The sequence below is a fragment of the Carcharodon carcharias genome, chromosome 12 (genome assembly GCF_017639515.1).
Source record: "Carcharodon carcharias isolate sCarCar2 chromosome 12, sCarCar2.pri, whole genome shotgun sequence".
Taxonomy (NCBI): domain Eukaryota; kingdom Metazoa; phylum Chordata; class Chondrichthyes; order Lamniformes; family Lamnidae; genus Carcharodon; species Carcharodon carcharias.
The window spans coordinates 57,631,625-57,703,713 of NC_054478.1; the positions used below are offsets into that span (position 1 = coordinate 57,631,625).

At 42.1% G+C, this 72,089-nt stretch overlaps 3 protein-coding genes across 3 annotated transcripts in view; 2 read left to right on the plus strand and 1 right to left on the minus strand.

The window, feature by feature from the left end:
- The first annotated feature begins 6,441 nt into the window (after positions 1-6,441).
- Positions 6,442-18,386, plus strand: atp5f1b (ATP synthase F1 subunit beta). Its single transcript, XM_041201513.1, has 10 exons — positions 6,442-6,599; positions 9,816-9,998; positions 10,171-10,345; positions 11,315-11,436; positions 11,910-12,094; positions 14,482-14,640; positions 14,755-14,877; positions 16,554-16,766; positions 17,700-17,901; positions 18,039-18,386. The coding sequence occupies exons 1-10, from the start codon at positions 6,494-6,496 to the stop codon at positions 18,134-18,136; spliced, it is 1,566 nt and encodes a 521-aa protein (XP_041057447.1). The 5' UTR covers positions 6,442-6,493; the 3' UTR covers positions 18,137-18,386.
- A 3,355-nt stretch (positions 18,387-21,741) lies between these two features.
- On the minus strand, positions 21,742-38,319 carry zgc:172182 (coiled-coil domain-containing protein 89). The gene is made up of 7 exons (XM_041201221.1): positions 38,119-38,319; positions 34,906-35,378; positions 30,548-30,678; positions 29,948-30,084; positions 29,025-29,101; positions 22,756-22,855; positions 21,742-21,908 (listed from the first exon to the last, which is right to left on the minus strand). Exons 1-7 carry the CDS (start codon positions 38,149-38,151, stop codon positions 21,822-21,824), a joined length of 1,038 nt encoding a protein of 345 aa, XP_041057155.1. The 5' UTR covers positions 38,152-38,319; the 3' UTR covers positions 21,742-21,821.
- A 28,718-nt stretch (positions 38,320-67,037) lies between these two features.
- Positions 67,038-72,089, plus strand: part of lrp2a (low density lipoprotein receptor-related protein 2a) — a 387,109-nt gene continuing 382,057 nt past the window's right edge. The window contains exon 1 of the mRNA XM_041200238.1: positions 67,038-67,186. Within this exon, the coding sequence (XP_041056172.1) occupies positions 67,038-67,186 (149 nt within the window). The remainder of the gene's footprint in view (positions 67,187-72,089) is intronic.

A 72,089-nucleotide genomic window follows, 5' to 3' on the forward strand; every position in this document is an offset into this window, starting at 1 on the left:
CCTCTATGACCTCACCCCTTCCTATCTTTGTAACCACTTCCATCTCTACAATGCACTCTCTGAGATTTTGGCATTCCTCCAATTCTGGTCTCTTGTTCGTCCCAGATTTTTTTGATTCCACAATTGGCAGCCAAGCCATCAGCTGCCTAGACAATAAGCACTGGGATTCTTTCTCTAAACCTCTCCACCTCTCTATCCTCCTTTAAGATTCTCCTTAAAACCTATCTGTTTGACCAAGCTTTTGATCATTTTTTCCAATTTTGATATAACACTCTTGTGAAGGACCATGTGGTGTTTTAATACATTAACGCTACTAGTGCAAGTATTGGGCCATAACTTTGGTACAGTGGCTAGCACAGTCAAATTTCCACTTGCTCCTATTCACATACACTGAAACGCAGCCACACCTTTCTCGCCCAACCTCCCAACTCGGGCTGGGTGAGAAAAGTGCAGTGCAGTGAGTTCCTCAGTCAAGTGCACTAGAGTTGGAGAAAAGGAAGATACGCCCCCTTTTTTTACAGCACTAGCTGCCCTAAAGCAGTTAGGTTTAAAGGTCCCAGCCACTTTGAGAAGCTGGAGAGAAGGTAAGTGTGTAAGTGGGTAGGATGTGGTGGTGGTGGTGGTGGGGGTGTGTGGGGTGGGGTTGGGGGTGGGGGGGGTGGCGGCGGTGGCCAGTAGGATGATGAACAGTAGAGTGGAAATTGAGTGGGCAGTCGGTTGGGGGGGCGGTGGTTAGCGTGGTGTGGAAGGAGGTCAGGTAGTCGGGGGACAGTCAGTGGTTGGGGGCTAAGATGGTCACTGGGTGTGTTGGATGATCAATGGTGGAGCTTGAATGATCAGTGGGGAGTGGTCAGTGGGAGAGTATGTGTAGTCAGTGGGGAGGGGATGGATATTGGTGGGGTTGGGTGGTCGGGGGGAGGCTGGTCAGTGTGGGGGGGGGCTCAGGTGGTCACTGGCGGAATTGTCGGGGGGGCGGGTAATCATTGGGGGTGGTAGGTGGGCAGAGGGTTGAGTGACTGGTGAGTGGGATTCAGGTGGTCAGTGGAGAGATGGATGGTTGTTGAGGGGTGGACGGTGGGGGAGTTTTGTGGTCAGTCAGGGCGGCTGGTCAGTGGGATGGGTCAGGTGGTCAGTGGGAGATTGGTCAGCGGCGGCCATCGGATGCTCATTGGGAGAGTTTGTGTGGTCAGTGGAGTGGGTGGTCAGTGGAAGGCGAGTCAGTGAGGGTAGTCCGGTGTTGGTGAGGGCAGTCAGGGTCGACAGTGTGGGCAAGTTGATAGCCCGGGGGTCGGTGGGCAGTTGGGGCTTGGGGAGTAGTTGGGAGGCATTTGGGGATTGGGGTGTAGTCAGAAGTGTACTTAGGGGGGTGGGGTGTAGTCGAGGGGCAGGTGGGGGTTGGTTCGAGAGGTCCAGTTGGGGGGGTGGGGTTGGAGGTGTCAGTGCTATGGTTACCCAGGAGTTAGAGGTAGTTTTAATTCTTCTTAACTTTTCCTGGGGAAATATTCCTGCAAGACAGTCGAAACCATCCGAATTTTGCAATTTAAATCAGAGTATTGGATGGTTACCAGTGCAGGATTATTGCCCAATGGAAGTCTGAACTCCCCAGGCAATTGCCAGGTAATCCTTTTTTGGTGACGTACGGGGGCAGTTGACGAGTGCAACTTTGGGTTAGCCCCACCCCCCAACCCTGGCTATGTCACCCCAGAAATTATGGGACATTGTTGTCCTTTGCAGTCAGTCCTTCAGCAAGAATGCATTCAACTTCAAAAGCTGACAACGAAAGTTAATGCATCAGGTCTTAGCTCAGCAAGAAACGGGAGAAGTGGTTTAAAAGTGACAGATGATCTGAGGAGTCAGACACCAGTCACTTGGGGGAGGTCGAGTTCTGTGGCTGGTCTTCATCAAGAAAGCATTCAACTTAAAAGAAGCCAATATTTAAAAACAGAAAATAAGGATACTGCAAAACAAGGCTGTGTGCAATGGACAATTTTCAGAAATTGGCCAAACTCTGCCACCCCCCAACATTAAACCTCACATTGAAAGCCTGGCATCCACACACTGAGTGACTTTTCCAAAATAGGAACTTAGGAACAGAAGACTTAGGAGCAGAAGTAGGCCATTCGGCCCTTCAATCCTGCACTACCTGTCAATAAGATCATGGCTGGTCTGTTTGTGGTCACCCTTCCCTATCTTTGTAACCTCCTCCATCTCTACAACGCAAAATACTAGTGAAGAGACAGCTAACAAAACCACAGTGGTTAAATGTGTACAAACTGGAGAACCATAAATAATTTGTATAGATTTGGAGCCACTGTGTCTGAATGTGCTCCCACATTCCTTCCAAATGCTAATCACAGAGAACTCTTTGATTGGAGTGAAAGCTACTGGATATCATAGCCAGGATCTTCCCCGTCAAAACCACCTACATCTGTTGATGAATTATTCATGAAATTGTTACAATACATAAGAAGACACAGATTTGGGGAGGGGTTTTTGCAGCAATCTTTGCCATGGGTGTGATTTTTGTGTTTTTTTAAGAAACATATGTTTCAGTCATAAGCGTATTAGGGGTAGTCGCAGACAGCAATAACAGCGGAAGCAAACATGAGAAAAGGCAGCAACCAACAACAGTGGCAGCAATGCACAGCATAGAGGTCTCAGAAAATAAGTTTAATAAGGGAATTGGATGGACTAATATGGGACAGCAAAGCTAAATCAACAACAGGAACGAAAGTAGCAACTTTTCAGAAGCAGCAATTCAAGAGTTAACAGGGTGGGTGCAGCACAGAAGTTATGGGGTCGGTGTTTTTGAGTATGATACTGATTTAAACTTAAAAAGGGGAGCAGGGTACTGGCATTTGTAAGTTTATCAATGTTATAATAAACTATTAAAAAGAAGAATTGTGAGTGTTGACCATTTTCTCCAAGTGACGGGTTCAGTCCGAACCTTAGAGATGGGAGTGTAAGATGGGAGGATTCACCTACCTATATCTCATCTTCAAATTACTCCATGGTCCCATCCCACCTACCTCTACAACGTTCTCCTACCTTATGCCCTCTTCCATGCCATCTGTTCCGTTGGCCCTTAGCTCTTTTTAATTCCTCCTTTGCCTTTACTCTGGTGGCAGAGCCTTTACCTACCTCAGCTTCAATTACTGGAATTATTTCCCTAAATCTCTTTGTCTCTCTGCCACTTTTCCAAATTTACAAACTTTCTTAAAATCTCTTCAACCAAAACTTTGTCACTTCTCAAAATCCTCCTGCTACTTTCCCCCCACTGTGAAATGCCTTGGGAATTATTTTAGAGTTAAAGGCACTACATGAATTCCAATTGTTGTAAGGATAGGATAACTTGGCATAGTTTTGGACAAGTTGAAATTTATGGGGGGGCTGTAAAGCAAGCAGATTGTTGGAGTAATTGGATACGGATAAAACCACAATTTGCATTAATATAGCACCTTTAATTTAGACAACCAAAATGCATCAGAGAGTCATAATCAAAACATAGACACCAAGCCTGAAAAGAAGATAGTGGGAGAAGTGGCCAAATGTGTGACCACAGAGTTGAGTTTTAAGAAGGGTGTCATGAAGAGATATTAATGTCTAAATTGTCATTGGAAATTACCTTTAAATTGGAATTGTAGTAGGGTTTGTGTCTATTTATGTACCTGTGTGTGTCTTAATTGGATTAAAGACAGCTAGTCTGGGTGCTTTGATGTATAGTAGTTATGAGATGTTAATTAGATAAACTTAAGGAGGAGAAGGTAAGGTGTAAATTTGCATTTGTTGAATAAATCATTCAAAAGGATGGGTAAAACCTTGCACCTAGCTGGGAGATGCCAAGCAATGTGTTTATACTACTAATAAAATTGGTGGAATGAAAGGGTATTATTGTTAGAAGAAATAAGATTAAAAAACCTAGTAATACAATGGAAAATTTACATTTAAAGGGGAAGCTAGGTATAAACAGAAAGGAGTTTGTGAGTGTAAGAGAGGCATTTAAGATCTAATCAGCCTGTAAGTCTACAACTGTGTCTGCAAAGGAAACAAATTGAAAGGAACCTCATTCTGAATTCGTACAGTCAAATGTGCTTTGCCTGGTGTCTGTTTAAAGTTTATGGGTTGCTGTTGCCTTGGTGAAGATTTACCTGGGAGTGATTAATTTGGGGATTTGTTTAAAAGTTATTATGGTAGTAATTTGTAATCATGTGTATGTCTTTAATTTGTTGTTAAATTAATAAATGTCTAATTTAGTTTGATATAAAAACCGCTTTGAGGTTCGGTGGTCTTATTCCTGAATTCAGAACTACATCTCATAGCAATTGAAAATATAGGTTATGACAGTTGTTCAAGTTTCCCTCTGGGATTTAAACAGTTCAGTTTTACTAACCGCTGTGTCATAACAAAGAGGAAATGGGGTTGCAGAGGCATTTCATGAGGGAATTCCAAAACATAGTGCCTAGCTAGCTGAAGGTACAGTCACTAATGCAGGGATGAAGGGAAGAAATGCATAAGTGGTCAAAGTTAGTGCAGTTAATTATAGAATCATAGAACTATAGAATGGTTACAGTACGGAGGGAGGCTTTAGCTTGGTCAAAGAGGTAGGTTCTAACAAGCACTTTAAAGGAGGAAAGAGAAGCTGAGAGGTTTAGGGAGGACACTCCAGCAGTTGAAGGCACACCTGCCAATGTGGAGGGGTTAAAATATGGGATGAGCAAGAGGTCAGAATTGAAGGAGCGCAGATATCATGGAGAGTTGTGAGGCTGGAGGTTACAGTGATAGGGAGGGGCAAGGCCATGGAGGGATTTGAAAACTAGGATGAGAATTTTAAAGTCTATGCTTTGCTTAACCAGGAATTAATGTAGGTCAGCGAGCACAGGTGATGGGACATGGTGCACATTAGGGTACAGACAGCAGAGCCTATGTTTATGAAAGGTGGAAGATGGGAATAATGAGATCTAGGTGTGACAAAGGCAAGGATGAGGCACTTCGCAGCAGATGAGGCAGGGCAGGCCTATTATAGAGCTAGGTAATTTTTTTTATTAATTCAATGGATGTGGATGTCGCTGGCCAAGCCAGCATTTAATACCCATCCCTAGTTGCCCTAGTTCAGGCGGCATCTAAGAGTCAACCACATTGCTGTGGGCCTGGAGTCACATGTAGGCCAGACCAGGTAAGGTCAGCAGATTTCCTTCAGATCCAGATGTTTTTTGTTTACAACAATCAATATTAGACTTTTAATTTCATACTTTTTATTGAATTCAAATTCCACCATCTGCCATGGCGGGATTCAAACCCAGGTGGATTTCTAGTCCAGCGACAATACCACTACGCCATTGCCTCTTTTTGTAGAAGTACAAAAAGAAAATGCTGGAAAAACTCAGCAGGTCAGCTACCATTTGTGGAGAGAAGCAGCATTAATGTTTCAGGTCCACAATGATGCTTCATCAGAACTGAGGAGAGATAGAAATAATTGAGGAAGCGGAAGTGGGATGCTGGAAGAAGGCAAAAGGGAAGGTTTGTGATTGGGTAGAACAGAGCGGAAGGGCTTCAATGAGGAAACATTTCTTAGCAATGGGTTAAGCAAAAGATGTTAAATAAAAGCAGAACATGCTGAAGATAATCAGCAGGTCTGGCAGCATCTGCGGAGAGAGAAAGTGTTAACGTTTTGTGTTGATAAGACTCTTCTCCGAGCAGCATCCAGGATCCACATTTTATTTTTTAACAAAAGATGTGTCCAGATGAGGAGTGAATGGCTGTATAGTAGCCGCCCAAAATCAAAGTAAAGGAATAGAGATGATACGAGAAAAAAAATGAACCAGCATGATAAACGAAATGGAAGCAGAAATTACAATCTAAAATTTTTAAGCTGCATATTTCCAGCATTTTCTGTTCTTATTTCAGATTTCAAGCATCTGCAATATTTTGCTTTTGTTACTCTTCTAATTATTGGCTGAGATGAAATGTCGGCCAGGACTCTGGGATATCTCCCCTTCTCTTCCTAGCGCAATAGTCCACTTTGGAGTACAGGTTTAACGTCTCATCTAACCAGAAGGCTGATCAATAATACTAGCCAAGTTGGAGTACTAGAAATGGTTCTTGAAGCCAGGACCTTCTGAATCAAAATTGAAACAACTTTCATTGCGCATAGACTGACAAGTCCAGTTGTTGGATTCCCTAAAATATAAAATGGTTATGTTGCTTTTAAGTATACTCACTCCTGTTTAAAGTTTAATATTCTACACAAATTGCAGCATAAAAAGCGCTTTTTAAAGCAGGTCCAAACAGCAAAGGACCAACATGTAGCCCGTAGCCAAGAGATGTTATGGGAATTGTAGTTCATTTTGCGACAGTCTCTATGAAGACTTCCGTTAAACGGACTACATTCCCCACAAAGCACTGTGCGCGCCTGTGGACATGCGCATTGGAGCCCTCATTATCTATATATAAGGCTGCAGCCCGAGGCTTGTCCTTGTCCACTTCACTGTTCGCCATGTTGGGAGCTTTTGGACGGTGTAGCCGGGGTGTGGTGCAGGCGCTGCGGCCTGTGGTCAGCCCCATACCGCCAGTAACGGGTGTAGCCGGTGCACTCTATTCACGTAGGTATCCCGGATCAGCTGCTTGGTCTTGATGTTCCCGCTGGCGCCGTGTTTCCCGTTGGCGCCGTGTCGAAACCGCCAGGCGGAGGCTTGGAAACTTATTTCTCCGACCCCCGCAGACCTTAACCCCGGCCCCTCACTCTCTGAACCGGCTTCATTAGATTGATGAGCCGAGCTAGGAAGTAGCAGCATCAGTGGGCCCGCCAGGTTGGGAACGGTCCTCACTTTGACCTTTTACCGTCCTGGAGGCTCAGGCCTAGGGCCTAGTGAACTGGAGCTGCCGTTTCGCCTGCTCCCACATCCCATGTTTTGGGGAAGGGGTTGGGGAGACATGTAATTCCGATTCAGCCGCTGGTTTTATGTTCACTGGTATTATGATTGCGTTTCTTTTCTAACGTGGTTTCGGCTTCCCGGATGCCCTTCAGCTTCACCTCTCTAGTTTGGGCTTTTCACCTTGACAGTTGGTCGCAGCTCTGTACAATCTTGGCCCAGTTTCATAGCACCAATGCACATTCGAGCTTCAGGCTCCCTACCTGCAATGTCGTCCAAATAGTTACCCCTTGCTTTAAGCGGCAGATTGAATTTTAGACAAATAATAAACGAGTGATGGGCACCATTTTGGTAGAATCTTCACATCTATTTGCACAGTGCATGCATGTATATACTTGAACCATTTGTGTGTCTTGGGGGAAAAAGATATGGTGAAATGCCAACTGGTTTTTGAGTGTGTTCGATACCTCCTTGGCTATCTGGTAAATTGTTTTGTAATGTGAAAATGCATGATTTAAAAAAAATGGAAATACTAGCAACATTGTATGGAGAAGGGAAGTACCAACCAAAGTCAAGGTATTGTACCTCTTGCAAGTGTTGGACAAAAACCTAGAAGCAGCTTGTTGTTTGAGACTCCATACCAGAATACCAATTTGGTGAAAGACTGCAAAGTTTCCACACAAATATTTGTGAGCAAATTTATCTGTATTTGAAATGTTTCTTAAAATGGTAGCATTTGGCCAAAATAATGTTGTAGCCACATCTGGGGATAATTTGTGGTGTCTGTTGGTTAGCACTCTACTACACAGGTGTTTTAGATATTTGAACCAATGAATAGCACTAGAACTAGTGCATTCATGGATTTATTTACTGGAACTACCTAAGGGAGATTGGAACAGGGATGGCCATTCACCTCAAGCCTGTTTCACCTTTCAGTAAGATTATGGCTGATCTGTATCTCACCGTCTATACCTGTTTTGGCTCTATACCATTAATACCCTTTCCTGACAAAAATCAATCTCTTAAAATTAATTTAGCCAGCACTTACTTTTTTGTGGGAGAGTTCCATGCTTCTCCCCTTTGGAAGAAGTGTTTCCTAACCCCTCTCATAATTGGCCTGGCTCTGATCTTTAGGCTAAGCACTCTTAGATTCTTCCCCACCCTCCCCATGGAAAAACTTTCTCTAATGACCCTATCAGTTTCTTTCAAAATCCTTAAAATGTCAAACATTTTGGACTTCTATATTCCATTGAATGAAAGCCTTGTTTATGTAATTATTCCTCATAATCTAACCCTTGGAGCCCTGGCAATGTGGTAAATCACTGCACTGCACTCCTTACAAGGCCAGTGTATTCTGTCTGAGGTAAGGTGCCCATAACTGTTCAGTGCTCAAAGTGGTCCAACTAGGGCTTTGTACAACTTTAGCAAAACTGCCCCTCCTTTACTTTCTAGCCATCTAGTTATAAAGACTAATATTCAGTGAACCTTTAATTTTTGCCCCAGATTATTATATTAGTGATTATTTACATGGACCCCTAATTTCTTTGCCACTGTTCACCATGTTTAAAAAAAAAATGAACCAAAATGGGAGATCATGCACTTGCCTTCATTGAAATCCATCTAACACTATTTTACCCACTCAGTTTATTATTTTAAACTCTTGTAGTGTAGACAAGAGCATATCAGCAAATAGTACAGTGACTAATTAAGACCTTGACATTGAACAACTAGTCTTTTTATTTGTTCATGGTACATGGGTGTCACTGGCTAGGCCAGCATTTGTTGTCCATCTCTAATTGCCCTTGTTCAGAGGGCATTTAAGAGTCAGCCACATTGCTGTGAGGCCAGACCAGGTAAGGGCGGCAGATTTCCTTCCGTAATGGATGTTAGTGAACCTGATGGCATTAGATTTGTGGCCATCATCAGACTTTAATTCCAGATTCTTATTGAATTCAAATTTTACCATCTGCCATGGTGGGATTTGAACCTGGGCCCTCAGTGAATTACTGTGGTAATACCAGTGATAATACCGCTGTCATCGCCTCCCCTGAATCGCTCAATCCCTATTATTTTCCACGACCTTGGGAAAAACTCTGAACCAGGCCAATATTTTGCCTTCAATTCCATTTAATTTTAGTTGAGTCCTTTGTGGAACCTTATTGAATGCCTTCAATAAAGTTTGTTAGACATGATCTACCCTTTATAAATCATATTGGGTTGCTAATCAACTCAAGTGCTCAGTCAACTCCTTAATTCTAGATTCTGATAACTTACCCCAACAGATGTTAGATGAGCAGGTCTCTCACCTTAGTTTCTTTCACCTTCCTTGAGTATTATTCCTGTGTTCGTTTTGATAAACCCTGTGAATTCTGATGCTTAAAATATTGCCATTTGAAATCTCAGGATGCATTGTTCAGATACTGATTATCCTTTCAGTCTTAGGATCAAATCCAGTCCTAGACTGAAACTGAAGCCTCGCTGCTGGTAAATTTAGTCAATTTCTATTGGCAGAAGTATTTGAGACAATTATTTTCAGTCTTCAGAAACCTGAATGAAACTTAACAGTATTGCTGAAGAAGCTAGAATTGGGCACAGTTGATCATAGGGAAGCTTTAGTCTTGAGGTTAAGGCATTTTAATAGGTGTATTGCAATGTGCTGGTATGTGCAATCTAGTCATTCAATTTTGAATCCTTTATTCAATTGTAGTCATTCTAAAGTTCAGTTTGGAGCTTTCGCAATGAAAATAGGCACTGTTTTTTAATGTAGAAGTTAAGCTGGTGCTCAAGTTTGTGTTAAGTGTTCAGAATTAAGATTTCATAATCTACCTTTGCACATACAGAAGATAGGCTGTTACTGAGGACTGAATGTTACTATTCTTTACTACTGGAATAGATGGCTGAGATTGTTTCAAACTTTTAATCTGTATATTTAACTTTGCATTGTAGGGCGAAACTATGTTGCTCAAGCAAATCCTTCCGCCAAGGCAGGTGTGGCTAAAGGCCGAATTGTTGCAGTCATTGGTGCTGTTGTGGACGTCCAGTTTGATGAAGGGCTTCCTCCAATCCTGAATGCTCTGGATGTGACGGGTCGTGAGAGCAAGTTGGTACTGGAGGTTGCCCAGCATCTTGGTGAGTGTAGTTTGATTTACTATTTTCAGGTGAGAATTCAATGATGAGACATTAAAAAGACTTTCGTTCTTCTGAAGTGTTTGTAGACAAACTAATATCTGAGAAATGCGAAGAATTAAATTTATACATTTTTCTACAATTGAGACTGATTGTAAAGCTTAAATCTTTATAGGTGAAAGCACTGTACGTACAATTGCTATGGATGGTACTGAAGGGTTGGTGCGTGGGCAGGAAGTTCTGGACACAGGTGCTCCTATCAGGATTCCAGTTGGGCCAGAAACACTTGGCAGAATCATGAATGTCATTGGTGTGCCCATTGATGAGAGGGGACCAATCACCACCAAACAGTAAGTGTGCGGCTAATAAAAGTAAAATTTGCTTTATACAGTTATTGCATTTTCATTGTACTTTTCTAGATCTGAGGACCAAGTATTAGTTGTTTGTTTTCCCATTAAATGGCTTTTATGTGGCCAGATAAATGGCTTTATTGGAAAATGGATATGCTAAATCAAGAGAAGCACCTAGCTGATCCCATAACTGACCGTAACTAATACCTATTTGCATTTTCCCATTTCTGATCACCAGATATTGCAAATAGAAATGGAGGATTTTAATTCTATCCATCCATCCCAGCTGATGTTGAATTACAGCATGTAATTTCAAATTAAATGTCAAGCACTCTAGGCTTGTACTCCTGTGTTAGTTTTATTGCCTTTGTTCACATTTCATTGAAGCTGATCTTGCATTAAGAATTTTGGCTCTGCCACTGATTAATTGAAGCAAATCAGAATTCACAATTGCCTGGTTTTAGAAGGCCAATCCTTTTATTTTATTTCTGGTCTATGTTGTGCAGTGTAGCATGCATGTAATTTTGATTTATGTGCACATTTTCTCGAGGAAATGTGTGTACTTGATTGTCAGACAGAGTGCAAACCACACCTTGCAGTACAATTCTTATATAGTGATTGTGATTTTGAGAATGGAAAGTGAAAACGTCTATCAATCCATAGCGCAAAGAACGCAAAACTAGTGCAGCAACCTGAATGTTGTTTCTGTCCAGTTTTAGTAATCATTCCTCACCAATAGCTGACTAAACTTCAAACTGAAATCTAGATCTGGAGTATAAATGCAAAAGTTGTCTTAAGAAAATTGCAATTAGGAAAAACAGAATGGGAAATAATTTTAAATTTAATTGGTCAAGTTAATTCTGACAACTTTGGATGAATCCTTGTTAAGTTGGTTTCCAGTCAACTGGTTTGTCATAATTTATATGCTATTTTTTGATTTCAATTGCATGTGATTTCATTCATGCTTAGATATGCTGCAATTCATGCTGAAGCTCCTGAATTTGTGGAGATGAGTGTTGAGCAAGAGATCTTGGTGACTGGCATCAAAGTTGTAGATCTGTTGGCTCCTTATGCCAAGGGTGGCAAAATTGGTAAGTGACTGAAAACTAAACTTAATTTTGTTTTGAGTTTAATATTTATTGGTGAAGATATATTATAAACTAGTACTAGTTCTATAAACCATTTTTCAAATACAAACCTTGCTCTTAAATACAATTGGGAGTTGGGGGCAGTGATGGAGCAAGGAGTGAATTGAATTGCACATTTACATTATTGAGGCAGGTACAGTGTAAGATTATTGCCTTTTAATGAAGGGTGGTAGTAAACTTGATCAAACCATGTGTAATTGAAGCAGTGGCTTATTTGAAGTTGTGCAGCTTTACTATATGCAATGGCAAGTGCAGCTGAAGAATACTAATCAAAAGTGTAGACTTATGAATCGGCTAACTAGAACTATTTTACAATGGGTTTGATTTGAAAATAGTATTTTAATTTAAAATGAGCAACTCCAACCAAGGCAAATTTCTCAGGCTTGCATGTTAACACTTGCTGCTTGTCTGTTTAGGTCTCTTTGGTGGTGCTGGTGTTGGTAAGACCGTACTTATCATGGAACTTATTAACAATGTTGCCAAGGCCCATGGTGGCTACTCTGTGTTTGCTGGAGTAGGAGAGCGTACCCGTGAGGGCAATGATTTATACCATGAAATGATTGAATCTGGTGTCATCAATCTGAAAGATACAACCTCTAAGGTAAAAGTATTGAATATTTAGTTTTGTCAACAAGAACAGTGAAATGTACATAAATGCACTTTACACTCTTCTGGACTCTCCATTTAGTTCAGCCATTTCAGATCATAACCACTACCCTGATTTTTCAGATGGTAGTGGTTGATCGTGCAATTATTGAAGGTGGCAGGACAGGTTGAGAATGTTAATGAAGATACAGGATTGTTGGCTTTATAAATGTGTTCATAAGAGTGCAAAAGTAAAGAAGTTATGATCAACCTGTTTAAAACACTGGCCTCAACTAGAGTATTGCATCCAGTTCTGGGCACTATGTTAAAAGAATATTGAAGACGTTTGAGAGGGTGCACTAAAAGATTTGTGCAAATGGCTCTAGGGATGAGGAACTTTAGTTATGCAGCTAGATTAGAGAAGCTGGGACTCTTCATTGAAAAGAGGGGGTTTTGGACAGAGTAAATAAGGAGAAACTGTTCCCATTGGCAGAAGGATCGAGAACTAGAGGGCACAGTGATATGACTGCAGCTGATAATGCTGAACAAGCCAGGTCTTAGATTGAAATCTGCCTGTTTTTTTGGGTTTTTAGTATTGTAGAAACAAGGAGGGAAAGTTACTGAATACAAAAGCGCAGGACTCCAGTGATATATTTTTAATTCTTCAAATTTTAAAGGTTTTATTAAAAGATAGAAAAAACACTGGTAAAAGATCCAGTTAGAAAAGTCTTACAAAACAGCACCCAAAATACTTTATCAAAGTACACAAAACTGTCTTTTTGGCAACAGCCCTTATAGATCTTTAAATATAAAATCCAGGTAATATTACCCAAACTGAGAAATTAGTTTCACTTTAAATAGGAGTATGATCCACAACTTCCCAGAACAATTCAACGCTGGTGTGGTTTTTCCAAAGGGAGATTTGAAACCAACTTTCTCGAGACAAATGTTCTCCTGGCCCAAAACTAGAGTGCTTTTCGTCAGCTTAAAGACCTTCACGGCTTTTCCTCCACACCCCCACAGCCGAAGCCCTGCTGTCATAAATAACCTTTTTGCCCCTTTCATCTTAGTCCGCCATTGTCTTCAAATATCGCTTTGAAAACTCAGTGGTCAAATATTAAAATCTTTCATGTCCCTATTTCGCCACTTTTTGGGTCAATAATTTTTTAAAACACTTGTTCTTATTTACTCTCTAATCTCCTGTAAAATGTTTTTTGTCTCCTTTGAAATACACATCAATTTCAACACCTAACCCCAAATGCTATTTCAAATCTATTCTGCTTACTTGTAAGCTGAAACCCACCATAAAGCCTCATTACAAAATGCAGGAAGATAACACCTCTACTCTTACTTTCTACAGGCAATCTGGCTCCAACAACCTTGCCTTTGATTAACCCTGGACACACACGCACAGCTTACCCTACCTACACAATAAATACATAAGCACAGAAATATAAAAAATATACTTGTCATCACAACAGATTTAAGATGTTCGGCAAAAGGAATATGACATGAGGAAAACCTTTCTACATAGTGAGTGGTTTGGAATCTGGAATGCACTGCCTGTGTGGTGGAGGGAAACTCAGTCATCCCATTGAAAAGGGAATTGGATCATTATCTGAAAAGCAGACATTTTCAGGACTAAGAAAAGGTAGAGGAATTGCACTAGGTCAGTTGCTCTGCATAGACCCAGCAGATACAACTGATGGAATCGCCTCCTGTGCTGTAACCATTCTGTAATTCTGATTATTTTCATTTCCTTTAGAACCATATTTCTGTTTCTTTAATCATCCTATTGCCTTGCACCATCTTGACATTTAACCTCCTGCCTTCTACCCCAAAACAACCTTTTTCTCTTGATTTAAACCTGTTACATCTTTAATTCTTTTCCAGTCTGACCAAAGTTCATCGGCCTGAAGCATTATTTGTCTGCATGGATGCTGTCTTGATTTGCCAACATCTGTAGTATTGTTTTAAATTTACATAGCTGTAAAGCAAGTGTGGTGGGAAACAGGTTGTGATGACTGATCTGTGGATTGAGTTTTTTTAGATATTCAAATAGTGACACAAACAGTAAAACTTCTGCCATCTTGAGTCCAAAACTAGGTGCCCTAAATATAAAGGGTGCTTATAAATCCAGTTCAGAATTCAGGAGAACTGGCTACCTTGTGGAATGGTTGAGGTGAATACATTTATGGGGAAACTAGAGGAGTACATGAAGAAAGGAGTAGAAAGGTGTGTTGTAGTTGATAAAGTATGGAGTGAGGGCATTTTCTTGTGCTCTACAAATTCTATATCAGGCACTGAAATGTACACTGTACATGGTGGTTCTGAATTTTTTTGCTATGTGGTATAGGTATAAACAACTTTGCCCCCTGATGTCATTTTAATCTTCTACCTTAGGTAGCGCTGGTATATGGTCAGATGAATGAGCCACCTGGTGCCCGTGCTAGAGTGGCACTGACTGGATTAACTGTTGCTGAATATTTCCGTGATCAAGAAGGACAAGATGTGCTGCTGTTCATTGACAACATTTTTAGGTTCACACAGGCTGGTTCAGAGGTAAACCTATTTCTATTTACATTTGAGGTACATTTAAGTGCAACAGTAGACTCATTAAACTTGTAGTATTTTGGACAAATTGTGCAATATTCTACTATAATCTTTCTCTTTTAGGTGTCTGCTCTGCTTGGGCGTATTCCTTCTGCAGTAGGTTATCAGCCAACCCTAGCCACTGACATGGGTACCATGCAAGAGCGAATCACCACCACAAAGAAAGGGTCAATTACATCTGTGCAGGTAGTTAACACTAATATTCACTTGATTTTTCAACTTGATTGTTCTGATCCAGTATTGACTTTCATTCTCCTGAATGTGATGAAGCACTAGTGTCTTTGATGGAAAGACACCCAACCTTCTACCCCTTGCATATTTGATACGTGGATAATGTGTTTGCTGTATTTAAATCTGCAGCTGCTTGTAGTAATTTCCTTGCACGTCTTAATGGGCTCCACCCTGCACTCAAATTTACCTTTTTAAATGGAGCAGTCAAATAAACTCCCTTCCTTTGACGTACTGGTTGAGAAATCTGCTCGGGGTTCTCTTTCACAAGCCAACCTTCACTGGTCAATACATGCATTGGGGCTTTTACAGTTTCACTGCTATAAAATTGGCCTTGTAAATTGGGCTTGTTCATGCAAGCTTGATGCTGAATAGGGCAGGTTAATCCTGCAGGATAATGGCTACCCCAATCAGATGATTTCATGCTGTATATCATGCAAACTCATGACTGGGCCCAAGGCTCTTACTTTCAGCCCTGAGAAGTGCCCAGTTGGTATCTCATTGTCCCGGAAGGGCAAGGCATCTCAAATTTGAGCAACAAGCAAAGCTAGCTGTTTCAAGCTACTAATATGCAGTAGGAACACTAGTGGCATTCACCACTGATAGCATACTGCCATCAAGCAAAAAAGATGTTCTGCATATCTCTCAAATGAGTAATGTGGCATATGAATTTCAGTGACACTGGGATGCAGTTTGTATGCCCCAAAGACTGGCAGATCATATCAGACAGCAAGTCCCTTCTACTGTTCACACCTTCCAAACCCACAACTGCTACCATCTAGAAGGACAAGGGCTGCAAATGGAGGGGAACTTCCAGGTGGTGGTGTTCCCATCTAAGTCATTTACCATCCTGACTTGGAATTATATCAGCTTTGCTTCACTGTCGCTGGATCAAAAATCCTGGAACTCCCTTCCTAACAGCACTGTAGGTGTACCTACCCCACATGGACTGCAATGGTTCAAGAAGGCAGCTCACCCCCACCTTCTCGAGGGCAATTAGGGATGGGCAATAAATGCTGGCCTAGCTAGTGAAGCCCACTTCCTGTGAATGAATGAAAAAAGTATGGACTGTACCCAACCAGCCTGTTCCTGCAAGACTCAAAACATGGAATCACATTTAATGTTTGACACTGCTATTGGATGACATTTGCTAAATCATCAGTGTGGTAAGAATTATGCTGACAATTTAAGATTTGGTTGGGCTCAGTTGTGGTGCGTTTGTGTACTGGAAGCTACATCAATAAATAGATAAGGCCCTGTTCTTTGTGGACAGAAAGAACACATTGTACCTGTTTCGGCTAAACAAAATAAGTGACAGCCAATCACTGATTCATTCTCCAGTGTCTTGACCAATCGGAATCAAACTGCCTGGTTTAAATTTCAATGTTTGGCAGTTAAATGTCAGTCACTAACTGGTGCATTCTCCATGGAAACACCTTTACCAATCAGAGTCCACTTTGTAACCAATCAGCACTTTTCTCATATAGTATAAATATGTTGTTTCCCCAGACATTGGTATTTTCTTGCAAATTGTCCTGACAAGAAAAAACTTAAATGAAAGATGTCTTTTTTTAAGCCATTAGAGATTGCTTTGTGTGGACTTATGCCTTATACTGAGAATTTATTTGTTTCAGGCTATTTATGTGCCAGCTGATGATTTGACTGACCCTGCACCTGCTACTACCTTTGCCCACTTGGATGCCACAACTGTATTGTCACGTGCAATTGCTGAATTGGGTATATATCCAGCTGTAGACCCGCTAGATTCTACTTCACGTATTATGGACCCTAATATTGTTGGGCAGGAGCACTATGATGTCGCTCGTGGTGTACAGAAGATCCTACAGGTTTGTATGGTTTTTAACTTTAACTCAGAAGTTTTGTTTCTTCAATGGTATAAATAACAATTTACTTTAATTTTCAAATTCATGATTTGAAAGTTGATGCACCAGTACATTATATGGGCAGAATTTTAATTGGTTAGAAGTTTAGAGTTCAGGAAGCCATACAAAAGCATTTGTAAGATCGAATGGGGTAAGAAAGGATTGAAGCAGAGCTTTAGGGACAAAAGATGGGTTTTTGATTTATGACAGATTTGATTTGAATGTAGGTTTTCTTTGAACTGAGCAGAGTATCAAGATTCCATGCTGCTTGAGTGGGTTTCTTAAGAGGGGAGGTTGAATTATGGGCTAGATTTGAACAGGACTGTTCGAGACCTTCCATAGGTAAACTGCAAGAAGTTTACTTTGACTTGTCAGGTAGTTGGGACAACTTAATGAATATGGTACAAAGTAAAGCTGGGTTTGACTGAAGTATGAAGCCACAACACATGCTTGTGTAATGTTGCATCTGTGCAGAGCCTGAGTTGGAGACAATCCCTTGTTCCAAGCAATTGACTTCTGGGTAGTGCAGACACAAGATCCTGGAGATTATATTGAAGCAGAGGGAAATCACTTAAACACCTTAGGTGTTTAATGGTCATCTTCTGTTCAGAATTTTCTACCATTTATAGAAAATAAAAATAAACTTATAGCCTGCAATAACTTTCACACATCCCGAGTCTAAGTTGTTTGGTTGATTTTTTTTTTCTTGCAGTAAAGATCAGGGACTAGTAGACTGAGGAGTCTTTTAGACTGCTTTCATCTGGATTCTTTGACTGTTAAATCCTGCTAGCTTTAGTTATAATAAATGCTTCTATCCCATAGGTTTATGGCTAAAAGTAATGGAGCCATTTTTCTTTCGATGCATTTACCAAATGATCTTGTTTTTTTCCTTTTTAGGACTACAAGTCTTTACAGGATATTATTGCCATCCTGGGTATGGATGAACTGTCAGAAGAAGACAGGCTGACTGTGGCCCGTGCTCGTAAGATCCAGCGATTCTTATCCCAGCCTTTCCAAGTTGCTGAGGTGTTCACTGGTCATCTTGGAAAGTTGGTGCCTCTCAAGGAGACCATCAAAGGATTTCAGATGATCCTTCAAGGCAAGTTATTGTAACTGTTTCCTCTCGTGTATTTTTTAAAATATATTTTCAAGTTGTCAAATGGTTAGACTATACTAAATATATTGTATGTATTCCACTTTTTTTTCTCATTATTTGCTGCACCGTTTTTTCTGTAGGTGAATATGACCACTTGCCTGAGCAGTCCTTCTACATGGTTGGTCCTATTGAAGAAGCAGTTGCTAAGGCTCAGAAGTTGGCTGAAGAGCATTCTTAACATTCGTATTGTAACTTGTATGAAATATCTTCAGATGTATTGTCATCTTAACAAAGATCAAAATGTTATTTAATGTTTCTATTTCAGAAAGTGAAAAATAAAAGTTCTGTCTGAATCTAGAAAACAAAACATGGTCACTGACTATTTCTCTAACAATATGGAATCTTTTAAAGTGTATAACTGCATCACAGAACAGCAATGCATTTGACAACAGATGTTAAATTCAATAAACATGAATTTTTTTATTGTTGCAAGGACTGGATTGATTTAACAAATATTGCCAAATATATACATTTAGTGGGTAGCTGATTTATAGCTTCACTGGCCTAAACTTTGAGTATGGCCTTACTTGTAGTTTGAGCTTTAAATGATCAATGTATAAAGTAATATTTTTGAAGAAAAATATATTTCAAGTAATTGGTCAGAATATTTTTGAGTATCTTGGAGAGGTTGGTTGAGGAATTCTTGGAGCTTGGGGCTTAGGCAGCTGAAGACAGATGTTAATGGTGAAGTGATTTTAAAATCGGATTCTCAAGTGGCCAAAATTGGGTGTACAGAGGTCCAAGAACTACAGGTTGTAAATGAGTAGGGGCAAAAAGACCATGGAGGGATTTGAACATAGAAATTTTAAAATCAGGGCATTGTCAAATAGGTCAGCAAACATGGGTGATGGGTGAATAGGAGTTGGTATGAATTATGAGCAGAGATGAGCTCCAATTTGAGGGTTACAAAATAATATTCATATGTTGTTTCACTGATCCTGAGGTGGAACATGTCTATGCAAGCATATTGTACTTCCAGCATTTTAAAATGCAGTTGATGGGCCTTGAAATAAAATATCTTGAGAAAATTACCATCAGCCCCATTACATGAATGTGGAATGAAGGTAGTGAAGTCTAGATGCAGTACCAAATGCATATAAGTGTAAAGCCTTTGGATAGAATATATTATTCTCCACAAATCTTCACATGCAGCTGGCATAGGATATTGTTATCTGGAATAAAATATTGAAATTCATACAAGACCTTGCTTGAGGTTATGATCTTGGTTTAGTTAGTATCAACAGTGTTATTTTTTGGCAGTAACATTTCCAACTCCATCAGGCTAAGTGGCTTAACTTTGGGCACTTTTAATGGCTTGACATTTGGTATTACTAATGATTTGGCATCATTTGGCAAGAGCTCCAGTACAATAGTGCCTATTTCAAGGAAAAGGGTAAGATTCAATTTAAAATGCCTATCTAAAGGAATTTGGGAATATCTTCAACCATTGAAAACACTGGAAAAATGGACTCCAACTTCTAACTTTAATTGTTATTACTGTGTGAAGCCAATGAACACTGATACAAGCCTAACACATCTTTCAAAAGATGGTAATATTTTGAGCTGCAAATTCTTTGAGCATTCTAGGTACAATGTATATTGTTGTTTTGCAGATGGTGGGTTTTTCCAAATATGATTTTCTCCCTAGGCAACAGCTAGCTGCTATCTCAGCACCTTTTCCAGTTAAGCATTGAAGCTTGATTGGACTCTAGCTGTAAGGATTCCAATGATGAATTTGAGGAACCTGGCCAAAGATTGTGATTCAGGACAGGTTGAAGAGAAGCCAGGTTTTGATAAATAGGTATACAAACAACTTTTTTTGAGGAAGAGACTTCTGCAGTTTGGAAAGACTGGGGGTGGTAGTGGGAAATGATTTGGCTGTCTGGTTTTGTTCCCATACTATGAAGAATAATGTGCAAGGTGGTGTATGTGGGGACTTTGACATTTTTGTTTGAACCAGACAAAATTAGCATATGACTCCAGATCCACAACAATTGGCCAGCAAGCCACTCAGTTGTATCAAACTGCTACAGAAAAGTCAATAATGAAACTAGATGGACCACTTGGCAATGTCGTAGACACTGGAATTGACAAAGGCACACCCTTCCCAAACAACCCTTCAAAGTCCATCTCACAAACATTTGTGAACATGTTCCACAGATGTCAATCAATAGATTTGCATAGACTGAAACCATTCCTGTGTATGTTCTGGCCCACCAGAAATAATGGCTAAAAATGTATACCAATACAGTTGGGTGGGAGTCGTCAACATTAATTCTGGGCCCAAGAAGTCTCATGGGATCATGTCAAACATGCTGAGTTTCCCCAGGGGCGGGCAGTGTGGTGGCTCACTACCTGTGGCTCACCAATGTCAATGGAGAAAGCCACATGTGGCACTGCCTGTCCCCAGGAGATTCAATCTTAGTTCGCAGCATTGCTAGAAATAGCACTATGCAAACAAATTTCTGCTCCCCAACCCCCATAGATCTTCAAATCCCATTAACTGCGCTAAGCTAGTGCACATCCACCTTTATGGAAGTTACCTACATGAGTTTTATTCTTTTTAAGAACTTCAATCTCCTCAGATAAGGTGCTTAACTGCTCATTTTTCTTCTGACCTGATGTATCCATTTTGTAACTTGGAAATTCAGTTCCACCTGGTCTAATCAAACTTCACTATGGCCCAAATAATCTAAAAAGCATAATAAGACTCCCAAGACATTTTTTTAAAGAGACATTAGACCTGGACTTTGTGAAGTTCCATGAAGAAACCAGTGTAATCTAGGTGGAAAAAGGAAAAAATCAAGTGGCCATTCTAAAAGCTTAAAGCTCAAATTTTTCATAGCATTTTGGGTGCATAATTCACCTGCCCAAATATGGATAGAGCAGTATCATGGCAAAATATGAATTGGGAAGTTAAAAATAATTTTATGATCTGAACATCCCTACTGTGGCAAGTTGGGGCAACAATTAGCCTACTCTCATCTATGGCAGACACCTTGCTGGAATTGTAAATGATACTGGTGCCTGTCACAAACACTTAAATGTCCCCATCCCTGTGATGAGGCACAGGAAAATTCTATCACGGATAGAATGTCCAGGCTAATATCCTTTGGTACTGTTTCGACAAAAATATCCATTCATTTCAAAGAATAAAACACAATATGCCCACAACAGATAATGTATTTTCTATTTTTGAATTTTCCTTACGAAAGCCTCCATTCTGTGCTCCAAGCAGCTAGCTTGGCCTGGGATAACTTAAATGTTTATTTTAACAGAACCCTCTTCTGGAGGCACTGACATATGCTAGTGTAAGATTTGAGCCTCCACTGACTTGCCATGTATGACTTTAGATTGTGATTTTTAGCAGGCTAATGATCATGTGAAGCATTACAATTGAACCTATACCTTCTTGCCTCAACTGTACCTTCCAGCTGGTGTTACTGCACAGTGATCAAAAAGAATTAGTGATTTACCCACTCCAGTAACACTGCTGCTACCTTGGCTGACTTGAGGGAACACAGCAGAGACTTTAGCTCAAAACTGAAACTTTCCTGGTTCTAGAATGGACAGTGTCTACTTACTGAGGCAATAATGAAATCTTGAAATCAGTTTTAGTGCCACTAAAGGGAACTAAGGGAACTAAGGGAAACCAGAATAAGATCGGTTTCAGCACAAGTGTAGGAAAAACAGAAGCTTACTACAAAATTCCAAAATCTGTTATGGATAACATTTGTATGGGGAGGATAAACTATTTCAAAAGTAGGTCATTAAAATGGTTCTTTTATTTATATCTGGTTCTAGAGGGTCAATTGACTGCAAAATGCAAAGTTAGTAAAATATACCAATGTTGAAATCTGGCATCAGTCAATCAGATGACGGAGTTTGGCATTCAGTTCCTTCTCTTTTGTTAGCAGATCATTGCTATGCTTTTTGAAAGCTTCAAATTCCTATTAATGAAACAAGAGGTTAGCAAATAGAAATTTTTGAGAAATTTTGTAATAGGCTACTTACATTCAGACTACAGTAAGGGATATCATGGTTTTGGAGTATGTAATGAATTTTTAGAGTAGGCAGTGTAGAGAAATATTTTAATTTTAGTAGCCAGTAAATCTAGGGTTCTTTCCTGATATCCAGATTTCTACACGTTCTACATTCTAGGTTTTGTCAAAAAAAGTGAAAAGATGCAGGATTCTCATCTCCGTAACCAAAATTGTATTCTTGAAGTGAATTTATGAGACCACAATTAGTATATATAACTTTAATTTGCGTCTGCCTGTTTAACTTCACCCATAACACATAGTTAGAATAGACTTGCTGATTTTCAAAATTGGATGCTGTAGACACTGAGTTGTATAATCTGTTACTACTCAGTACTGATTTAGGCCTGAGATAGAACAGAGATGCAGAATGACTGAGGCTGGCAAAATATTTAAGGGATGAGTCAGGACTGTCTTGAAAATATCTGGCTAAAGGGATAGCTGAAAGGAGCAGCAATATTATACAGGGTGGTATTACTTGCATGAAAGCATTTTCAGTTAACACTGAAAATCTTAATGCCATACTGCACGATTTACAGGTTGGGTGATAAACTGGAAGCGCAGCACAATTTGTCACTCATGGAAGTGGATTATTGGTGTACTTGAAGCAATGTAGAAATAATGTTATTCTCTAACATCTTAAAATGCTTTTATTATTGGAAAAATAATACACTTTTCTGCCTATGAAAGACAGGCACATTTCTGTTTTAAAATTGGAGGAAGGATTGATCAGATTTATAGCCAGAGTTTACTTTACCCTTTCCAAGTCAGCATAAACCTGTTGAGATTTGTGATACTGCTGCTGTAATTCCTTGACTTTGACATTTGCATTTACTGCTGTAGATTCATATTGAAACCTGAAATATAAAGCACCTCTTGAATGAAATGTGTAACAGAAATACAACTATTTCTACCAAAATAATCCAATAGCAATCATTCAAAGAAATGCCTCATAAAGGCTCAACAACAGTTTTTTATGCATGCAATTGTATGATGGATGAGCAACTGCCACTGTAAAGGAAATTTTTTTTTCTATTACTGTGGGATACTTTAAAGTAGGCTTGTGGGGCTGTGTTTGTGTTTGTGTGACTAGTTTAATTAAACTGCAGGCAGTCAGACTGCAAGGTTTGAATCATCAAAGGGGTTAAATGTAAAAACAGTCATTTTGAAATGGAAATGGGCGAGGTAGAATTGAGGTCCCAGTAGATACAGTGCGAATGAAAATTGCATTTTTAGCAACATTGAGAGGTTGTTTGATTTTCAAAGGGACATGAAAAGATGTTTTACAACTGGCAAGATAAATAAGGAAAAGTTATTGAGTTTTTTTTTCCCCAAAAGTGCTGGCCAGAATAACAGCATGAAAGATTTTTATATTCTGGGGAAAGTAACTTCCAAAGCAAGGTTGACACAATGGGATTTAGAGGGGAGAAATATATTTAAAGAAATATGGAAAGCTCTATGATGAGTGGCCATGTGAGATCTTGAAAGGTAGACTGTATGAAACAGACCTATGAAAAAGCAGCCTCAAGCAACCCCAAATTGTTCGAGAGTGCAAGGTTTTGTTAAAAGCCTTGGAATTCCATTGTCAAGTGACAGGGAGAGAGAAGCTGTAAAGTATCTCCCTTACAGAAACAGTGGGTGCTAATGGTAATATTGCTGGATGTTTTATACATTAAGAATCAATTTGGACTGTTGCCTTAAAGGGGTGTGTATTTGGGAGTCTGGCTAAGTAGGAACCTTTTGCCAACTGTTATAAGACTAAATTTAACTATGTAATTTTTTTTCTTTTGGTAATAAATGTTTTAATTTAATTTTTAAAATCTCTAAAGATGGTAGTGGATTCTTTACTTCTGACTTTAGTGCACAAACCTTTTTGTAATAAATACAAATTGCAAAATTGTTGTGATAGCTTGGCCAAATTTCCCTTTGGGATTTGGTCAGTCTGGCAAATACCACCTGCCATAGCATAACATTTTCTTTCTATGTTTAACAAATTTTAATTTTACCTTGACGGGAAAACTATTCTATTTTCTCCTAATTCCTTATTCAACAAATAGACAAAAGAGTGGATGGAAATCCTCCCACGTATTTGCTCGCATTGCTGTGGAACTTAATCAGTTTGTGAGAATTGTACAATCGCAATCTGGTGGTAAGATTCAGCGAACAGACATTCTGAAAATTATGTAAATTCAAACCAACTACATTTAAATGTTAGTAATTGCATGCACAAACATTAATTTTGTCCATTTTATTTTGCTTTAATTTTGTTCAAAGCAAATGGGAAGGAGCATATTAGAATATAACAGCTTCACAATACAAATATTAACTTCTAAAAATCTTAAATTAACCCATTGTTGGACCTCACAATAAATAAATTTTCTTTTCCAGTTCTTTTCTTGACTTTTTTCACCCTTGCTTTTTTCCTTGATCTTAATTGCTCAAGTAGTTGAATCTCCTTTAGTTCGTTTGAAAATGAATTATTTAAATCAACTCTTTTAGATATGTCTGAAAAGACGGAATATGTGACAATCTGCAAAAGAATGTGGGTGCATGGGAGAAATTAGTAATCTTCCAGCAGATTGTAGGCTATATTCAGTCAAGAGATACTGTTCCAATATGTCCAATTCCAGGACTTCACTGCAGGAGTTCCTCATGGTAATGTCTTAGGCCCAACCATCTTCAGCTTCTTCCATCATAAGGTCAGAAGTGGGGATGTTTGCTGATGATTGCACAATGGTCAGCACCATTCGCAACTTGTTAGATACTGAAGCAGTGCATGACCAAATGCAGCAAGACTTGGACAATATCAAGGCTTGGGCTGACAAGTGGCAAGTAACATTCACACCACACAATTGCCAGGCAATGACCATCCCAACAAGAGAGAACCTAACCATCACCCCTTGACATTCAATGGTATTACCATCACTGAATCCCCCACTATCAACATCCTGGGGTTACCATTGACCAGAAACTGAACTGGACTAGCCACATAAAGACTGTGGTTGCAAGAGCAGGTTGAGGCTAGGAATCCCGCAGTGAGTAACTCACCTTCTGACTCCCCAAAACCTGCTCTACAAGGCACAAGTGACGGAATACTCTCCACTTGTCTGGATGAATGCAGCTCCAACAACACCCAAGAGGCTTGACACCATCCAGGACAAAGCAGCCCGCTTGATTGGCACCCCATCCACAATCACTCCCTCCACCACTGACGAACAGTGACAGCAGAGCGTACAATATACAAGGTGCACTGCAGAAGTTCACCAAGGCTCCTAAGGCAGCATCTTCCAAACCCACGACTGCTACCATCTAGAAGGACAAAGGCAGCAGACAGATGGGAATACCACCACCTGGAAGTTCCCCTTCAAGCCACTCACCATCCTGACTTGGAAATATATCGCTGTTCCTTCACTGTCGCTGGATCTCCCTCCCTAACAGCACTTTTGGTGTGCCTATGCCACAGGGACTGCAGCGGTTCAAGAAGGCAGCTCACCACCACCTTCTCAAGGGCAATTAGGGATGGGCAATAAATGCTGGGCAAGCCAGTGACACCCATATCCTGTCAATGAATAAAAAAAAACTTCCTCCAAGACACTTAATATAAGCCAACTGTTTTAGAACGAATCTGAAATAAAAACCAAAAGTGCAGGTCAGATTGCACCTACAGAAAGAAAAATAGAGTTAATGGGCCAGATTTTCCCCTCCTGACACAGTGGCAACTCACTTTGGGTGGGCTTTTAAAAATGGCAGGTGGGATCCAATTCCAGAATATCTGCCGCCATTCCTGAAACTGGGGGGAAAATTTTCTCCCTGTCAGGGGGTGGTGGTGGTGGTGGTGGTGGTGAGCAGAGCAGGCACGCAAACAATTGTCACCCACAATTGGCTGTGCGCTGCCATTTTACCTGGGCCAGCCAATTAAGGCCCGCCCAGTGTGACATGCACCCAGAAGCGCAGTGCACTCCCTGCAGGTGAAAGAGCGCTGAAATCTCCCTGAGGCATGGAGCTGCCCCAGGAAGATTTATTTCATTGTGAAAAAGTCAATAAAAGATTTTTAAAAACTATTTGGACATGTCCCTTCATGTGACAGTGTCACATGAGCTGTGACATGTCTATGAATTTTGTTAAAAATTTTTGTTAAAGTCTAAAAACCTTCATGAAACCTCATCCCACCCGCGGATGACGTTGCATGAAAAATGCGAAGGCCGCCTGGGCTCTTCACCTGCCCGCCAGCCTAAAGGTTGGACAGCCAGCCCTGTTAATTGCTTAAACTATTATTTAAATGGCCTTACTAGGCCTTTGACATTTTGGTGGGTGCGCAGCCGACTCTAGCGCGCGCCCACTGAACTAAAGATCGGAATGACACGCGGTGACATCGGGACGCACGCCAGACGTCACCGTGTGTCATCTTACACGTCGGCAAGCGGGGCCCACCCCCACATACTGACCAGAAGATTCAGGCCCGGCAATTTGACAGTTTTTTGATCACTTAATAGGATTATGGTTTTTGAAATGATTTTTGAATGATGGTTTCTTTATCTTGGCAGTTTTATGACCACCTATTGGATTGTGGATTTTTTGAGGTAGTTTTTGGAAAACTGCCAGCTTATTTTGACAGTGATTTGTGGGCATCTCAAAAATTTCCCAATTCTATTAGAAGTCTTAAGAGTCCTGTCCAGAGTGGGTACTGGGAGGGTGGATATGGGGTGGGGGTAAGTGAGTAGGCATGGAGGCCAGGGCATATGGGTGGGCATGGGATGTATGGGGTTTGAGGCGGGGGCAGAAGTTTGATCAATTAACAAAGAGGGTTGATGAATGTAGCATGGCTGATGTGTAAACAGACTTTCAAATAGTGTTTCATAAAGTGCCACATAATAGGCTTGATAGCAAAGTTGAAGACTGAGGAATTAAAGAGAGAGTAGGTGTGTGGATACAAAATTGGTTAAGGCATAGAAAGCAGAGAGTAGTGGTGAACAATTGTTTTTCAGATCAGAGGGAAATGTGCACTGGTATCCCCCAGTTGTAAGTACTGGGGCAAAGAAACAGAAAATGTGTGGCACAGAAGGAGGCTATTTGACCCAACATGCATCTGCTGATCGAAAAGAGTTATTCAGCCTGACCCTGCTTTCTAGCTCTTGGTCACAGCCCTGTAGGTTACAGCACTTCAAGTGCATATCTAAGTATTTTTAAAAAATTGCTGAGGCTTTCTGCCTTTACCATCCTTTCTGAAAGTGAGTTCCAGGCCCCCTAACACACTCTGGGTGAAAAAGTTTCTCCTCAATTCCGTTCTAATCCATTTGCCAATTACTTTAAATCTGTGCCTCTCTACTAAAGAAAATAGGTATTTCTTATATAAAAGCAAAAAACTGCAGATGCTGGAAATCCAAAACAAAAACAAAAATACCTGGAAAAACTCAGCAGGTCTGGCAGCATCTGCGGAGAGGAACACAGTTAACGTTTCGAGTCCGAATGATCTTTCAACAGAACTAAGTAAAAATAGAAGAGCTCTCTTCTATTTTTACTTAGTTCTGTTGAAGGGTCATTCGGACTCAAAACGTTAACTGTGTTCCTCTCCGCAGATGCTGCCAGACCTGCTGAGTTTTTCCAGGTACTTTAGTTTTTGTTTAGGTATTTCTTATCCCTTCTACATCACTCATATGCTAATGTTTTTGATAAAGGCTGTCTTCCAGTCCACAGCTCTTGATTTGTTTGGAGCTTCTAAAAATAATAGTCACAGGCTTGCATATTTTCTCAGTCTTTTTGACAATATTGATGAGGCGCACTTAGGTATACAGGGATTAATTTCAAAGTCTACAAATAAAGAGGAGAGGCAATATAAACTAAATGTTACAGTTTGGAAAGGGTGCAGGAATAGAGAGACATGGAAATGTACATACATTTGTCTTTGAAGGTGCCAGGCCAATTTGAGGAGCCTATTGCATCATATTGTTAGGGGTATTGAGTTCAAAAATAAGAAAGTTATGCTAGACTTTAATAAAACACTGGTTTAGTCTTAGCTGAAGTATTGTGTTCAATTCTGGGCACCACATTTTAGGAGGAATGTCAAGGCCTTAGGTGCAGAAGAGATTTATGAGGATGGTACCCAAGATGAGGGTCTTCAGTTATGTGAGTAGACTGGAGAAGTTGGGACTGTTCTTCTTGGAACAGAGAAGATTAAGGACGAAAGTGTAGAAGAGTAAATAGGGAGAAACTGTTGAGGTGGCAGAAGAATGGGTAACGAGAGGACACAGAATTAAGTTAATTGGCAAAAGAGCCAGAGACATCATGATGGGCTAAATACTATACACTGACTTGTTATGTTTTTAAGAGGACTGGCTAAAATAGTGGTGGAAGCAGATTCAATAATCACTCGCAAAAGACAATTGAATAAATACTTGAAGGGCTATGGGATAGAGTAGGGGGTGTAGAACTAATTGAATGGATCTTTCAAAGAGGCAGTGCAGTTATGATGGACTGAATGGCCTTTTTCTATTCTGTATCATCCTTTGATTATCTAACTATAATCAATCTTCCCTGATCCACATCCCTTCCCAACAGAAGATTAAGAATCACCATCATTGCATAGGCTAATACTGCTTCTCACTGCAAGAAGTAACAGCTATGTTGCTGTGGAAGCTATGATAATCAGAGCAACTGATGCCGAGCCTCTGGTTTTGACTGAAAAAGGATGAAGCAGTCTTGATCTTCTCGGAAGCCTGCGAAACAAAATCATCTCACAATACAAAACTATTGAAGGACAGGTAGGTGAATGAGGGGCAGAACTAAAACAACAGAATAGACCCTGAATGGTCCTGCTCATTAAAATTACGAAGCTTGTATTATTGTACATTGATAGATATATAATACCAACTAATTTATCAGAGTATGCTTCGGCAAATGCATACATATAAATAAACTGAGAACCATAGCAGGCTGTCAACATGTGTAAAATTGCATAAAAGTTTAGAAAATCTAATATTGATCAATATTAGGTCACACACTAAATAGTTTATTTCCCGGTTTCCTTACCTTTCTTCTGCATCTTTTTTTGCTTTTTCTGTTAATTTTAACTTCTCCTCAAGTCGTTGAATATCCTTTTGTTTTTCCTATATTCCAAAAAGTCATCATAACTCAGAAATTAGACTTCTACTAATGACAAGTAAAAGTTCCATGCTGTATCCACATATATCCAGATCAGCACGAACCTCTTCTAAAATACACACAATTTCATATCCCAAGCCAAGAACATCTGAAATGGTGAGACTCAGCTTGAAAAAGTTTGAGAACTGCTATGTGATCAAAGCTTGCTTTACTATGTACACGAGCAGGAATCCATCTCTGATGAGTGAACTTCTAGGGCACTTCATCCAGGAAATAGGGAGAAAAGAAAAAGACAGAAAGGAAAGGCACAAAAAATGCCTTTTGAGCCTGGAGAAGGAAAAGGGAAAAAAATTTGTTGGGGGTGAAGGAAGAAGGAAAGAGACCATCTTGGGCACCCAGATGATTGGGTTCAAGAGAAGAGAAAATGAGGCATCCTATTGTGAGTGCTATAAATGGGAAAGAAACCCTGCCCAGGAGATCAAGAGAGAAAAACAATGCTATTATGAAGAGATAGGGATACCTTGATGAAGGTATCATCAGAGACAGAGAAAAGTCCGGTTAACTGGAATGAGGTGAAATTGGAAGAAAATTTTTGTTGCTGATTCATAGATTTGGGCACGGAAAGGAAAGTTGTGGAGCTTGATGGGACCATCTTAATTAAAAGTGCATCCTCTGCAAGGGGAATTCTATAGGACAGTACATAAATAATTGTGTATCTATTTTTTAATTTTAAACAAATTAAGCAGTTTGTTTCTCACATACAAGGAATTGACTCAGAACAGTTAATATTAAAATTATAAGTCATTTTTTTCTGCACTTAATTTGATTTTTTAAATATATTTCAACTTAACCTGTATAATTTTCCCTCGCTGCATGGAAAGTTTCAGAAGTTCTTCCTTCTCTTGGGACAGCACATACAATTTGTGTTCAAATTCTGTTTCTTTGCGATTTCTGATTTCTGCAGATTCTTTCTGCTTCAGTTCAGCCACTTAAAACAGTCCAGGAGTCAGATTTAGAAAGGTACTTGTCAATGTATCAAGTCACATTTTCATCTTGATGTGCAGTTAACAACTATCAGTATACTGTTTCTAACTGGATAGTCCCAATGAAAAAGTATAAGAAAAACAGCCTGTTTTGATAATAACAGCAAAATTAAAATTATTTGCTCAATTCAACCGGAAACTATATTGATAAAATTATTTTAGGTGGGTATCCAAAGTTATAATTGTGCATGCACATTGCTTACACAAGCTGTTCAAAAGCTTTAAAATTAAGGAACAGTTAACTATATGGCAAATAAAAGTAAAAGGTTGCATTTAAAGTTTACTAACAATTAATTTCTTAAATACTCTTATAAATATTCATGTTATTGTGTTCCATTTGCTCAAACTTCCATTGATACATTGGAATTACTTATAATATTAGTATTGCTTATGTCTTTGAATACATACCATTATATCGATCTTCTGAATCTTTCAGCTTTGCCCTTAATGATTGCACTTCATTAAGATAAAACTTCTCTGTGCTTGTTTGTTTCTCTAAAAGCTCACTTTCTTTTCTCTGTAAATTCTGTGTTATTTGACTGAAATATAGGAGCAACAAATATTATTGTCATTAGTTTTCAGAGAAATAGCCAAAAACATGACCAGAATTGACAATAATACTTTCAGGCAGAAAACCATCAAGGGCATCCATCCAGAGTTTGGATAACCCTGAATCTATATATTGACAACAGCCTGAAATTCATGCTGATAAACTGTTCCACATATTTTGTACCCTTTTAGTAAAAAAAGCTCTTCCTGCATTTCCTGTTTTCTTTTGTTATCCTTAATTTATAAATATAATCCCTTGTGATTAGATTCTGCATATAGTAACTTTATTTGGATCCAATTTGTCCAAACCTCTCATAATTTTAAACATTTATACCCCATTCCCTTTCCCTCTCCACTTTGCAAGAGAGTGAAGATCCAGGGTAGTCAGTCAATCCACATACAATAAGTCCTCACTTAAAGTTGTAGTTGCGTTCCTGAAAATTTAAGTGAAATGACTTTAAGCGAATCAGATTTTCCCCTTAAAACCAATGTAAAAGATATTGTTGGGTTCTGTAGGACTTTTCTCATCAAAGAAAAAGCACATTAAAACATCATACTCTGCATGCTGAAATACTATGCTAAATTCCATGCTGATAGATGAAATAACAAAATAAAATAAAAATATAAAAATATGGTAATTTTTTACGTATCCCCGTACTTGCCACCAGTCTTGCTTCCCAAACCTTCTGCTTGTCTCACATCGTGCTGTCTGACCCCTTGGTTGCTGTGGACCCTTTCTCTCGCCGACCCTCCTCTGCTCTCTAGTTGTTGATCCTCCAACTTGTGGCCCGTCTGTTTCCTAACCCACCCTCTTGCTACTGACCCTCTGATTTGCAGCTTCTGCTCACCCTCTAGCCAAGCCTCCTGCTCCTCGACTCTCCGGCTCGCTGTTCTGTCTCCTGAACCACGTTCCCGTTCAAGATCCAGATTTCGATCCGATCAAAAGGTAAAGTTCCAAGGTTGTGAAAGTGTGGGTCCCGACAGGGCAAAAGTGCTGAGCTGGGGCTTTTATAACCAGTTTTTTTTTTTAGCTTAAAAGTTCCTGCTCACTGCTTCCCTCTCCTGAACCCACACTGTGAGGTGGGGTTGGGAAGGGGGTGCTCTGGAGATGAGTGGTGAGAGGCAGGAGGAGCAGCTTCGGCTGAAGCCTTTCACTCAAATCACCTAACAAAAAAATTCCTTGGTGTATTTAGCCTTGAAGATCAAAAGGAGGAAGATGGTTTGCACAGGGTTAGCAGGTTTTCAAGATGTGACCCTCAAAATAAGGAGCTGTGCCAGAACTAGGTCCTGGGAAGCAGAAAAGGCTAAATGTCAGTGGGTCATCAGTGAGAGAAAGGGTCAGGCTGGCAACAAGTGGTGCATGCAGCCCTACGTCAGACCGGCAGGAAATGGCTTTAAAATGAATCTTGCAATGCTAATGAGAACACAGGCTCCATTAATTGACTGACATTAAAGCGAAACAGTGTTAAAAAAGGCAACTTTAAATGGGGACTTACTGTATAAACTTCCCTTTGGTTCTAGAAGCAATCATGTGGGAGGGGAAAATCAACACTTTAAATCAAGAAATGTAAGAACACCAGCAGGTCATGTGGGAAAGGAGGGGACAGTTACCCAGATAAAAGCTGGAATTTTTAAGGGATCTTTGGGGATGGGTTCAGAGAAGGGAAGGCTGGCAAAGTGGCTTGGGAAGCTCTAGTGGTGCACCTGATGCCTTCCTGCTGCCATGCCATTCTGCCAGCAGTGGGAAAGGTAGGGGTGGTCTGCCCACCTGGAGCCCAAATGAACCACTTAAGTGGCCAATTAGGCCTCTTCCCATCTCCACTGCTATTTTACAAGCTGTAGGTGGGGGGCCTTATGCTGCGTTGGGAGATTGTCAGATAAACCTTGGCAGTCTCCCAGCAGGCTTGGGTGGGGGAGGTCCCCCTCTATAGGCACTCTTTGGCCCAACCCTGGCTGCAATGGTGTCCCAACGGCATGGGCACACCTGCCTTCTGTGACCCCCTCCACTAGTCACTGTGACTGTCTGATTGGACCGGTGTCCCCAGACCCCATTTATTAAAGGGACGCGCATCCATTGATGTGCTCTCTAGATGCTGTCCCAGAAGCAGCCACTGCTCCTGATTGCGCTGCTAAGCTGCTGGCCCTCTAATTGGACAGCAGCCTTGGTAGCAGCCGCTTAATTGGTTGCCGCCCATAATATGTGGCCCTGAATCCTGCCACCCTCCAAACAGGGTCCCCCTCCAGGAACTTTCACCTCCAGCGGGACTTCTGCCGCTTCTGTAAAATTCCAGCCAAGGTTTTGGTAATTGAATGCACATAGAAATAAAGAAAGTTAGAAGCTCAATTTCCAATTTTGTTATGCCTCAGTTGCTGGCTTGTCAAGTGCTGAAGTTGCTCAGTAACTCATGGCTCTAAGAGTTGGAAATGCACCTTCAATAGTGCTTTTAAGAGATCAAGTGGTACTTGCAGGTTAGTTATCATTTCAGGTTGATCATGAACTTCCATACCAACACTGGCCACGGTGGCAGTCATCTGAGAGTGCTGTCAGAAGAGGTTACATAATGGTGTTCCTGTTGATGGAGCTGACCACTCAGTTGATTCATATTGGATGGAGTGGTCTCATGCTTTGTGAGAATCTTTCTCATAAATTGGAGCTGAACTCCTTCACAAGCTAGCTGGTCGGCTGTCTAAGAACCTAGCCTCTTCTGGTATAATTTGCTGGGTCAAAATCCTGGAACTCCCTTCTTAACAGCACTGTGGATGTACCCACACCACATGGACTGTAGTGGTTCAAGAAGGTGGCTCATCACCAGCTCCTCAAGGGCAATTAGAGATGGGGCATTACTTGATGGCCTAGCCAGTGATGGCCGTATCCTGTGAACTAACAAAAAAAAAAATGCCAATCAACCTTCTTTGGTAGTAAGGGCCATTAAAGTTGGCTTCTGAGCCCTCTGTAGCAGAGCTAACATGTTTTCGGCAAGGTGTGAGCCATGACACCCTATCTTCCACCTTAGCTCCCGCAAATCTGTGACTTCATCATATGAAGACCCCTTTTCTAACCTAGCCTTTAAAACATGTGTGTCACCAATATCTGAATTGGTGCTTGTGAGGGTGAAATTGTGTAAGCCTGCAGGAAAACTGGCCTACTTTTCAATGGCCAAGGGGCATCCACATTTTCAGCACCTGCAATGAAAGAGAAGAATACGGGTTAACTTCTGGTGTAAAGGGAAAACAGAGAAAAGTGGCTAGTGACAGCATCTACAGTTGCAGAGTGTGAAGAAAGAATGGTAAAAAAGGGCAATGTGTGAAATAACCCTGCGCAACATCTCCTCCAGGATTGATTATCTCTCTGTGATTGTCAGCACTTTTTCCATGAGCGGGGAGAAGGATTACATACGGACTCGGCCTCTTCTGGTGATAGCTTCCTGTTCAGAATTTTGCATAGCTTTCTCCTGAAAGAAAAAAGGGAATGTGTAAGTGAGAGGCACACTCTCATAAGACTATCATGGGGTATTAAAATGTATGTATCGTCTATGTTGTGGGGAAGTGATATTTACAATAGTGGTGAATATATGAATAGGAATCAGGAGGTGTAGAGTTTATAAAAAAGTAAAGTGGGAGAAGGGCATATTGTGAGTAGCAAGGGTGGAGGTGGGGGCAGAAGGAGAGAGCAATATTCTTACCTTGAAATCTCTGATGGCGGAGTTGTTGCCTAGAGGACTTTCTGAACCTTAGCGAGAAAAGCATCTTCCTCCTCCTGTCCATCGCTTGCACCAGGAGCTTCAACATAGCAATGTAGGATCATGGTGCTCCTTGGTGCTTGCTGTTGCCAATACTCTATTGACAAGTGCTTCCTGTTTTGCAAGGGTTCACTTTAAGAGGAAATGATTGCCTTCAAAAGGCATAAGAAATGTCCTATATTCATCCCTCCCAAACAACGAGTGCAACTAATGAGTATTGCAAGTGATGCTGGCTGCACACTTGAATTGTGATAATGAGTATCCACTATGAATATTATGTTCTGCCTGAGACAACGGTACAGGTATGTGCACTGCGTGCCCTGGCCCCACAAATTGGTACTGAGCATTATTAAAATTAAATCACGATTCACTGTGGTACAATTTCACTTTAAAAAATGTTATAACAGATTAAATATTCATGTTTTGTTAAATTATGAACACATTTCACATTCTGAAATCATCATTCATATTGCTTACTTGCATTCCTGTTCCAGTGCCTTGCATTGCTTTAAACATTTTCCCAACTCATTGGAGAGCTTGGCTATTTTGTTGTCCTTCTGTTCCAGTGCTTTACAGAAAATATTTTCATTCTCTTTCTGGAGCTTTTCATTTTGCTTTCTGAGCTCTGCATTCTGACTCTTGTATTCATCCTTGAATTTGATGAGTTCTTTGTGGTTGAATGCCAGGTCCATGAATCGCTTCTCGAGCTGAGCTGACTCCTTTAGTTGGCCCTCTAATTGTCGCTTGAGGTCTTTGTGCTGGTTCTCCAGCTCAGTGTTAATTGTCTCCAAAGTTTGGCAACGCAATAAGAATTCATCTGCTCGTCGTTTGAGGATGCAGATGAGCTGCGACTGTTCATCTATTCTAGATCGTAATAAGGCTTTTTCTGTTTTGTCATCTTGGGAGAGTCCACGTAGTTTCTCGAGGGTAATTTCCACTGCATCAATTTCCTGAACAATACAAAATAACCTAAATGTTTCACATTTGCTTAAAGCTAGCATTTTGTTAACTTTGTATGCTGTCACATTAGCCCTACTGGTCGTACACTTCCTAACCATAGCTAAAAGATGCCATTTTACAGATTTGAGTTCAAATTCAGTACATAGATGATTTTTTTTTGTATTCACTCATGGGATGTGATTGCACTGGAGAGGGTGCAGAGGAGACTCACCAGGATGTTGCCTGGGATGAAACATTTAAGTTATGAAGAGAGGTTGGATAGACTTGGGTTGTTTTTGTTGGAGCAGAGAAGACTGAGGGGCGACTTGATAGAGGTGTACAAGGTTATGAGGGACATGGACAGGGTGGTTAGGGAGCAGTTGTTCCCCTTAGTTGAAAGGTCAGTCACGAGGGGACATAAGTTCAAGGTGAGGGGCAGGAGGGATGGGAGGGTGGTAGAGGCGGTTTGCCTCACATCCTTTAAAAAGTATCTGGATGAGCACTTGGCACGTCATAACATTCAAGGCTATGGGCCAAGTGCTAGTAAATGGGATTAGGTAGGCAGGTCAGGTGTTTCTCACGTGTTGGTGCAGACTCAATGGGCCGTAGAGCCTCTTCTGCACTCTGTGATGTGGGCTTCATTGGCTGGGCCAGCATTTATTGTCCATCCCTAATTGCCCTTGAGAAGGTGGTGGTGAGCTGCCTTCTTGAACCGCTGCAGTCCATGTGGTGTGGGTACACCCACAATGCTGTTAAGAAGGGAGTTCCAGGATTTTGACCCAGTGACAGTGAAGGAACAGCGATATATTTCCAAGTGAGGATGATGAGTGACTTGGAGGTGAACTTCCAGGTGCTGGTGTTTCCATCTATTTGCTGCCCTTATCCTCCTAGGTGGTAGTGGTCTTGGGTTTGGAAGGTCGAAGGAGCCTTGGTGAATTCCTGCAATTCATCTTGTAAATGGTACACATTGCTGCTACTGTGTGTCGGCAGTGGAGGGAGTGAATATTTGTGGATATGGTGGCAATCAAGCGGGCTGCTTTGTCCTGGATGATGTCAAACTTCTTGAGTGTTGTGGGAACTGCACTCATCCACGCAAGTCGGGAGTATCTTTGATTCCTTTGTACCTCTAGACTTGACTATTCCAATGCACCCCTGGCTGGTCTCCCACATTCTGCCCTCCATAAACTTCAGGTAATCCAAAACACTGATGCCCATATCCTCACTTGCAGCAGGTTCTGCTCCCCTATCATCCCTGTGCTCACTGATTTAGATTGTCTCCAGCTCAAGCAATGACTTGATTTAAAATTCTCATGCTTCTTTTCAAATCCCTCCATGGTCTCACCCTTCCCATATCTGTAATCTTCTCCAGCTCCACAACACTGCAAATATCTGCAATCATCTAATTCTTGCCTCTTGAGCATCCCCACTTTTAATTGCCCCACCATGGAGCAATTTGTTTTCCACCTTTAAGATACCCCTTAAAACCTACCTATTTGACCAAGCTTTTTGGTCAACAGATCTAATAATTATTTTTGTGGCTCGGTGTCATATTTTGTTTTTATAATACTCCCGTGCAGCATTTTGGGAAATTTTATTACTTTAAAGGTGTTATATGAATATAAGTTGCTGATGTTAAAGTTTTTTCACTGGGGTCAGGAGGAACACCTAGAATTAAAGAGTAAGGATGGCTATGGGAGAAACTGCTGTTTAAAAGATTTATCCCTCTTATTTGAAAATAAATTCTGCATGAAACTACTTTTAAAATATTTTTATTCTGTCAGAGAGAGCGCCTCGCGGTCAGATTACGGACAGTTTGTCTTTGTGGCTCGGAACACTTACGTTGAAACAATGGGTGGTTTGGAAGTTGCTCCACCCCCAACAAACCTTAAGACCCCACATGTTGAGAAATCCGTAGCCAACTCTAGTGGTTTCCGGAACTTGGTTGATTTCAGTGTGATCGGCCGGCTGGTGTTAGGTCAATCTGTGATACCTGCCCCAACCCCGTCTGCTATGGAGCCGGGGAAAGAAGGGAGCCTTTTAGGACATCAAGCTGTCCCAAAGTACATTACAGGAAATGAAGTACTTTTTGAAAGGCAGACATTATTGCAATGTGGGAAAATGGCAACAAATTTGTGCATAGCTAGATCCCACAAACAGGAAAAAAGTGAGCAAATCATCAATTTTTTTGTTATTTGAGAAATGAACATTAACCAAAATAACTGTAGAACGTTAAGAAAAAAGCAAAATATTGTGGATGCTGGAAGTCTGAACAGAAAATGCTGGTGGGGTTGCCAACTGTGATTAAATGGAGGTTTCATCACAAGTTTTACCCCACATTCCAGCCATTAGTTGGCCAATCCTACCTTCCTACACCAATTGGAAAGCAAAAAGACTTATTACCCAATCGGATAATGCTTGAATGTCAGCCAAACAGCCTTCCCCACACCATTTTTAATATTTTTATATCTTGTGAAGAGAAATGTTCGAAGAATTTTTTTTAAAACTTTCTTTTTAATGTCTCTATGATTTTTCTCCGGGATTGCACACAGCCGTGTCCTGGAGATTAATCTTTAATTCCTGGACAAATCCAGGCCAATCCTGCCGGGTTGCCAACCCTAAATGCTGGAAATGCTCAGACGGTCAGGCAGCATGCATCTGTGGAGAGGTCCTTGACCTGAAAAGTTAACCCTGTTTCTCTCTCCACAGATGCCACCAGACCTGCTGGGCATTCCCAGCATTTTCTCTTTATACCTGTAGAACGTTCCTCCACTTCCAGAGTGCCATGAGATCTCGCACCAGAGATGGGCAGATGGATTATTGTCTAATCCATAGGAAGGCATCTTGCTGTAATTCAGCATTCGCTCAGCCTTGTTAACTCTAGCTTAGTCATCAGTGTGAACACATTGCCTTGTGTTTGGTGATCCAGTTTTAGCTCTCAGAGTGAATACACTAAACGGGATTCTGTTCCGGGTTTGCTTGTCCCTCTACCTGCTTGCTGTCCTCTACCGGTTCCTTGAAATCCTGGGCTGTTTTCTCCGGGTCCTCCCGCCGCTCCATGGTCCTCCAGTCCCGCCCTCTCCCCGCCAACCGTTGTTGTCAGTAGCAACCGACTACGGCGGCTCCGCTGGTCCCAATAGCTCGGCGAGTTTGAAACGCGATAGAGCAATCTACCTCTCCTCCTTCAGCAGCAACAACAGAACAGATCTTCTATTCGGCTGAAAGCTGCTTATATATCTGTTCCTGGCAGAACAAACAGAAAAAAAAATCATTGCCATATTATTCTGAGTTTCCAGTTTGTGGCTGTGACAATGGAATAAAACATAGACTTGTAGTTGACAATTGCTGAGTCCCTGGTCAGTCTCTGGAACACTTTAAACCTTCACATTTTCACAGTCCATTTGCTGTGGAATGTTGTATTACCTTCCTTAATATTATTGTTAGCATTTAAAATATATGGGCTATTTTTGTATTCAGGGCTTGGCCATGGAATCTGACGGTAATTCCACTCCTGTACCAGTGTATGTCACTAGTGCACCTTGTCAGTTGGAAGTAATGAACCCAAAAAATGTCAGAATGAGAAAAGGCCACTTGCCCAACACACTTATTTTCCAGTACATTAACAATCCCAACACACTATCTAAAATGTTTGTATTATCTTGCATGGTAGATTTTGTTCAGATACTTGTAGTATAAGGGTCCGGCGCATATAGGGTTAACATGGGACTGAGTACAGTACTGCCCACCCGTTCATTGAGGTCAGTTTAGTGTTGAACAGAGTCATGTGCACAAGCACACAAACAGGTCATTCGGCCCAACCAGTCCATGTCATTGTTGCGCTCATATTTATGCAGGGTAACACCTATTACTATATTGTGCTCATTATTTCTAACTGAACATTCCTTCACTTTGTGTGCACATCCCATTAGTGTCCATTATTGCTTCACTGCATTCATTTCAGCACCTCCCTTACATAGCATCAAATCCGTCAGTCAAAGGCTGCACAGCACAACCTGTAGCTAACTTCCTCCATGACCAGCACAAACATAGTGCACATTTCTGTCCTCACACAACCAATGGAGATCACCTTAACACATAGGTGTAAGCAGATTCAATGCCACCAGTATTGGCTAATCAGTGCATGCTTCTGCTTTAATAAGAGAAGATTGTGAAATTTGCACTAAAATAAGAGAGGGAAGTTATGAATAGGATACTATTATAAACAGAAAGATTAACATCACTGAAAGTTGCTAAATAATCTGGTGCAGATGGAATGCATCCTAAGTTGCCCCACGAAGCAAAGGGAGAAATGGTAGAAGGATTGGACACAGTGATAACAAAAAGTAAAGGATGGATACTGGTGCAGGCCTGAGTGTTAATAGCCTGAGAATAATGACGTTTACAGTAAGACACTGTACTGCAGAGTTCACCTTGCCTTCTTTGGTTGTATTTAGATAGAGAAGCAAGGGTAAACAAGCAAGAGGTATGGCCCCAGCTCAAGATTTGTACAGTAATGATCTTTTCTTCTTATTGCTCCTTGCCAACTTTTTGACAAAGATTAGATGACAACAAATTATTATGAGGATGTGTTACTAATACCTGTTCATTTTTGTGTCTGCATATGAAACGCGAGATCTCAGATCAGCTGCCCATTATACACCCTGTCCAATTTTCCTTTCATTAAAAGATTTTATCCTGACTGGTCTCTCAAATATGGAATCTTCAAATTTGACCAAATTACAATTGTTTTCCATTACCAGGTAATTTATATATGTTCGGGAAACTCATTATTGACTCTCATGGAAATGCACTCAACTGTCAAGGCACACCCCCACCCACCTCCACTACCCTGCAAAGTGACATTATACCTTTAATTAATTTGTTATTTTCCTTCTTTTTGGAAGAGTTTCCTTTCTATTTTATTGTTATGGTTGGTTACTGGCAAGACTCCCAAGTCATGTCATCAGCCTTCTTCTGTTTTCCACTCAGGTTATACTGACCATGCATACTTGGCACTCCAGCTCCTTTTGAGATTGAGAGCACAACCAGGCAAGCCTGAACAGAGACATACTGCATCACCAGTCAAATTGCTGTTCAAAACTTCATATACATGTCTGCCCATGTTTTTGGAGGAAGATGGAAGTACAGAGTGTGTGTGACCTAGCTGATATATAGTTTATGTCTGATAGTGCATCGTCACTTGACCTAAACAGTTTGACTCCTACAAGTAAGTCCAAAGTTTGTTTACCCAAAACATTAACTCATCTTTTCTCTTTTCAAATGCGCATAGGCATTGCATATATTTCCAGCATTTTACTTTTTATCTGTAGGCAAGGATAAACTGCAGTGATGCATATTCAGTGGGCAGGTGATCCACTCCACCAAATTACTACCCGTGCAGTGAAGAGAAAAATTAATTCCAACGGACCCTGAATTATTTTTGTAAGACCCTCATGTTACCGTGGAGCCAACACAGTGATACTCCATCAATAGACCAAAACTATGAGTGGTTCTTGATGTAAAGCACACAACTAGGTATGCCGGGGATCAGTAAATCCAGATGAAAAGTTTTATGCCACATTTGCGACTGAATTGCTTGAATGCGTTATGGAAAACCTACTATTATCAGTATGAGAGAAACTAATAAAAATGCAGAAAGCCTTAAACGTTTGCATTTAACTGACAAGATGTCCTCACTTGTGTATATGTAAGCCAAAGATACACAGGAAGATTTCCTATCATACGCACAGACATGCACACATTTGAAAAGGGAAGAAGCCATTTCAAAATTAAACTACCTAAATTGGGTGGAAACCTTTACTTATATTCTCCTTGCCCATCATTGTTTTGGACCATATTTTAGGCTCAAACTCTGCTATGACCAACACATGCTTGGACCAAGAGGCCTGAGGCTGGCCTGAGTTTGAGCCTTGAGGCTTATCCAAATATTCCAAGCAAGTTGCGGCATTGGTCACACCCCCACAGGCACCTCACCCATAATACTGATTGTATTTTGGGCAGCTTGCCTCAAGTATGTTCCAGAAAGAGGAGGTAGAGGGGGTGATCATGGCAATGTGGACAAGTGCCTCTGCTCCTTCCAGCTCCACACTGAAATTAAAACATCCTTTTTTACTTAATCTAGTGTTGGCATCTGTTTCCTCAGGTGTATCCACGCCAGCAAAATCTGAGGTGAACAGGCCTGTTTTTGAAGCTCAGAGTAATCTAGTTTCTCTGAGGAATTTTAAAAAGAGAAATTGGTACCCCATTAGCATTAATAAGGGGTCTAAGGTCTATTTTAGGCAGATACCCCAGGTGCCTGAAAATCACAGCTAAATATCCTGCAAAATTGTTTTTTTTTTTACCACCAATTTCCTCCTGGAAAATGGCCACAATGATGAGCAATTTATAATGTTTTGTCCAATTTAGAAAATTCTTGATGCTCACCTGCGGTGAATCAATTATTAAAAAGTTTACAAAGGACATATGGTACATTTTGGCAGAGATTGGATGCCTATAAACAAAATATTGTTATACCTTTGTATTGCACATTCAAAGGCTGCAGACAGTTTACACAAATATCAACTGGTTTGTACTATTTAGAAGCAGTTTTATAAAAAACTGTTACCTTTAAGAAAGAGTGAATAATTATTAGTGATGAATAATTAATATGTGCACGAAAGAGTGCACATCTCCCTGAGGCTAAGTGCTGCCTCAGGGAAATTGCTGACAGTTGTATAAACATTAAAAATAAAGGAAAAATAATCCTTAACATGTCCCCCTCATGTGACAATGTCACACGAGGTGGAACATGTTAATAACTTTCATTAAAACTTTATTCAACTTTTTAAACCCTACATGAAACCTCATCCCGCCGTTGGATGAGGTTTCATGTTTTTTCTATTCCCTGCTGCGGCTCCTGGCCTGCTCATCAACCTTAAGGTTGGGCGGCCAAGTGTTTTGATTGTTTTAATGATCCTGCTAATGGCCTCAATTGGCCATTGACAGGTTGATGGGCCCACAGCCGATTTTGCTGTGCCCCCACCTTCCTGAAGATTTAAGTGGGGCGTGGTGACGTCGGGGGTTCCGCCCAACTTCATCCCACGTTATTTGCACGTCGGCAAGCGGGCCCCGCTCTCTGCTCACCGACAACAAAATTCTGCACACAGTACTCCAGATGTAGTCCCACCAAAACCCTGTACAACTGTAGCAAGACTTCTTTATTCTTGTACTCCACCCCCCCCCCCCTTGCAATAAAGGCCAACATGCTAATTGCCTTCCTAATTGCTTGCTGCACCTGCATGTTAACTTTCTGTATTCCTGTACAAGCACACTCAAGCCTCTTCAAACAGGTTTCTCACCTTTTAAAAAATATTCTGCTTTTTTATTCTTATGACCAAAGCGAATAACTTCACACTTCCCTATATTACACTCCATCTGCCATCTTGTTACCCACTCACCTAGCCTGTCTGTATCTCTTTGCAGACTCTGTGTCCTCCCTGCAGCTTACCTTTCCACCTAGTTTGGTGTCATCAGCAAACTTAGATACATTATTTTCTGTCTTTTCATCTAAGTCATTAATATAGAGATTATAAATAGCTGAGACCCCAGTACTGATCCTTGTGGCCTGCCAACTTGAAAAAGCCCCGTTTATGCCGACTGTTTTCTATCTGTTAACAAATCCCCTATACATGTTAATATATTATCCCCAACTCCATGAGCCCTTATTTTGCCTACTAATCTTTTGTGTGGCACCTTATCAAACGCCTTTTGGAAATCCAGGTTTACTACATCTACTTGTTCCCCTCTATCTACCCGACCAGTTACATCCTCAAAAAACTCTAATAAATTTGTCAAATAGGATTTCCCTTTAGTAAAATCATGTTGACTAGTTCTAATAATACTATGCTTTTCTAAGTGGATTGTTACAACTTCTTTAATAATAAGTTTCAGTATTTTCTCAACAACTGATATTAGACTAACTGCCCTGGAGTTCAGTTTTCTCTCTCCCTCCTTTCTTGAGAAGCGGTGTAACATTTGCCAACTTCCAAAATATTGGGACTGTTCCCAAATCTAAGGAATTTTGGAAAATCATAGCTAGCATATCCACTATCTCTGCAGCTATCTCTTTTAGAATCCTAGGATGTAAGCCATCAGCTCCTGTGATTTGTCGGATTTTAGTCCCTTAAGTTTCTCCAATACTATCACTGCTGATATTACTATCCCTAATTTCCTCAGTCTTTTTAGCCCCTAGGTTATCGTTCATTTCTGGTATGAAACTTGTGCCTTCTACTGTGAAAAAAAAAATCTGCTTCTGGGAGACCAGAAGCAGAGGCAGGAGAAATTATCATGAGAATGAGGAAATGGCAGAGGCATTGAACAAATATTTTGTCTGTCTTCGCAGTAGAAGACAACTTTGTACCACTTACCTTTGCACAGGCTGACCTTTTTGTATGATGCCAGCAGCTGGGAATGCACTTGGTTCCCAGTGATTGCATTCTTTAACTGAGATTTTTTCCTACCTATCTAAGTGCTGGCTTTTAACTGCCTGTGCTACTATGAGCTGATCTTGTACTATAATGTGAGGTCAATAGCTTTGCATTATCTTTCATTGCTTCTGGTGCACAATGTACGAGAAAATGGATGTTATTCTGGGGCATAATTATAAACTGTACCATTTCAGAATCTTCTAGTCACTTTAAGGCTGGATTCTAGGAAGACTGGGATGCAGCTTTGAAGATCCTACTTCTGAAGGTGTTGATGAAAAACTTGGTTCTTCTTGAACAGAGGGATCATCCTCTCTGAAGAATAGTACAAATGCAGGTGGAAGGCAGTAGCAGAAAGATTAAATCAGGCTTGATAGTAACTAAATTGCAGTAGCAGGTGAGGAAGGAATTTGTTGCTTCCTGGAACATTGCTATGGTGAGTCTGCTCATATTGTGCCTAATTTTATAATGTCACCATACAATCTATCTTAGCTGTACTTTGCTGTAAACCTATTGGAACATCACAGAAGTAGAACACACAGTGCTCAGGAACTGTCCATCCACGTTCTGCATGTATAATTCTGCTATAATTTAGAACTGTGATAAGCATTGCTGGCATGCCAATGTATTTGCCCTCTGGACCATGTAATATGGTAAAAAAACAAGCATTAATTAAGAAGTTATCTGTAATTTACATGTTTACAGTCTCACGGAAGGTGGCTGAAGGCCAGTGTTCTCTTTTGCCATTTGTTGAGGCAGGTCCTTTTCTTCCCCACCCATTTTATGGCATTAGTCCTTTCAAGGGCAACTTTGTGTAAGGCATAGGTTGCAACTATATTGGATACTGCATGTTTCCTCTACTCCTAACCTTCTTCCTCCAGAACAAGCAAATAGAGACGGACAATGAGCAGAAAACCCATAGGCCCTTGTGTCATGGATGTGAACATTACCAGATGGTTATGTTTTAAAATGTCCCTTTTAACTTAAGGTAAAACAGAACCTTCTGAAAAGAGGAATGGTGAAATCATGATCAACATCTCATCTCAGAGACATGCCCATATATTCCAGTTGTCATGAGGAGAGAAACTCAAACAGAAGTGTTGGATGCCAGTTTTAATAACTTTACACAGTATCTCACAGAAAAAGGACAGCTGCTGTTTGAGACCTGGAGAAGAAGCTACTAATGTGAGGAAGTAGGTGGAGTGTTTTTGTGCTACTAACAAAGCAGGATGCTGGTGAGAGTTCAGTTTCTGTTCAGAAGAAAGGGAACAGAACAGTCGAGGCTCTTGGAGATTTTAGGAACAAAGTGTCTCTGAAGCATGTCTTGCTAGGGATAATTGGATACGAAAAACTTGAACTGTGTGTGGAACAATTGTCGAAGGACACTGGAAGTTTTGACCAATTGTGGCCAGGAGAAGTAAACTTGCTGGAGAGCTGAGAGTGACTGTGGAACAGTTCCTGTAATGCTATATATCGGACAGAAGTGGGGTGTTGCGTAAAAGTATTTTGTAAGACATATATTTAATTTGCATTAGTTAGTTAATGTGAAAGTACATTTTCTTTCGTTTGAGGTATTAGTGCCCGTTAATGTTTGATCTTAGTTGATCTTGGTTTGTTTGTTACAGTAAAAGTCTGAAAAGTGCAATTTTGACCTTTGGTTGTTTCTGTTGGTTGCTGGGAAATTCATCTCTTTTTCAAGTTATCTACAGGGATCATAACACTTGTCATGTTTCATGATTGTTGTCTTTTTGGCCTTGGAGGAATATTGGGTTAATATGTATCAAGATGTTGCCAACAATTTCAATTCCATAAACAAGAGCTTAAAACCTAAAACTACTGAAACTATGTGGTAATGAAGATATAATCCAATGTTGGGGATAACAAAATAGATAACCGAGACATAGAGCAAATCTGTGCTGATTCTGCCCCAAGTGAGGTAGTGGGCAGGAAAAACGTTTTACCTGCCGGCCGCAATGGCTACTTCTCATGCCATATCATCCCAATCCCACTGCATTAATTATGCATTCCTGGGAAAATACACAGTTTTCATGGTGGATGGGCTCTCATTCGCCTGCCACGTCATCACCTCACCGCTTCATCACATTGGACACCATATTTTAAGTGCAGCCATGCGCACACCTCTCAGTGCTTCCAGCCCAGCACTGCTGCATGGAAGACATGGCCCCGAAAGGCAAAATGACTGCAGACCCCACCTTCGATGATGCATCCCTCAAGCACCTTTTGGACATAGTGGAGGCCCACCGTGATGTCCTCTACCCCCATTCTGATGCAGGAGAGGCAGCAACATCACCATTCCAGCTTGAAAGGCGGTGGCAGCGGTGGTCAGCGCTACTGCCCTGCAAAAGAGGACAGTCACCCAGTGTTGCAAGAGGATGAATGATCTCCTTCCTTCCGCCAGGATAAGTCAATCTTCTTATCACTCTCAACTCACAAACCCACAGGGCCCTCGCTCACTGCCAGTTCAAGGGGCATCACCATTCACTCTCTCACACACACCTTCATTATCCTCATCCCATCCATGGGACTACACACCACCCACATGTGCCAGACATACTTATCATCTGGCCTAGCAGGCATCCTGCTTACACTCTCTCCATCTTCATTCACACAGGACAAGCTGGCACACAACAAAAGGTAGAGGTCGCAGTCCGATGGAGGAATGCCTGAGTCAAGGTTCTCACAGACTTTAACACCAGAGCTTTCCACTTGGCTGGCGAGGATCTGGATCATTCTTGTGCTGATGGTGAGGTTGACAGTGCTAAACCAAGTGAGGATCCAGCAGTGGAGCATCCATCAGACAACCGTGCTGTGAGTGATGTGTCCTGTTTCACAGGCCACTGCCATGCACTAATTATCTTTTCTTGCATTCACAAGCACATCTGGGGATGGCCAATGGAGTCCATGCCCCAAGGTCTCCAATCAAGCCCCGAAGAAACCTCTGAAGAGGAATCTGGAGGCATCCTCCTTGAAGTCCCGTCACAGCACTCACACACACCCTCCACCAGCATGGAGACACACACCTTGGTGGGACCTAGCTTTACAGTAGCCTCAGGATCACGATCCGGTGAGCACATCGCACTGTCTAATCAACAGCAGGGACTTCCCATGTCCCTGGCACTCGGAAGACTGCTGGAAGCCAGAAATTTGCTGAGCCTGAGTCAGATGATGAGCCTCTAGACGCGGTCATGTCTCAGTGGCTGGAGTTACAAAGGCAAGCTCATGAACATCAGGAAAGAATGTCCACTGCACTCCTCAGATTGCAAGGTACAATGGAGCAGTCCACCTGCTTCACTCTGAGGTCATAGCGCCGGCATGTCAATGCACCGAGGTCAATACTGGCAGGATGGCGACCATCATGGAGACCTTGGTCCAGGACATCACTCCTGCACTGCTGTGCAGGCTGAATTCCATCACTGGTGCCATTGTTGGCCTCCAACAGTGTGTATGCGAGGGGCTGCAGGGCAGCTTGATCTCACTCCAGCTTTCCCTTCTTCTCAAGTAGTCAGCCAGGGCCAGTGGGCACCATAGGGAGGAGGATCAGCAGGTGTACACCACGGTGCCAGCCACCCAGGTGACTGAGGGAGTTCCGGCCCATCCGACTCCCCTCTTCCTGTGACCCAGCAGCTCCAGCTGCACTGGTTGAGGAGGGTGCCACTGCCACACAGTATGATGCTGAAAGCAGGCCAGGGTCCTCCAGGTCTCAGCCCTCCATTGGACGGCCGCCAAAGTCATCACAGACAGGGCGTAGCAGGGCTGCCTCAATCTCTGCTCTGGATGTTCTGGGATCACCAAGATGTAGCAGCAGGGTTAGGAAGGTTAAGAAGATGTAACTCTTATGAGTTAAAACCAATTAAACCAAATTAACAAAATTGGGATAAATCAGGCACAGCCCCTAATTCAGGTCAGCTGTAAAACCAAAGCCTGGGCACAGGTGTTAATCACTTGTACATAATGTTACTATTGTCAGTAAACTCTCAACAATGTCCCCCTGCCTATGGCTCCTTGTTCTGATGAGCAGTATTCATGTCACTCACATGTGAAACTTTTTTGCACAAGATAAAAGTAGGTGTCTCAGTCCAGGGCGTCTTCCCTGTTCTTTGTGCAGCCTTCAGACCAAAGTAATGGTCTGGCCTCACACTCCCTGGACACATTAGTGATGCCTGAACCTCGGTGGTACTTGTCATTGCTGCCAGAATGTCATTCTCTCTGTGTGCTCTCAGCATCTTTAAGGTGGGGCTGGCCTCCATCTCTTCAGCATCTGTGACCAGTGATGTTGTGCTCCTGAAGGGGTCAGGCGCTGAATGCAGACAAAGAATCAGGTGCTTTTAAAGTTTCATGGCTACATCTCCATGATATGACCCTGATCACAGAGTGCAAGCGAGCTACCCTCGGCCAGACAGTAGTCAGAATATTCTCAGAGGTTATGTGACGATCTATGGAGTGCCCTCAATGAATGTCATCATCCTCCTCCTGCAATCAAGCAACTATTAGGGTGTCCACTGTGTCCCCATGATAGGAACATTATCACGGAGGGTATTGCGCTGCCATAAGACAACTGGAGTCAACGTTCATAGATGTAATGTTATGCAATCTGTAGTGTCTTCTCACTGCATGTTGTCATCATCCTCCACAAATCTAGCAGCTATGAGGGCCTCCCAAGTGCACCTGCCTCATTTGGCCAGTACAAGGGCTTCATCGCTGTCCTCGCTGCCTTCGGGGACCTCCTCACCCTTATCCCTGTCAACATCCTCCTCATCGGAGACCTCCAGCTCCTCTATCTCCTTCTCAGCCAGCTCCTCTCCCCGTTGCAGTGCCAGGTTGTAAAGGGTGCCGTAGGCGATGATGATGCGTGGCACCCTCTGTGGCCTATATAGCCAGTCTCCAGCAGACCAGTCCAGGCACCAGAACCTCATTTTCAGCATCCCAATGGTTTGCTCCAAGCTATGAGTTGCAGCATGAACCTCATTATACCTTCACTCTGTTGCAGTGTGAGGCCACCACACGGGTATCATCAGCCATGTCCTCTATGGGTAGCCCTTGTCCCCGAAGAGCCAACCCTGCAGCCTCTGTGAACCCTGGAAGACGTCAGGGATCTGCGACCAACTGAGAATGTAGGAGTCGTGGACATTCTCTGGAAACCGTGCGCAGACCTGCAGGATGTGTTTGTGGTGGTCGCACACCAGCTGCACATTCAGTGAATGGAAGCCATCGTCGACCGCATGTTGCAATAGCGATCTGAGCACCACGTGAGTGCAGTCCATCACACCCTGCACCTGTGAGAAACCCAAGATCTGGGCGAATCCAATCTCTCTAGCATCTTGATTCTCTTGGTCCCAGGCGAAATGCACAAAGTTGTGTGACCTCGCGAAGATGGCATCCGTGACCGCATGGATGTATTTGTGGGTGGCTTGTGATATCCCACAAAGCCCTGAAAGGAGCCACTGGTGTCGAAATTGAGCACTGTGGTCATGGCCACTGGCAGTGGATGCCCTCCATGTCCCCATGGCGGCAAATCCAGTAGCAGGTGGCAGATGTGACCGACCAGTTGCCTAGAGATGTGCAGTCTTCGGCAACACAGGTTCTTGGTCATCTGGAGGAATGAAAGGCAGCGTCTATAGACTGTGGTTCTAGCTAGGCTCCAACCAGTGACAGCTCGCTGTGGCTCTTCGGCAGTGTGTGCGGGAGCCCCAGCCGCCCCTTCTTCCTGGGGGTGCTGCTCCTCCCTTTGCGCAGCCAGGGGCGCCTCAGTCACTCTCTTCTCCATTGTCTCTGTTCTCTGTATGCCATGAGGCATACAGCTGGGTCACCAGGCTCCGTACTCCTGAGTATCTCCTCTTGCAGGGTGAAAGAGAGATGCATGGGTTAGCATGGGTGCACTAAGGACGTCTTTTGGTTAAGTCTGAAGGCCCCTTTAAAACATCCTGGAGAGTGCTGGCCACCACCTGGATGGCCAGAGTTTAGTGCACTGCATGGCTGCCCAAAACCCCGCCCTCCTCCTCCCCACTCCATCTGACCAATTGGTGGCAGCTTTGTCCATTGGACTGCATGCTGTGCTCTCAGCTCAGGCACAGGCATTCTCCTAACCTGCACTGCAAGGCTGCACTGTTAGCTTGAACCATGGGGGAAACTGGTCCAAACCGGGGTGATGACATTGCAAGCGGCTGAGAGCACCTCCACCAGTGGCTGCTCCATGGCCAGCTTTAGCCAGGAGATTGTACAACGTGCTCAGTCATCCAACTGTTCTGCAGTCCAATTAAATGCTCAATAGTTTGCAGTTTGTGCCTGAGGGGTGAAGAGCTCTGGAGCACTTGGTGGCAATTTCATGCCTCTGTGTTGCTTGAGTGGACAGATAAACTGGAGGCCCAACTCCATGCATGTCTGTGTGGCTGCATTTGAACTGTCTCAGCTGCAAAGGAATGGTCACTTTGTACACATGGCTGCTTCTCTCCCCCCACTCACACATGCTTGTGCAGTACCTTCAGCAGTTGGGCTGCCCTTACCCATCCACCCCCCCCAATTCGCCACAACCGCAAGGCAGCCTTTGTCCCCACCCCCTCTCCAATGCATCCCAACCTTGAAGTCCAACAGGCAATCCTCGAGAGTGCTGCGCAACATTACTGTGCACACATCTCCGAGTTCCCCTCAAAGTGCAGCCCGCCAAGTACATGCCTTATATATGCTGTTGCAAAACATGTTGGCGCGAGGGCAGAAGATCCAGAAGGTTGGATGATTCTAGTGGGCTGGCTTTATAATGATATGCAGTTGTATTGCAATGACATTTCCGACATCCGATGGCAGGAAACACGGCCCGTCATAGACGGACTGGGCAGACAATTGCAAACTGGTTTCACAACATTGTGAAACCGATATTTGGTCTTCTCACCATACTGTTCACTCATGCCACCGAACATGCCCGATGCCAGCGGAAAATTCCACCCATGTTTTTCACATAACTTATCAGTTTCAGACAATGGATTTAGTTAGCATATTATAAAGAAGAAATGGAATGTAATTTTAAATTAGAAAATTGTTGAGCACACTGAGGTCTTAGCTAAACAGGCTACGTGAGTATTTAGGAAATAGGTATAAGATTCAAGGTGACAGGTTTATCGGCAACCGAATAGATCCACAACAAAAAGCTGCCTCTTTACGGGTAGCAAACTTAACTGCTCCTTCTTATTCTCTCATTGACTTTTCCGCCCAGCACACTCGCTAAGGGATAATCTTCCCAACTTTCTTTCTGTCTCACTCACCCTTCCCAATGCTGACTCTGTGGACTCTGCCTTCAGATTGGCTATCACCACTCCTCTCAAAATCTCCCTCCAGAATGTCCATTTACTTATGAATAAAGTCCTTAGCATCCATAAGCTTATTCTGGATGATTGCATCAACATCTGGCCAATGGGTATTGACATCTTTCCTGTAAGGAAACCTCCCTTCTTGGCTTAACCTTCCAACCCTTTCCCCAACAAGCCACCAAGTGTGCTCCTAATCTAAATAATACCTTGAACTATCCCCTATTCCTCTGGAGTTGTCTGCACCCTCGAGAATTTCAGTTTGTTCCACCAATCGTGCTTCTCATTTAAGATCCTCCTTTCCTACGGCCCACAAAAGTACCATGATAAGTTTCCACCTGAGATATCTTCACTCCTTTTCTCCTTCAGCCTCCATATTGAGCTTCAGCCTCTGTATCCATGTTCACTGTCCTCTTATTCCCCTTTAATCTCCCCCGCCATTTAAAATCCTTACCCACATCATGGTCACCCGCCCCATGACATTGCCATTTCAGGTGGCCTGTCTACTCCCATTGTGCCAATCACAGATAAAGTCATCTCTGATCACTTCCTTGCACCACCAACACTTCCTTCCCCCTTCCATTTCTACTTCCTTCTCTGTTCACCACTGGAAAAGAAAGCCCCTTTCAAAGTCCCAATTATTTAGCTGTGTAACTGGCCCTCCATCCACCACAACAATTCTGCAGCTACAAAGCTGCTCAATCGCAGCCTACCCTCACCTTCAATGACTGGTCCCTGTTAAATCCATTATTCTCTCACCTTGGTCATTCCTCCAGTACGGCCCTCATCTCTGGTCCCTTATTTCCAAAGCTTGCAGACTCATTGACTCAGTCGATGACAGGCAACTGGCTTAGCCATTCATTGCCAGACCTGTTTGAGCCATATGAAGCACTATTGGATCCTGCTCTCCTTTACCAAAACTTTTCACTATTTGGGACTCATCCTAGAATGCAAAGATAACTCCTGGCTCCTCTTCTTCAAAACAAACTCTCCCGCCCAATTAAACATGCCCTTTCCCCCACCTCTGAACGTGCTTACAGTGAGTTTGGGGGTAGAAATCCTACCCAAGAACTGAGACATAAATAACAAACACCTAAATTAAATTATTTACCCAGAATAAGAACAGAGATACTAAGTACTATAATAAAAAGACAGTGGAATAATTGGAAAACCTTAATGAGGTTAATGCAGAGAAATATAACTATGATAAGAAAATCAAGAGATCTACCACTGAGATTTAGTTCGTCATTAAAATATTAATATCAAAACTTATATCTCTGAGCTGTGGATAAGTCAGCCAAAAGTTACTCAATAGACTCCTCAAACTGTTTAGGTGACCAGTGACAGGTTCTAGAAAATACAAGTTGCCACTGCCAGAAAAAAGTGCTTATTGTCCTTGTTTATCAGATGAGAAGAGAAAATTTCACTGCTAGATCTAGGTTCATGCATTGTGCAATCATAGTTTTGATTTTTAATGTACTTTTCAGTGAGATGGCTACATAACATTTCAAAATGGAAGTTTCGTCTATATAAGGTTGATGCATATCATTGCAACAATAAATTATTTTCCAATGGTAACAAAATGATAGTGTGGAAAACAGGATTACAGAATTAATTGTGAGCAAGGAAGTCATGTAATCTTTGGACCAGGCTAAAAAAAACATATTTTAATAAAATAAGTCTTGACAAGTTGAACATAGATTGCAAATTTAAAAAGCAGATAAATTGTCTGTAGTTTCTAGCAGCAGTCTAAGAACTTCCCCTCTTCTCCTAAAATGTGAGCAAGGAAAATGGGCATCTGGAAAGCAGTCCAGGAGACATTACCGGATGATATTAGCTATGTGGACAATCACAAGATCTGCATTTAAGTATTTCTACCACATTACACATAGTTTCACCTCTCACGTACTGGTACCTTAGATCATGGTATGATTTGACCTGATGGTTTTTTATTACATGAAACAGACTCTCATCCTTAACTAAAGCAAAGATAGTGCTGGTACGATTTGGAGTTTTAGCCTTTATTACACTGCACAGTTCTCAGTTCTTAATAGTCAGTGTCTCCACTACCTTATCAGTTTAAGAAAAGGAGTTTGTATGACACAGAACAGACACTCATGCAGCCTTCGTAACTTGGTTAGCCATCACTCTGGTATAATTTGGAGAACAGTTTCTGCATAAAATAGTTTCTTATTCTCTGTTCACATTAGATTCTACATGTTATTTTCAGTATAAGCCATAGGATTGCTGGCTGTTAAAATTTGTACCCTTATAAGCATTATTAAGAACTACAACTGCTCCCCCACAAATCCTACAACTGTCTGCGTAATGATAACAATGTAAATTTTAACATGATGATCCTTTCTTGCTCTATATTCAAGAAAAATACTAAATTAGATGGAGAGAAGTTATTTGGAGCACAAGCCTTTTAAAAACTCAGTTTTAGGCTTGTATAACAGAAACACATGATACAGTGTAAAGATACGGTTAGAGAAAAATGATGCAAAGCGGCAGAATAAACAGAAACTCCTTGTGTAGCAGGTGAACCAAGGCTAATACTTCACACAGAGAAACTAAGAACTGTCCCAAAGCAAAGACATGGTGCTGGGATGTTATGCAGACCCTCTATTCTTTATCAGGAGAATCATTCTCAGACGTTCTGACTCCTTCTTGTTTTTTTTTATCTCTGTATATCACTAATTTCAGTTGTGCAAGAGAAACATTAGTAGCCAGGAATGAATAGGGAGAAAATACTTCAAAGTTGCCTAAATAGGCATGTATAGAATCCTTGCTGACTAAAAGCATGGAATCTGCTTTGGATAAACTTAATGTAGCTATATTGTTAGGAAATAATAAACCCAAAACATTAAAAATGATCATTTACAGACCTACAAAAAAGGTAACATGGTAAGTTTTGCAGTTCAGAAAAATATTGAATAGTTTTTCTTAATACTATATCTAGTCTGATTAATATGCATATCTAAAATATTGTAATGTTCTTGGGAAACATATTCTTTGTAATTTTCTTGTCAATCTCAAATTATATTGCACAATGGGAGTCAAGTGCAAGTAGAGTCTTCAAGTGAAGTGAGCTTAAAGGATAGGAAGATAATTTGTAATTTGATCATAGCTCAAAAACATAACTCAACCCCCATTTAGAATTCATATATTCGGTATATTTCCAATATTCATTTTAATGCCCATAGTTAGAATGAAAACTGCTTTTATAAAGCTATCATTGCGTAAAGGACTGTGTAATTACAGCACAGCAAGTTCACATGTTTTGCAACTGTGAATTCTTTGTTTCCCACACCAGCCATTCTTATGGTCTTTATGACTAAAATTGTAGATTCCTTACCAGTTCGTATTACTTACCCTTCAGATACCAGTTTGAAAGTGACTAAATTAATTTCACAAAGGACTGTTATGAGCAGTAAATGGAGAAAATTTCTACTTGCTGGGTCACATTCAAACCCAGAGCTCAGAAGTGAACAGAATATCTGAGCTGTAGTTTGGAGAGGGCAAAAACTGGGTTCAACACTGTAGGAGAGTTCATCAGCAGCCATTCATGAATTATGCCATTTTGGGGAAAAGAACATGACTTACATATGTCACAGTTTAGGATGGCCCAATGAGTGGGCAAATGTAATCAAGGGTGATCCTTTGCAAAGCATGCTCCTAGAGAGTTCCTTGAGGCCAGTATAAGAAGCACTGTGTGGCTTGGACAAAGAAAGACTGAGTAGGAGCACATACAACATAGCAGGAAAATAAGATAATCCAGAATTGGCAGTAACTTTAGTGAGCCCAAATGAGGATTAAAGGGAAGTTGTCTCAGTCCAAGAGAATTAGTATAGCACTGAACTAGTACAGAGTGGATACAATGAAATTTTGATTGTAATGAAGAACAAGGGCTAACTTGGAAATTTAGTACAGGTGAGAATTTGGTGCAGAGGAGAAGGAAGTGCTGCTTTTTATAACTTTTTTTCGGCTTCCAGTAGCTGGTGAGTGCTTAAAGGCATTAATTAGGTGATTAGGTAGGTGATTAGTTGATGAGTTTTAACACTTTATTCCTCTAAATGGGGGCAGTAGTTTAAACCAGTACTGGGGAATAGGAGTGCTGCATTAAACTTATTGCTTAACTTAAAACAAAAACAGAATTACCTGGAAAAACTCAGCAGGTCTGGCAGCATCGGAGGAGAAGAAAAGAGTCCTCATGACCCTTCAACACAACTGAGTGAATATTAGGAGAGGGGTGAAATATAAGCTGGTTTAAAGTTGTGGGGGGTGTGGGAGGGGGGTGGGAGGGGGTGGGGGGAGAGAAGTGTGGGGGGGGGTGGTGTGGTTGTAGGGACAAGCAAGCAGTGATAGGAACAGATAATCAAAAGATGTCACAGACAAAAGAACAAAGAGGTGTTGAAGGTGGTGATATTATCTAAACGAATGTGCTAATTAAGAATGGATGGCAGGGCACTCAAGGTACAGCTCTAGTGGGGGTGGGGTGGAAAGACTAGCAGGGCATAAAAGATTGAAAAAAAATGGAAATAGGTGGGAAAAGAAAAATCTATATAAATTCTTGGAAAAAACAAAAGGAAGGGGGAAGAAACAGAAAGGGGGGTGGGGATGGAGGAGGGAGTTCAAGATCTAAACTTGTTGAATTCAATATTCAGACCGGAAGGCTGTAAAGTGCCTAGTCGGAAGATGAGGTGCTGTTCCTCCAGTTTGCGTTGGGCTTCATTGGAACAATGCAGCAAGCCAAGGACAGACATGTGGGCAAGAGAGCAGGGTGGAGTGTTAAAATGGCAAGCGACAGGAAGGTTTGGGTCATTCTTGCGGACAGACCGCAGGTGTTCTGCAAAGCGGTCGCCCAGTTTACGTTTGATCTCTCCAATGTAGAGGAGACTGCATTGGGAGCAACAAATACAGTAGACTAAGTTGGTGGAAATGCAAGCGAAATGCTGCTTCACTTGAAAGGAGTGTTTGGGCCCTTGGACGGTGAGGAGAGAGGAAGTGAAGGGGCAGGTGTTGCATCTTTTGCGTGGGCATGGGGAGGTGCCATAGGTGGGGGTTGAGGAGTAGGGGGTGATGGAGGAGTGGACCAGGGTGTCCCGGAGGGAACTATCCCTACGGAATGCTGTCGGGGGGGCAGTGAAGGGAAGATGTGTTTGGTGGTGGCATCATGCTGGAGTTGGCAGAAATGGCGGAGGATGATCCTTTGAATGTGGAGGCTGGTGGGGTGATAAATGAGGACAAGGGGGGACCCTATCATGTTTCTGGGAGGGAGGAGAAGGTGTGAGGGCGGATGCGCGGGAGATGGGCCGGACACGGTTGAGGGCCCTGTCAACGACTGTGGGTGGAAAACCTCGGTTAAGGAAGAAGGAGGATATTAAGGATCATTAAGCGCTCATCTTTCCATAATCAAGGGTAAACCCATGTTGCTAACTTCAATCACGGACCATTCAGCAGAGCCATGGCTTCTGTGACACACATGGTGACCTGAGTGCTCGCCAAACATATGTCCCCGTGGCACCCCAGCCTCACCTCCATCGGTGGACCTGGAGGCATGTCACCTCTCCAGATCCATGGCTTGCTGCTCATAAGCTGTTAGGATCGCCAACTGTGCCTGCCCTCCACCAGTCCACATATGCTTGGCGGATTTGTGTGCAGTCTCCTGAAAAGGAGAGAAGAGCATTGGTTAGTCCAGCCTGCACCTGAATTCCCATCGCATCCCTGCCAACCCAGCCAGATTGGGACATTGCAGGGTGATGGCTGCATAAAGTGACTTGGGGCAACATGGTACTCACCCTTTCCGAGTGCAGGAGATCCTTCGCGGTGATGGACCCACAAGCGCAGCAACCACATTGTGGTAGCTGACACTCTCGGCCACCTCCTCCCATGCACGTTTGGTCGGGGGAGGCGGGGAGGCGTCCGCCTCTCTGTCCTTTGAAAGAAGGACCTCCTTCCACGCTGTCACCTCCTCCAAGAGGGCAGCTAGGCACTCGTCGGAGAAACAAGGAGCACACTGCCCTGCTGGCCTACATTCCGGCCTGGCCTGCCCCGAGGGCTGACCCTCTGGACTTGTGTCAAGCACATTGTCCCTCTGATGTGCTCTTCTCCCAGCCATTGTGAGCAGCCTTGCGAAGGCTGCCAGGCCTTCATTTAAACAGGCCGCCACGTCGCCATTGGACCCAGCGATCTGTGCACGCCTGCCGCCGCCCTCCCATTCCTGCTATCCACGGGAGTCATGAATCAGGCTGGGTGGACCTTAATTGGCCCGCCCGCGTAAAATGGCAGTGCAGACCCGATCGCAGGTGGCGATCAGGTCCGCGCCCACTTCTCTGCCAGTGACCGCGGCATCTGATGAGGCTCCAGTGACTGGAGAGAAGTCAGCTGTGGAACTGGCCACTCCCTCCCAGGTGGGGCCATCAAATGCTCCATGGGCCAGAGGATGTCTGCTAAGGTCATCGAGGCCAACAGGGCAGCACAGTGAGCAGGCTGTCTCAGATGCCAGTGCAAGCGAGGGGACAACACCTAAACATAGCACCCGAAAGTGTAAATTTAAGGCACCTTCAGCACACTATGGGTTTTTCCCTGTTGCTTTTATGTTGATCGATAGCAGTTCCTGGAAGACTTGGTGTAATGTCCAACACCTTTTTTTTGCTTTATAAAGTTACATTTGTTCCCTCAATAAATTTTGACATGTTGCCATGCCTCATGGTGATTCCTTACTTATGCAAGTGGACAGGAACCCATGATGTTATAGGTGAGTTGTTTGACAAGGGCCTTAATTAATGTTCCTATCCAGGCTGATTTAGCTCTCAGGTATCGAGTGTGGAGCCTGTAGCCCTGGCATGTGTTGAAGGTCCATATGTGGTGGGCTAGCTGAAGGTTCTTTGGATTAAAGCCTCCCGGGTGTCCCTGCCTTTCTGTGTTCTGTGTGTGCTCATCCTTGGACTCACAGCATGTGCAACTGGGAGCAACTGCATCTACATTTTCCTTGTCCACTGCGTCATCCCTTTACAGCACCAGATTGTGGAGAGCACAGCCTGCAACCACTACCAGCGACACACAATCTGAGAGATATTGCAATGCGCCCCCTGAACAGTCCAGGCATCAGAAGTGCACCTTGAAAAGACTAATGGTTCTCTCCAGCACAGCTCTTGTGGAGGCGTGGCTCCTATTGTACTGCTGCTCAGCCTCTGTTCTTGGATGGTGGAGCGGCATCATGAGCCACCTTCTGAGGGGATAGCCCTTGTCACCCAGCAGCCACCCATCCAGCCGGGCTGGAGCACTGAAGAGCCCCAGCATCAGGGGGTGTCTGAGGATGTAGGCGTTGTGGGAGCTGCCTGGGTACCTTGCACAGACTTGTAGAATCAGCATCCTGTGATCACTCACTATCTGCATGTTCATAGAGTGGAATACCTTCCTGTTGACGAAGGCACCGTGTTCACCTGCTAGTGCCTTGATGGCCACATGTGTACAGTCTATTGCACCCTGGACGCGGGGGAAGCCAGTAATGGCCGTGAAGCCTGTGGCTCGCTATTTTTGGTTTGCCTCGTCCCAGTGGTAGTGGATGAAAGTCAATGCACGTCTGAACAGAGTATATGTCACCTGCTTGACACAAGTGTGGACAGCTGATTGGGAGACACTGCAAAGATCATCACCGACCCCTGGGAAGAGCCAGAGGCATAGAAGTTGAGAGCACCTGTGACCTTTAGAGCCACTGGCATGGGGTGCCCACCCATACAGTTTGCAGAGATCTCAGGGCCTATCATCTGATAGATGGAGGTGACTGTCTTCTTTGAGAGATGGAGCCTCCTTTGGCACTAGACCTCAGACATATTGAGGTAGCTGCTTTGCCGCCTGTATACCCTGGCAGCAGGATAGTGGTGTCTTCTGCGGCCCTTTCCACCTTGGAGTTCCTGTTGGCTCTCCACCCCTTGTGCCTGCGCCTCTCCTCCCAAAGGTGGCTCCCCTGGAAGCTGAATGTGGACTTCTGGCCTCCTCCCTCTTCTGGCCCTCCCTTCTTCCTCAGAGGAAGCACCTCCTGTGGAGAGCACATCTCCCATTCCCAGGCTAAGGGAAGGCTTCCTGAAAGCTGCAGGCCCCAAATATGATTTATTGTAGAGTCCTAACCAAGGCTTTTACTCCTATCCAATTAGCTGGTATGAGTTCTGAAGTATTCCTGCTCACACAGGCAAGTATAAATAACTTTCACACTTAAATACTTGAAAGATCACATTCGTGACCCCACAGAGCACTCTTATCCCGCTCACAGATGAGGTTTATACAAACGTCTCCCACCCGTCTGCCCATTGCACTCGTGCGATATCCTGAAGATTGCACGGGCTGCGAAAAATCATACTGCTGCCTCAAGGGTCTCTACTGGCCCATTAGTTGATGGCCCACTAGTTGTAGCGTGCCCGCCTTCCGAAATATCGCGATGTTGCGTGGTGACATCAGGACACACGTCGAATGTCACCACACGTCATTTTACACATCGGCGTGCGGGGCCCACCCCCACATGCCAATGGAAAAATTCTGTCTTTAGGGCTAGATTTTATGGCCACAAATTGGTTCCCTGCACATGAATAAAGTATGGCATGATAACATTGAGTCAGCAATATAACCTCATCAAGGCAGTCTCAGAAATTATGGAAGGCAAGTGGGCACTGAGATCGGAAGCCTGCTAGCCATTATAAAATTACCAATTAACAAGCTATTGAGCTGGTTAAAAGGTCACTTGAATGCAATTTTTCATTGCCTGCATAATTTTTGAGGTGTTGGATGTGAAAAAGTTTGGGAGTGCTTTACGGCAGCTATGACAAGGCAGCACAAGGACAGAAGAAAAAGCCTGCCACTGAGACCATGGCTGAATATAGCAGGAGATTCTACCGGCAAATGTGGCCATGTCTGTATGATTTTTGAGTTTACTTATTGCCTATTTTGAATCTTCCATAAGAAATAAAGGCAGATTCAAAGAGCAAGGAGCCTTTAATTTTGTAGCCTAATCCCTCTTCTGCATGATGCCTGGCCTAGACTCCAGAATGGGCATGGAGCCCCCTTCAGACTACTTATTGGGCACCTTCCTGCTGGCCAGTACTAACTGGCTGCCCTACGCTTGACTTGATGATCTGAGACGGTGGGTGCGGGGGCGGGAGAGAGAGGACCACTTACTTCCCATTCCACTTCCCTCAACTTACTGAAAAACATAAAATCCAGCTCCAGCCTTTGAGTGTAGCTCTTTTAAAGCCGACCAAATAAACCAAATTAACAAAATGAGGGATATAATAAAACGCAGCCCCTAAGTTAGGGTAGCCTTTGGGTGTAACTCTTTTGGAGTTAAAACAATTAAACTAAATTAACAAAATAAAGGATAAATCAAGCACAGCCCCTAAGTCAGGTCAGCTATAAAACCAAGGACAAAGTTTAAAGGAAACTTACAAACTTTAAATCAAAATGTGATTAAGGGGGTCAATAAAACACCCTAGTCCCCGCGGTGCCCACCGAGCACGGAAGGCCTGGAGAGTGCCGGCAGACACCGCGTGCTCTGTCTCTAGGGATACCCGGCCGCGAACGTAGTCGCGGAAGAGGGACAAACAATCGAGCGGGACTCCCCCCTTGATCGCCCTCTGCCTGGACCTGTTAATGGCCAACTTGGCCAGGCCCAGGAGCAGGTTCACAAGGAGACCCTTTGAGTGTAACTCTTTTAGAGTTGAAACAATTAAACTAAATTAACAAAATGAAGGATAAAGCAAGCACAGCCCCTAATTCAGGTCAGCTGTAAAACTAAGGACAAAGTTTAAAGGAAACTTACAAACTTTAAACCAAAATGTGATCAAAGGAGTCAATGAAACACCCCAGTCCCTGCGGTGCCCACCGAGCACGAAGGCCTGGAGAGTGCCGGCAGACACCGCGTGCTTCCTCTCCAGGGACACCCGGCCGCGAACGTTGCCGCGGAAGCCTTTGAGTGTAACTCTTTTGGAGTTAAAACAATTAAACTAAATTAACCAAATAAGGGATAAATCAAGCACAGCCCTTAATTCAGGTCAGCTGTAAAACTAAGGACAAAGTTTAAAGGAAACTTACAAACTTTAAACCAAAATGTGATTAAGGGGGTCAATAAAACACCCCAGTGTCCGCGGTGCCCACTGAGCATGGAAGGCCTGGAGAGTGCCGGCAGACACCGCATGCTCCCTCTCCAGGGACACCCGGCCGCGAACGTAGCCGCGGAAGCCTTTGAGTGTAACTCTTTTGGAGTTACACTCAAAGGCTTCTGCAGCTATGTTTGCAGCTGGGTGTCCCCTCTCCAGGGACACCCAGCTGTGAATGTAGCTGCAAAAGCCTTTGAGTGTAACTCTTTCGAGTACAAACCTGTTTCCATCTGTTTCAGATGAAGTTACATTGTTTCATAGTTTGCCATTGTGAGACTTGAACTCTTGATCTTGGGGTTACAAACCCAGTACCATAACCACTTGGCTATTTCGGCCAAGCCCTTTGAGTGTAACTGGAAAAGAGCACAAAGAGGTTAATATGCAGGCATAACAATCAATTAGGAAAGCAAATGGCATGTTGACCTTTATTGCAACAGGATTGGAGTACAAGAATAAAAAAGGTCTTGCTATAATTGTCTGGGGCTTTGACGAGACCACAGCTAGAATGTTCTGTGCAAATTTGATCTCCATATTTAAGGAAGGATATACTTGTATTAGATGCAGTACAGCAAAGGTTCACTAGATGGTTGTCCTATAATGAGAGGCTGAGTAAATTTGGTCTATATTCTCTGAAGTTCAAAAGAATGAGAAGTGATCTCATACAAATATTCAAGATTTTGATGGAGCTTGACAGGGTAGATAGTGAAACTTTGTTTCCTTGGCTGGGGCATCTAGAACAGGGAAGCACAGTCTCAGGATAAGGGGCTGATAATTTAGGACTGAGATGAAGAGAAATTTTTTCACTCAAAGGATTGTGAATATTTGGAATTCTCTACCCCAGAGGGTTCTGGATGCTCCATCATTGAATGTATTTAAGATTGAAAAGGGCAGATTTTTGGAGAACAAGGAGTATAGGGAGTAAGTGAGGAAGGGGACTTGAACCCCACAATAAGCTATGATCATATTAAATGGTGGAGCAGGCTCATTGGGCCATGTGGGCTTCTCCTGCTCCAATTTCTTATGTTCTTATAGTTTTATGTTCTTATGGGCTAATATTTACAGCAAAAGTACAGAGAAAATCTAGTTTTTAACGGGGCATCTTGCACCTGCAAGGATTTTAGTAACTCTTGACTATCTTTTGTTTGTGCCAGGGGTGAGTGTTGCTGTAAGGCCAGCATTTATTGCCCATTCCTAATTGCCCTTGAAAAATAATAATAAGTTGTTTATGTATGTAAGGGCCATGCACTTGATTCTTAATGGGCTCAATTTTCCAATGGGCAGTTTTGGGTGGTGGAAGCAGGCTATGTTCTTAGCAACAGCAGGTCTAATTTAAATGCATAATGAATGCAAAAATGGTTCTGCATGGAATTTCACAAGTTCAAGTAAAACTCTGCCAAAAGCATTATAAGAACTGGGCTCATAATTGCTGAGCAGGCCTCCTTAATACTGCTTCTTAAAGGCAGTTTTCTGATGTTCAGGCTGCAGTTAAAAATATCAAATGTCTAAGAAGGTTGAGAGGATGGGAATTGCTGTGTTAACTCGCTTACTTTTGCAGAAACCGAATGAGCAGAACAGCTTCATGAAAGGATATCAACTGAGTGTAGTAATTATAATTTTGGGAAATGAAGGATTGTAGCTTTAAGAATAATCCTGTGTTGTAAGATCACATGATCTGTGTAAACCAATGTGTTAACAGCACAGGGAACCTCTACTGGAGAGTTCTTCTTTAGTTATGGAGTTCGATATACATGTGTAGTTGCTGCTGCTGTCTTGTAAATAAAGTTAAATGTTTCCACTAAGAAAAGTTGTCTGAAGATCAACTCTATAACAAACTGGCGATGAGGATAAATCAGATTCGTTGCTGTACCTCGCCTAGCGATTATGAGTATTTAAGTTCATTAAAACGAAAAAAGATTTCCTCATCCGAAATGCCACAGTTTGACAGATTCGATCCCTTTGAGCCGGCCACAGATGATTGGTCTCAATATATAGAATGTCTTGCGTTCTTCTTTCAAGCAAATGAAATTAAGGTGGAGAAAAAGAGAGCGATTCTCCTGAGTATTTGTGTGAGCAAGACCTACAGTTTAATTTGAAGCTTGACGCCCCTCAGTGTCTCAGATTCAAAGACTTTCAGGGAATTAGTAAACCTCATAAAGGGACATTTTCAACCCAAGCCATCAGTCACAATGCAGAGGTTCAGGTTCAATTCGCAGAATAGAGCCACGGGGAGATCATTGTTACCTATGTGGCGAAATTAAAGCAACAAACAGAATATTGTGATTTTGGTGAAACCCTGAATGACATGCTCATGTTTAGTATGTGGCATGCTGAAGATTGCTGGCTGAAGTGAATCTTGATTTTAAGAAAGCATTGGAAATAGCATTGGTGATGGAAAGCGCTGTAAGGGATTTGCCAAGCAATTCAAGGATCGCAAAATGGCGCCGGTCTCCTAGTTGAGCGGGAACAGTCAGCCGAAAGTGATGTGAAAAGCCGGGATTCTGCAGCGCAGTGGGAAACAGCTACTGCGAACCGAAAAATTAGAGTAAACAGCTTAGCAACTAAATCAAAAACTAATTTTCATTGACGTAGAAACAATCAGTCTTCCAGCGATTGGCAATTGAAAAAAGTAGAATGTTATTTTTGTCACAGAAGTGAACACATAATGAGACAGTGCAAAGCGAGATTTAAACAGGCCTCCAAACAACAAATGAAATCCAAAGAAGTCTACAGTGTAGAAGAGCCAGAAACAACAACCTCTGACATTATTCAACATGAAAGTTGGGAAGACAGAGCCAATAGTTGTTACAGTGCAAGTGAATGGTAAACCATTAAAAATGGAAATAGACACGGGTGCTTCTACCACTGTAATAGGAAAACACATTTTCAGGTATTTAAATAAAGATGGTCAACAATTAAATTTGGACAAACATCTGCCAAGTGGAAAACGTACATGGGCAAAGAAATCCACATAAAAGGTGACTTAGGTTCATTATAGACACCAATTAGCCAGTGATGGTGGTGGAATGTGAAGGGCCAAACCTTCGAGGGCATGATTGGTTGAAGCGGGTTAAATTAAATTGGTCCAAAATCTTCCAGTTGTGAGCAGGAGGATTGCCAGAGTTGCTAAAAAAAAATGGCCATCTTCAAGGATGAACAGGGAAAAATCCAAGGCCTACAGGCTACGGTTTACGTGGACCCAGAAGTAACCCCTCACTTCTTGAAAGCAAAACCAGTGCCATACACCCTGAGAGAGAAGGCTGATGCTGAGCTGAACTGGCTAGAGAGGCTGAATTTCATAAAAGCGGTTCAGTTCTCAGAGTGGGCAGCAACCATATTCCCTGTCCTTAAACCAGAACAGACCGTCCGGATCTGTGGGGACCATAAACTAACAGTCAACAAAGCAACCAAAGTGGACAGATACCCTATTCCCAAGATTGAAGGCTCAAATGCCAAACCAGCAGGAGAGACAACATATACAAAGCTTGACATGAGTCATGTAGAATGATAATTTTGTCAGCAACTGGAACTGGATGACGCCTCCCAGGAATTTGTCACCATAAATATCCACAAAGGGTTATACCAATATACATGCATGCGCTTCGGTGTTTCCTCAGCCTGTGCCATTTTCAGAGGCTTACTACAGGGACTACCTCAGGTTGTGGTCTACCTGGACGACGTGCTGATAACTGGATATACAGAAAAGGAACACTTGGCTAACCTAGAGGAAGACCTGACATGGTTTTTAGAAGCAGTAGTGTGTCTGAAGAGGGAAAGATGCAATTTTCAAGCAAATGAATTCATTTATTTGGGCCATCAGGTAGATGCTCAAGGGTTACACCCAGTTGAAGAGAAGGTTAAAACAATAAAAGAGGGACCTGTACCCAAGCACACCTGTGAACTTAAATCATTTTTAGGGATGATAAATTATTATGGGTGATTTCTGCTAAATTTATCCACAGATTTGACCCCTCTGCTTTCACTGCTAGGAAAACACCAAGGTTGGTTTTGGGAAGCACCCCAAAGAGAAGCCTTCATGAAAGTAAAACAGCTGTTACACTCTTCAAATTTGTTAGTGCATTATGATCAGACAAAGGAATTGGTGCTAACCTGTGATGTGCCCTCCTATGGAGTGGGAGGAGTACTATCTCACAAAATGGACGACAGCATAGAGAGGTTGATAGGCTATGTATCCAGGACACTTACCGCAACTGAAAAAGGATATTCTCAGATCGAAAAGGAAGGTCTGTTGATTATTTTTGGTGTAAAAAATTCCACCAATATGTGTGCGGGCGACATTTCACGATAGGATCAGATCACAAACCACTTTTGGGTCTATTTAGCAAGGAAAAGGCTATCCCTCCCATAGCTTCTGCACAAATACAAAGATGGGCCCTAATTTTGGCAGCATATGAATACACCTTTGCACCTGGACCAGGGATTCATACAGCAAATATTGGTGCCCTAAGTCACCTTCCTTTGCAAGAGAATGATGAACATGTCCCAATCCCACAGGAGATCGTGTTAGTGATGAATTTCCTAGATTCCTCACCAGTCTGTCCAGGCAGATAAGAAACTGGATGAATCGTAATCCAGTGCTGTCCTGAGTGAGAGACCAAGTGTTACATGGTTGATCCCAGGAACCTGTCTCCAATGAATTGAAGCCATTTTTCAACCTAAGACACGAGATGAGCAGTCAGGATGGTATACTATTGTGGGGTGCATGAGTAGTAGTTCCTTCACAGGGAAGCGAATCATTTTTAGTAGAGTTACACAGTGCCCATCCAGGGATCTCATGAAAGAAGACGATAGCGCCAAGTTATCTTTGGTGGCCAAGGATGGACGGTGATATTAAAAGGGTGGTAAAACACGGTGTGCAATGTCAACAGCTGCAAAAGTTGCAGGTGGCAGCCCCATTACACCCATGGGAGTGGCCTGGTAGATCCTGGGTGCAATTGCACAATGATTACTTCGGTCCTTTCCATGAAACCATATTTCTACTGATTATAGATGCTTATTCCAAGTGATTAGAAGTTTATGAGGTAAAGTCACCAACGTCAGGTGCTGCTATAGAAAAACTATGCTAGAGTTTCGCCATCCACGGTTTTCCAGAGGTAATCGAGTCAGATAACGGTACTGCATTTATGAGTGCTGAGTTTCAATGATTTATCAGTCTCAACGGTATCATCCATGTAAAGACTGCACTGTACCATCCGTCATTAAATGGACTGGTGGAAAGAGCAATGCAAACTTTTTAGGTGGAGATGAAAAAGTTAACAGGTGATTTGCTGGAGTCCAAACTTGTTTGTTTTCTATTTCACTCCAGAACACCCCCTCACACTATGACAGGAGCAACACCTGCAGAATTACTGATGAGGCGCCGTTTTCAGACAAGACTATGCCTGATACTTCCCCATTTGGAGGGGCAGGTGGAGAAAAGTCAAGGAAACCAAAAAGCAATGTATGATTTGTATAGTTGTGAGCAACAATTAACTGTTGGAGAAGTAGTTTATGTAAAGAATTTCGGTGGTGGACAGAAATGGCTACTTGGTAAGGTAAGTTCTGTGACTGGACCATTGTCGTACCATGTGGAAGTGGAGGGCCGGATCATCCATACACATGTGAATCATTTAAGAAAAAGGGAGATACCCCAACAAAATGATGTTTCACCTGTAACCATTACTGAACCAGTGGTTCCTGTTGAAGATACTCAACCAAGGACAGACATGCCCGATGTGTCTGTTGGAGTGGAAGACACAGAACTGCATGCGCCTAATGAGGTATCTGATATTGATGCGGTTCCAGGGAATGGAATCAGAAGTCGTGGAGCTGCGACATTCCACATGATCAGCAAACCACCTGAAACACTGAACTTGTAATTTCATGACCTGTGTAAATATTGTAATGTCATGAGAAAAATATTCTCGTAAATACAAAATGTACGGAAAAGTTTAAAGGGGGAGGAATGTAGTAATTATAATTTTGGGAAATGTAGGACTGTGGCTTTAAGAATACTCCTATATTGTAAGATCACAAGATCTGTGAAAACCAATGTGTTAACAGCTTGGAGAACCTCTAGAAGAGAACTCTTCTTTAGTTATGGAGTTTGATGCACAAATGTAGTTGCTGCTGCTGTCTTGTAAATAAAGTTAAATATTTCCACTAAGAAAAGCTGTCTGAAGATCAACTCTATAACACTGAGGTACAAATGCTTATGCAGCCAGGACTACCCTGAGATTCACTTACATGGACTGAATCACTCCTACCTATCCAAGGGCATCTGTCTTCAACCTGACTTAAAAGTAACATCGAGTATTGGAACAGTTGTTACTGTTGCTGCTAATGTCATCATTGCTTTATGCTTCCATGTGACATGATCCTTCTATGTGCTGCAAAGGACGTTTGTCAGATAAGCAAGTCTGTTGTTTATTCCTATATAAGCAAGTAATTAAAGCCAGGTATACCAAGATAAATGTTTTTTTTATCTCTTTCCTATTAGAAAGGAGACACCACTGTTTCTTTATGGAGCAACCACAATTCTTTGCTTTTTTGCACCAGCCCACAATGCCTAAAGGTGCTGAGGGAATATCTGGATAGCTTTTGGGAGACTGAGCTACTTTTCTCACCCAAAACTGAAACCAATTAGAAACATTCAAATAATATCAGAGTGCAAATACAGCAAGGCCTCCACCACCCGAGTTTGTGTGGAGCACACAATTAGTAGCAGCAATTCTGTTACTTAGAGTGGTTGGACAGCTGTTGCTGCACAGTTTATGTAAGGTGTGCATAATTATTACTGTCTTCTGCATGTTGCACAGTTTTGTAATTCAGGAGTGAGGAGCATATAGCTGGTGGATGAGAAAGCCAATGGGCCCATAACCAAATGAAGAAGGGAAGAAGAGAATGGCAAAATGGAGGGCTATGATATTGAGGCACAGGGAATGTCATGAAACTTGTACTTTCACTCAATTAAATCTACTTCCACCAATTCGTTAATATATGATATCCCACACAGTAGAGGCTCTACATAGCACATTCTCTGCACTCATATTTATTGGTCAGGTTGTTCACTGCTCCTTCCCTTCATAGTCTGCCTTTAAAACAGCATTAAATGACTAAGTGAAATTGAAAATAAAATGTTATAATTTAAGCCAGTGCCTACGTAACAGTGAAGTGAGCTTTCTATTGGTAGTTCTATAGTTTTGCTTGATCCATTGCAGCAGCTGCCACCATGTATGGCAACATTATGACTTGCTTACTCTTGGGAAATTCTCGTCCTTCATGGGGCCTGAATGGTTTGAGAATATATTGGCTACTTTGAGAGAAAGCAGCCTTCTTGGGGTAGGGCTTCTGCTCTGGGCATAATCGGCAATCCGGGCGCAAATTGCACTCAAAATTTTGGAAGTGAAGTTATGGTTCAAACTTTTGCAAAACTTCATGTGTATAATCACAAAAATATAAAATCTTCCAAAAAGCAGTGTTATTGGGTAATGTTTTTGACCACAATTGTTCATTTTTTTCCCTTTGCATTAAAAATATTCCTGAATGTATTTAAGAGTGGCAACCTGGTGCATTTTTGTTACTATATGCAAAGCGGGATTGTGGCAAAAAATAAGTATTTTTAATAGGTGTGTCTAGTCAATCACTTGTGAGTAATCTGATTTTGAGTAACTCAAAATGACTCAAAAAAAAACTACTGAACCATTTAATAGTTTAATTGGTGTACACTCATCAGAGTTTTTAGTGGATTAAATACTTTTTTTAATATTTAAAACTTTCAAAGGTGCTTATGAGTGCCTTTGACTCAAATAAAAGCTAGCTGAATTTGAAGAACCACCTCAAACCCACAATTAAGAACAATTGATAGAAACTTGCCATGGTGCTTAATTTAATCTGTGGATGTTGTCTGTTTATGCGGACACAGCTCAATTTTTGTGAGATCACAATGTTAGAATTATAATTTAGATAAGATTTTTTTTTTGTGCTCCAATGTTCTATAGCCACAAAATATCTAAATCTAGCCCTGAAGATATTTTGGAAATGAATGATAGTGAATCAGAAGCCTGTATAACATCTCTCCTAATTTCATTTCCATTGACTTCAATAGAACTAAAAATTGAGAGATGTAAAATAGATTTCTGACTTACAATCACCTGTGTTACAATATCACACAAAGTCTAAATTACCCCATTGTGTACGCAGCCCTTAACATTAATTCTGGGTTTAACATGGTGAAGGCTATATGATTGCGAGTCATTAATAAGTCACAATTTTAGCAAAACTTCATTTCAAATATTAATAGAAGAAAGCTAAAAGAACATTATTATCATTCAATTCTAATTCTAAATTGTTTGAGTATTTTTATTAAATTATTTTTATCATATGTTTTATAGTGGAATTAACATACATATTACTGCCTGACATAATGGGCTGCATTTTGCCACGGAGGCAGAGGCAAGTTCAGAAGTAGGTGGCAGGTGGTGGAGTGGGGGGAAGAAATTCACATAGTGGCAAAGTTGCCACAGGAATCAGCAATCTACTCCATGAAGGCGGGCAGCCATTTAGGCCAATTAAGGCCTCACTCAGGGGCCTTTTTCAGAACTGGTCGACATTTTCCTGACATCAGATCAGTTGCCTGGTTGAGTCCGGAGGCAGGCTGGAGGGCTACTGGTGATTCCACTCACCGACGTATTGGATAAGCCACAAGTATGCAAAAGACACATCCATGGCCAAAACCATCCCTGTAGATGATTCACTTCCTTTAATTTTACATTTTTAATAGGCTACAAAGAGTGCCTCCATTTTGAGGCACCCTCATGCTTGCCTCTCTGCCTCAGCAATGTGCGCCTCTCCCAATGGGGTTGTCGACCAGCCAGTGCTGCAGGCTCTCTCATTGAGCCTCCCACCTCAAAAAAACTCCCATTAATCCTAATTGGATGGTGAATGTGGATGCCACCAATTAGGACCCCAGCCCATGTAAAGTTGCGCCAGCAGGTGCTTTGATGTCAAGCATAGGCTCAGGAACTGCATACGGTTCTGAATTCAGGTTCCCAACACCTGTGGGATAATTCAGCCCAATGTGTTTTCTCTCCCTCCACACCCCCACCAACTACTGAATGTCTGTATAAAGACAATGTTGTATGTAATAAGAGGCTTTTTTGCTGGTGAGTATTGAAGTAATAGGCACACTACGGGTGGAATTTAATCCAGCCCCTCAGAGTGGTACACATGGTGGCCGTGCCTATTTAATCACAGGAGGGGCCATTAGGGTCATTAATGAGCCAGTTGACACTGATTATCCCTGAGTGCACCAACACTCTGTGCCTGATCGAAAGACCTGGCATCAGGAAGCAAGGGGCATTGAAAGCCACCCCCCTGCTCTTGCTTCTGGCCCCCATCTCCCATGTCACCCCACATCCAGTGAAACCTCCACATCCCACTTTCACTTGCCTGAGCCCAGGGATCCAACAATGATCCCTGGTGAAGTCCCTGTAGTAGTATTGGCAGCAGCCATTGCTCTGGCTAGTGCTGCTGGCAATGGAGAGTTACTGGCCCCTGATTGGCTGGCAACTCTCTGCCGGCGGGATTTCAGTCCCTGGGGCCCTAAATCACAGGAAGAGCACTACGCTGGACACTGGTTATCCAACTGGTGGGTGGCACCCACATATCGAACATTAAATCCAGCCCTATATTTTGGCAAAATATGCACTTTGTCAAATGGATAATGAAACATTTCCTGAAAAGAAAGAAGGGCCTGTCTCTGTATTTTATGAAGAATTAGTCAAACCTTCTTACTTAGAAGTATGTAGACTTTTAAACAGATACTCTAGAACATGAGATTTCTTAAATCCAGCCTTACTTGAATCCTTAAGTTTATGAATGTTGATTTAGTGCTGTTCTATGCTCGTACAGTACATCAATATTTTTTCTTGATATAAATTAAAATTTATGTTCTCCTCAATTTTACCATATTGGCGATTTTTCACATAAAAAAGTTCCAAGAAAAATTTGCTCAACATTTTGGATGCTGACCGCTGGACTAAGCTTCACAGTTGGTCAGATAATGGTGTTATTTTATGTTTGTCAGGGAATTTCTTTGGAATAATATTAGCAACAGAAATGATGTAGTTGTGTCATTGACCACAGCATTGTAAACTGTGATGTTTATAAACATAAGTAGTCAGGACACAAAAACAATCACTCAATATATTGAGTTTGTCTCTTTAATAATTAATATAACACCCTTATATATGCATCAAATGATATTTTCACTCCTTCAATGTTTTTGGCCCTGAAAATCCACCAATAAATTATGTTGGCTTTGAACCAGTGGGCCCAAGTTTAAGTCTGTATAAGCGAATGTGTTTTGAATCAGTTAAAATTGGGCTCAATGAGTTAGTCTTGTTTTACTGCTGAATATGACAACATGAGTCTGGGAAGAGAGTCCTGCAGTCAGTTCTTGTTGAAAATAACAAGAGTGACTTCAGAAGACAGTGCGAGAGAGTGGCAGAGAGATCAGAACCAGCACGAGTGCGGGGAAGCTTCAAAAAGTGACATCAGCACAAAGGTGAGAGCTGATGGGTCAGTAGTGGGTAAATGTTTTTCTCCAGTTTTTCTCCAGTTTAAAATAGACTAAGCTGAGGAAAGGTAAGAGTTCTAATTTTTATTTAAAGTACATAAATAAATTAACTTTTTTTTTACTGTATTTAACTGAAAGTAAGGGTTTTTATTTTCAACCAGAAGCATGGCAGGACAGCTCAGTCCCATGTTATGTACCA

Excerpts from the sequence above, each read along its gene's own strand:
- atp5f1b (XM_041201513.1), top strand. The coding sequence starts at position 6,494 with ATGTTGGGAGCTTTTGGACGGTGTAGCCGGGGTGTGGTGCAGGCGCTG. Across the intron at positions 12,095-14,481 it reads TGAAAGATACAACCTCTAAG|GTAGCGCTGGTATATGGTCA; the intron begins GTAAAAGTATTG and ends CTTCTACCTTAG. Across the intron at positions 17,902-18,038 it reads ATTTCAGATGATCCTTCAAG|GTGAATATGACCACTTGCCT; the intron begins GCAAGTTATTGT and ends TTTTTTCTGTAG.
- zgc:172182 (XM_041201221.1), bottom strand. The coding sequence starts at position 38,151 with ATGGCACTCTGGAAGTGGAGGAACGTTCTACAG. Across the intron at positions 35,379-38,118 it reads AGTGGAGGAACGTTCTACAG|GAAATTGATGCAGTGGAAAT; the intron begins GTATAAAGAGAA and ends TGTATTGTTCAG. Across the intron at positions 30,085-30,547 it reads TTCAGAAGATCGATATAATG|TGGCTGAACTGAAGCAGAAA; the intron begins GTATGTATTCAA and ends GACTGTTTTAAG.